Source organism: Ovis canadensis, chromosome 15, assembly GCF_042477335.2.
Source record: "Ovis canadensis isolate MfBH-ARS-UI-01 breed Bighorn chromosome 15, ARS-UI_OviCan_v2, whole genome shotgun sequence".
NCBI lineage: Eukaryota > Metazoa > Chordata > Mammalia > Artiodactyla > Bovidae > Ovis > Ovis canadensis.
In genome coordinates, this window is record NC_091259.1 from 89,247,161 (window position 1) to 89,319,249 (window position 72,089).

Here is a 72,089-nt window from a genome sequence, read left to right on the forward strand (position 1 = left end):
TTAACAGACCCATCACAAGCACAAAAATTGAAACTGTAATCAGAAATCTTCCAGTAAACAAAAGCCCAGGTCCAGACAGCTTCACAGCTGAATTCTACCAAAAATTTAGAGAAGAGCTAACACCTATCCTACTCAAACTCTTCCAGAAAATTGCAGAGGAAGGTAAACTTCCAAACTCATTCTATGAGGCCACCATCACCCTAATACCAAACTGACAAAGATGCCCGAAAAAAAAGAAAACTACAGGCCAATATCACTGATGAACACAGATGCAAAAATCCTTAAAAAATTCTAGCAATTAGAATCCAACAACACATTGAAAAGCTCATACACCATGACCAAGTGTGCTTTATCCCAGGGATGCAAGGATTTTTCAATATCCACAAATCAATCAATGTAATTCACCACATTTAGTTCAGTTAGGTTCAGTCACTCAGTCGTGTCCGACTCCTTGCGACCCCATGAATCACAGCACGCCAGGCCTCCCTGTCCATCACCATCTCCTGGGGTTCACTCAGACTCATGTCCATAGAGTCCGTGATGCCATCCAGCCATCTCATCCTCTGTTGTCCCCTTCTCCTCCTGCCCCCATTCCCTCCCAGGATCGGAGTCTTTTCCAATGAGTCAACTCTTCGCATGAGGCGGCCAAAGTACTGGAGCTTCAGCTTTAGCATCATTCCTTCCACAGAAATCCCAGAGTAGATCTCCTTCAGAACGGACTGGTTGGATCTCCTTGCAGTCCAAGGGACTCTCGAGAGTCTTCTCCAACACCACAGTTCAAAAGCATCAATTCTTCGGCGCTCAGCCTTCTTCACAGTCCAACTCTCACATCTATACATGACCACAGGAAAAACCATAGCCTTGACTAGACGGACCTTAGTCGACAAAGTAATGTCTCTGCTTTTGAATATGCTATCTAGGTTGGTCATAACAACTTTTCTTCCAAGGAGTAAGTGTCTTTTAATTTCATGGCTGCAGTCACCATCTGCAGTGATTTTGGAGCCCCCAAAAATAAAGTCTGACACTGTTTCCACTGTTTCCCCATCTATTTCCCATGAAGTGATGGGACCAGATGCCATGATCTTCATTTTCTGAATGTTGAGCTTTAAGCCAACTTTTTCACTCTCCTCTTTCACTTTCATCAAGAGGCTTTTTAGCTCCTCTACACTTTCTGCCATAAGGGTGGTGTCATCTGCATATCTGAGGTTATTGATATTTCTCCCGGCAATCTTGATTCCAGCTTGTGTTTCTTCCACTCCAACGTTTCTCATGATATACTCTGCATAGAAGTTAAATAAGCAGGGTGACAATATACAGCCTTGATATACTCCTTTTCCTATTTGGAATCAGTCTGTTGTTCCATGTCCAATTCTAACTGTTGCTTCCTGACCTGCATACAGATTTCTCAAGAGGTGAGAAGAGGTTAGGTGGTCTGGTATTCTCATCTCTTTCAGAATTTTCCACAATTGGAATACAAAGGTAGGAAGTCAAGAAACACCTGGAGTAACCGGCAAACTTGGCCTTGGAGTGTGGAATGAAGCAGGGCAAAGACTAATTGAGTTTTGCCAAGAAAATGCACTGGTCATAGCAAACACCCTCTTCCAACAACACAAGAGAAGACTCTACACATGGACATCACCAGATGGTCAACACCAAAATCAGATTGATTATATTCTTTGCAGCCAAAGATGGAGAAGCTCTATACAGTCAACAAAAACAAGACCAGAGCTGACTGTGGCTCAGATCATGAACTCCTTATTACCAAATTCAGACTCAAATTGAAGAAAGTAGGGAAAACCGCTAGACCATTCAGGTATGACCTAAATCAAATCCCTTATGATTATACAGTGGAAGTGAGAAATAGATTTAAGGGCCTAGATCTGAAAAATAGAGTGCCTGATGAACTATGGAATGAGGTTTGTGACATTGTACAGGAGAGAGGGATCAAGACCATCCCCATGGAAAAGAAATGCAAAAAAGCAAAATGGCTGTCTGGGAAAGCCTTACAAATAGCTGTGAAAAGAAGAGAAGTGAAAAGCAAAGGAGAAAAGGAAAGATATAAGCATCTGAATGCAGAGTTCCAGAGAATAGCAAGAAGAGATAAGAAAGCCTTCTTCAGCAATCAATGCAAAGAAATCGAGGAAAAGAACAGAATGGGAAAGACTAGAGATCTCTTCAAGAAAATTAGAGATACCAAGGGAACATTTCATGCAAAGATGGGCTCGATAAAGGACAGAAATGGTCTGGACCTAACAGAAGCAGAAGATATTAAGAAGAGGTGGCAAGAATACATGGAAGAACTGTACCAAAAAGATCTTCACGACCCAGATAATTCACCACATTAACAAATTGAAAAATAAAAGCCATATGATTATCTCAATAGACACAGAGAAAGCCTTTGACAAAATTCAACATCCATTTATGATAAAAACTCTCCAGAAAGCAGGAATAGAAGGAAGATACCTCAAAATAATAAAAGCTATCTAGACAAACCCACAGGAAACATTATCCTCAATGGTGAAAATTTGAATGCATTTCCCCTAAAGTCAGGAACAAGACAAGGGTGCCCATTTTCACCACTACCATTCAAATAGTTTTGGAAGTTTTGGCCACAACAATCAGAGCAGAAAAAGAAATAAAAGGAATCTGAATTGAAAAAGAAGATGTAAAACTCTCACTGTTTGCAGATGACCTGATCCTCTACATAGAAAACCCTAAGACTTCACCAGAAAATTATTAGAGCTAATCAATGCACATAATAAAGTTGCAGGATATAAAATCAACACACAGAAATCCCTTGCATTCCTATATACTAATAATGAGCAAATAGAAAGAGAAATTAAGGAAACAATTCCATTCACCATTGCAACAAAAAGAATAAAATACTTCAGAATATATCTACTTAAATTAAAAGATGCTTACTCCTTGTAAGAAAGGTTATACCAACCTATATAGCATATTCAAAAGCAGAGACATTACTTTGCCAACAAAGGTCCGTCTAGTCAAGGCTATGGTTTTTTCAGTGGTCATGTATAGATGTGAGAGTTGGACTGTGAAGAAGGCTGAGCACCAAAGAATTGATGCTTTTGAACTGTGGTGTTGGAGAAGACTCTTGAGAGTCCCTTGGACTGCAAGGAGATTCAAACAGTCCACCCTAAAGGAGATCAACCCTGGATTTCTTTGGAAGGTATGATGCTAAAGCTGAAACTCCAGTACTTTGGCCACCTCATGCGAAGAATTAACTCACTGGAAAAGACTCCGATCCTGGGAGGGATTGGAGGCAGGAGGAGAAGGGGACGACAGAGGATGAGATGGCTAGATGGCATCACTGACTCAATGGACATGGATCTGAGTGAATTCCGGGGACCGGTGATGGACAGGGAGGCCTGGTGTGCTGCGATTCATGGGGTCGCAAAGAGTTGGACACGACTGAGAGACTGAACTGAACTGAACTGAAAGAAACTAAAGACCTATATATAGAAAACTATAAAACAATGGTGAAAGAAACGAGAGGACACTAATGGATGGAGAAATATACCATGTTCATGGATCGGAAGAATCAATATAGTGAAAATGAGTATACTACCCAAAGCAATTTATAGGTTCAATGTAATCCCTATCAAGCTACCAACGGTATTTTTCACTGAGCTAGAACAAATAATTTCACAATTTGTATGGAAATACAAAAAACCTCAGATAGCCAAAGCAATCTTGAGAAAGAAGAATGGCACTCAAGGAATCAACCTGCCTGACTTCAGGCTCTACTACAATGCCACAGTCATCAAGACACTATGGTACTGGCACAAAGACAGAAATATAGATCAATGGAACAAATAGAAAGCCCAGAGATAAATCCATGCACCTATGGGCACCTTATTTTTGACAAAGGAGGCAAGAATATACAATGGATTAAAGACAATCTCTTTAACAAGTGGTGCTGGGAAAACTGGTCAACCACTTGTAAAAGAATGAAACTAGAACACTTTTTAACACCATACACAAAAATAAACCCAGATTGGATTAAAGATCTAAACGTAAGACCAGAAACTATAAAACTCCTAGAGGAGAACATAGGCAAAACACTCTCCAACGTACATCACAGCAGGATCCTCTATGACCCACCTCCCAGAATATTGGAAATAAAAGCAAAAATAAACAAATGGGACCTAATTAAACTTAAAAGCTTCTGCACAAGAAAGGAAACTATAAGCAAGGTGAAAAGACAGCCTTCAGAATGGGAGAAAATAATAGCAAATGAAGCAACCGACAAACAACTAATCTCAAAAATATACAAGCAACTCCTGCAGCTCGATTCCAGAAAAATAAACGACCCCAATCAAAAAATGGGCCAAAGAACTAAATAGACATTTCTCCAAAGAAGACATACAGATGGCTAACAAGCACATGAAAAGATGCTCAACATCACTCATTATAAGAGAAATGCAAATCAAAACCACAATGAGGTACCATTTCATGCTAGTCAGAATGGCTGTGATCCAAAACTCTACAAGCAATAAATGCTGGAGAGGGTGTGGAGAAAAGGGAACCCTCTTACACTGTTGGTGGGAATTCAAACTAGTACACCCACTATGGAGAACAGTGTGATTTCTTAAAAAACTGGAAAGAGGACTGCCTTATGACCCAGCAATCCCACTGCTGGGCATACACACCAAGGAAATAATAATTGAAAGAGACACGTGTACCCCAGAGTTCATTGCAGCACTGTTTATAATAGTCAGGACACAGAAGCAACCTAGATGTCCATCAGCAGATGAATGGATAAGAAAGCCGTGGTACATATACACAATGGAGTATTACTCAGCCATTAAAAAGAATACATTTGAATCAGTTCTAATGAGATGGATGAAACTGGAGCCTATTATACAGAGTGAAGTAAGCCAGAAAGAAAAACACCAATACAGTATACTAATGCATATATATGGAATTTAGAAAATGGTAGTGATAACCCTGTATGCCAGACAGCAAAAGAGACACAGATGTATAGAACAGTCTTTTGGACTCTGTGGGAGAGGGCAAGGGTGGGATGATTTAAGAGAATGGCATTGAAACATGTATAATATCATATATGAAATGAATAGCCAGTCCAGGTTCGATGCATGATACTGAATGCTTGGGGCTGGTGCATTGAGACAACCCAGAGGGATGGTATGGGGAGGGAGGAGGGAGGGGGGGGTTCAGGATGGGGAACATGTGTACACCCATGGCAGATTCATGTTGATGTGTGGCAAAACCAATACAATATTAGAAAGTAATTAACCTCCAATTAAAATAAATAAATTTATTTTAAAAAATAAAATAAAATAAAATGACATGGAAAATGACTATTTCTATTTAAAAGTATATATGTTTATATTTAAGAATGTGGTATCAGACACCAAAATCATGGCTTCAAATTATAATATTAAAAAAAGGTGAATCCCATTTGTCTCTTGAATTCATTTTTCTGTCCACACATAGGTGTGTGAGTTACATGTGATTTGTATAAATAAGGTACATGTGAGCATGTACTTAAATATGCGGGTGAGCATAAATGTGCTTATGAAAGTGTGGATGACCATGGAAACAAATATACAATAAAAGTAATTAAAAGGGAAATTTAAAAATATGAATTATAGGTTCATGATTGATTCTCCCAATGTTATTATTCCTGAGATCTCATTTTGTCAACACATTTGCTTCCTAGACTTAAAAAGAACTTGAGAAAGGATGTAAAAACATTTTTATAATTGTTGACATAACAAGTCAATATTTTCCCTAGCTTGATATGACCTGTATGAAACCATACTGTTGTACATATATAATTAAAATATATGTCTTATTGAAGATTTTGCTTTCCCCAAAGCCATTTTTAGGTCCTATTTTATTTTATTTTTTACCTTTTTATTTTGTATTGGGATAGCTGATTAACAATGTTGTGATAGTTTCAGATAAACAGTGAAGGGACTCAGCCATACATACACATATATCCACTCTCCCTCAAGCTCCCCTTCCATCCAGACTGCTGCATAACATTGATCAGAGTTCCATGTGCCCTACAGTAGGCCCTTTATCCATTTTAAATACAGCAGTGTGCGTGCGTCTTCATCCCAAACTCCTTAATTATCTCTTTCCCCTCATTCCCCTCACCCCAGCAACCATAAGCTCATTCTCAAGGTCCCCACAGCCTTTTTTAAGGCTCTCTTGACCTCTTTGTTCCTCAGGCTATAGATCAGCGGATTCACCATGGGAATGACTATGGCGTAGAACACAGACGCTATTTTGTCTGTGCTCATGGAATGGCGGGAGCCGGGCTGTAGGTACATGAAGGCGCCTGCCCCATAGAAGATGGAGATGGAAGTGAGGTGGGAAGCACAGGTGGAATAGGCCTTCCGATGTCCTTCAGATGAGCGCACCCTCAGAATGGTGACAAAGATAAACAGGTAGGAGACCAGGATGACCATAACGGTAAAGATGATATTGAATCCTGCCAGAATAAAAAACACCATCTCGCTTCTGCTGCTGTCTGAGCATGAGAGAGCCAGGACGGGAGTAACATCACAGAAAAAGTGATCAATCACATTGGATCTGCAGAAAGGGAGACTGAATGTGTTCCAAGTGTGCATGGAGGCCTCAAGAAAGCCAAAGGCATAGCACCCCACGACCATCCAGGCACACACCCTTGCTGTCATGATGTTGCTGTAATGGAGTGGCTTGCACACTGCTGTGTGACGGTCATAGGCCATTGAGGCCAAGAGAAAAGTTTCCACAACAAGAAAGCCAACAAAACAGAAAAGCTGAATGGCACAAGCATTGTAGGAAATGGCCTTGTCTCTCATGAGGAAGCCAGCCATCACTTTGGGAGTGACGGCTGTGGAGTAACCAAAGTCCATCAGGGAGAGGTGGCTGAGGAAGACGTACATGGGAGTGTGGAGACGAGAGTCCAGCAGGATCAGCGTGATCACCCCCAGGTTCCCAACCAGAGTGAGGAGGTGGATGAGCGTGAACACCAGAAAGAGCGGGATTTGCAGCTGTGGGTCATCAGTTATCCCGGCAAGAATGAACTCAGTCACGACTGTGCTGTTCTCCATGGGGGTTATTTATAGTATGAAAATGCACTATATCAATGAGAAAAGAGGCTTCAGGTAGCAACTGAGCTCAGAACCATAATTGCATTCAAGTTATGCTTTATATCCAAATTTTCTGAATTTAACATGGGCATAAGAACAGAGAGACTTATGCAAAATCACTGCAGAGATCTGTTAAAAATGAAATTTGTTAGGGGAGTTCCCTGGTGGTTCAGTGGTTAAGACTCCATGCTTCCAGTGAGATGGTGTGGGTTTGATCCCTGGTTGGGAATGAAGAGCTCATATTCCACATGGCATGGCCAAAAAAGAAAAGTAAATAAATTAATTAAAATTAGATTTGCTATCCTTCCATTCAGATTTTCAAACAGAATATTCATGCAATAAAATAGATCACTGTAATTAATTCAGTTCATTTCATTGCAGTTACCACTGGTGTATCAAGAGCAGTATTTTATTCTAGTAATACAAATTCTAATATATCATGTTCAAGACTTCAATAGTCTCACAGGTAATAGGGTACATAGAATGAGTAATTCCCACAGAGTGGGACACAGTAGAAACTCCTCTATAAAGAATAAAGACATCAGAGAGCAAAAGTTTAAAGTGTAAGTCCAGACTAAGAATATCTGAGTGCAACTTCTATCTTCACCTTGCATGAGATGACCGGGTATTGCTTAATATCACTTGGCCATCATTTTCCCCTTGAACTCATCAACAGACAAGTGATCATGCAAACTGGCGTTGTAAGCTTTTACATGTTATGACTGTGCTTAGTCACGCAGTCAAGTCTGACGTTTTGCAACCCCATGGACTGTAGCCCACCAGGCTCCTCTATCCATGGGGATTCTCCAGGCAAAAATACTGGAGGGGGCTGCCATACACGTGATGACTAGGACAGAGTTATTGGTCTATGCATTGATTACAGGAGTGAATGTGGTAATCAAGAAATTCCAGATAACTCTGAAATCAAACATCCCATATGCTCACTCACTCATTTGTCTTCTTCTCCAAATCCTGTCCCTTTCATATTCTGTCCACACTTTCCTCCACTCTTTCAAATAATAACCCTCTTTCACTCAAGTCGTGACCAGTGCAGCTATGCCAAGTAAGAATCGATTGATTTTCTGAGTCATCTTCTGTGTTAACTGGGGTGTCTGAGCCTAGGTTTCTCCTGTAAAATGGAATAAAGAATACCATCTGGCACTTAACCAGATTCAATCAATATAGATATTCTTACTGTTAGAAGATAGTGACAGAATCTGTCTAGGGACCCAAAATGTCAGTGAGGTTAAGGAAAACTTCCATCCAAGCATGAAGTGTGGGGTACTATGTTTTCTCCCATTTCATTTTTCTGTGCATTAATCTCATTAATCTATGCAGAAGTTAATGACAGCTTGGAGCAAGGTGATAGTGACTGAAGTAGTGAAAATAATCTAGTTATCAGTGTGATTTCAAAAATAGAGCTTGCTGGATTTCCTGATATATTTAGCAGAGGACATTAGAGGGAACAGTGTTGATTCCTGTTTTTTGTACAGTCCTAGAGGGAATGGTGTAGAAGAAGCAGATGTTTGAGAAAGAACAAGAAAGATGATTTCAGATTAGTCATGGTGAGTTTGAGATTTTTTAGGCCATCTAACTTAGAAGGGTTGCATAAACAATTGGACTTGTTGCATCAGATTTTATTAATTCAAAGTATATTGGCAAATGCTATGATTTAACCTCCTCATATTACATGAAATCCACAAAACTAAATGACATCACTTAAGGAAAGAGATTGAAGAACAAAAAAATCAGGCTATGCTAATGTTACAAAGTTAAGATCATGGAGCAATACAGCTCTCAGAAGAAGAAGGAAAGAAAATTGTCACCACTGAGATGAGTGCTAGGGAAGTCCTGTCCCTGGACACAGTTTTCAGTTGGGCAAGCAGGTTGAGGGAACTTCCAGGGGAGAAGTTAAGTGTATACTGGTTATGCTGATAACTATAAATTCCAGAAGGAACAGTAGAATGATTTCAGGAGTTGGGCAAGAATGGCTGTTGGGCTAGTTTCTTGGTGAGTGACACACTGATAAAGGGAATCTTCTCAAAGTAGGCGATGATGACCAGCCTATGAGCCTGTGGGGTGAAAAGGGAGGGTGAAGGTCTTGACGGAAGCCTCCTGACCCTGCTGTGGGTGTTAGGGAGGTCACGGGAAGGCACTATTATCTAGAGAAGATACCCTCTTGTTTATTGTTTACCTAAGTCAATACTCATAAGTTAAGTAATTAAGTAATGTTAGTCACTCAGTCATGCCCAACTCTTTTCGACCCCATGGACTGCAGCCCACCAGGCTCCTCTGTCCATGGGATTTTCCAGGTAAGAATACTGGAGTGGGTTGCCATTTCCTTCTCCAAGGGATCTTTCCAACCCAGGGATTGAACCCAGGTCCCCTGTACTGCAGGCAGATTCTTTACCAACTGAGCTGCAAAGGAAGCCCATATGTTAGATGTCCATAAATCGGAGGAGGAAGAATATACTGGAAACATTTCATTTTATTTTTTTACCATTTCTCTTCTCAATAATGTGAAGGAGTGTGTCTTAATTGGGTATTTTCCTACAAGGGAGACAAAATAGTTTCAGGCACATTCTTGTAATAACATTAAGATAAGAATTATAAAAATCTTTGACTCATGTATTGACCTTTTAGCAGTCTTTCTTTAAGGATTTTTATGGATTGGATCAGCATATATTGGGTATTCAGGACGTAATTAAAAAGTGCACAAGAAGCTATGTGCCCTCAATTACAATTCAAATTTATTCTTCAAAGAATATCAGGGGTTTCAAAACTCCCATGAAGTCTTCAGCAACTCCTCCTCTCTAGACAGTGCCTTTCCGTTATAACCTATGGAGCGCCATTGATCACTTTGTTACTCATATTTGTTTTATCCTAATTTAAGTTGCATCCACCATACAGATCATCTATACTGTATAAGTAAAGAAACTTAGTGAATTAAACTATGAGAATTAAAACTACTGAGTGCTTTCTATTTTCTGGACACCATATTACATTGTGCATATCTACATTGAATCATCTCCCAATCTTGGGAGATATTATTCCCATTTCACATATGGGGAAACTGAAGCTTGCTGACAAGGAATTACACACTGAAGTCCATAAAACTAGCAAGTAGCAGAGCTGGTATTTGAAGTCATGTCAAAGCCTGAGTTCTTGATCACTAAAACATATTCTCCTAGTATTTTATATGTAATCTAAACTCTCTATCCCAGCAGTTGGCACAAAAAATTGCTTATTATATTGGCTTATTCATGAGTGAGATGATTTATTGAGTTCATCATTCACAGGCAATGCAGGAGGTAAAAAGCTTAGCTTTAGGAATCAAACATACAATTAGCTAGTGGCAATTTGCTTAATACACTATCTTTCAGAATCCCAGCCAAGTGATATGGACTATAACCGCACAAGTATACAATCTAATTCCTCTCCCCTCTCTCCAGAAAGAAAGAGTAAAAAAATAAATACTTCTACACCTAAAAGTTACATAAGTTTTGAGTAACCTCAATTAATAAGCCGCACAGAGTGCTGAAGTTTGTTCAGTTATTCAGCCAACATTTATTCTCTCTCCAAGTACTAAGTAAGTGCTTACAGTATATCCAGTTGTGTCCTAATTCCAAGGTTTACAATGACATAAATATATCAGAAAGTGTATAAGATGAAGACAGTTATATACAATGATCATTATTATGATATATTCTTATTCTTCATTCCCAAGGAGAGAGCATCATTTCTGTCCCTCAGGTCAGTGGGATGGTACCATGATCTAATTTACAGTCTAGTTCACCAGGCAATATATCCAATAGTTAATAAGTCTGGGTGCCTAATGCCAGCAAAGCTTCAGAACGATAACTGGGGGACTTCCCTAGTGATCCACTGGCTAAGATTCTGCACTTTCAATGCAGGGGGCCCAGGTTTGATTCCTGGTTGGGGAATTAGATCCCACATGCTGCAAACAAAAGTTCACATGCAGCAAGGAAGGTTAAAGATCCTTGTGCTACAACTAAGACCTGGTGCTGTGAAATAAACAGACAAACATTTTTTTAAAAAACAATGAAACTGCAATCCAGGTTTCCTCATTCCTGTACATTCTTCTTTCTGATGTGATTTTTACACCTTTTCTTTCAGTGCATTTTATTTGTCACTCTCTATTCCTACTCTTTTCATAAATACTGTCACGTGCTCTCCAGATTTTAATCAATTTTCCAGTTGAGATGCAAAGGCATTGGAATTAGCCAATGGAGCTAAAATTACCAATTACCATACCCCAAAAGAGGACATTTTAAAAATGAGAAAGGTTTAACAACTTGTTTAAATTCTACAAAGTCAAGCATGGGGAGGCAGAGACTCAGGACCCTCTTGTTTCTTTTGTTTGTTTTAACAAGATAAATGCATATCCTCCTTAAGAATTTCTATGGTGTTGGTGACACAGTCTCCTATTTAAAAATTACAGACACATAGTAACATTCCATTCAAAATGTTCAGTATTCAGTTATGAATACATAGAGATGGAAACAGGTGCCTTGATGTATTTTCCTGGTTCCCTCTGCCCTGAAAAATTTATACAGGTTGCAGATTTAATTGGATGCTTACCTGGCTCCCTGGACAATGAACAGGCAAATTCAACACTTTCACATATGAGTCTCAAATCAGAAATTCAGTCCATAAAAGAAAAGAAACATTCTACTGAAATGTTCTGAGTCTTTGACCAAAGGAAAAAGTCCTTCACAGTAAACAGATTTTGAAAAAAAAAAAACAAAAAACTACTGAATGGCAGAAAAGTAGTTAACATGACTTGCACAGTAAGAGCTGCTGATCTTTCTTCTTCTTCTTAATAAATAAATCACTTAATTTCTTTAAGCCACTATGTATTCACCTAGAAAATGGAGATATTAGAAAGGCAGCCCCAAAAAACACCCTCCCTGAACGACTACTGCTTTATGAGAAAAGAGAATCCTTGTAGTGTCCTGAAAATGGGGATCATCACAAAGTCAGGATCATTTGCCCTGGTCATTATTGCAGGCTCCCAGTACACCTCAGTTTGGGTAAGGCCATCATGTCTGTTAGACAAGTATTGACAATCATTTAAATGAATGGATGGTCAAGGGACTCTAGCACTTGGTCTGTTACCTATAATATAAGGCCAAATGGAGTTATTGGAAACTGGAAGAGAGAGAGAAAGTTATAAATTCATGGACTTCTCAGGGGACAAAGTCCCCATGAGGACAACAACAGGCCCTAATCTCACTACTGGAGAACAGGTAATGAATGTGTCTATAGGAATCCAGCTCTGCTTATTGAGGGAGGTCATAAGTGTATTAACATAATGTGTATTAATTCTCTATGACCATGCTAACATCAAGTTACATCTTTATTTCTAGGGCCCAGTATTGACATGAACATGGGAGGCTAGGGAGAGAGGTTGCCATTAAGCCAAATGAATCCCAGAAAGAATTTCATGCCTTATTTCATCTGAAACATTTGAACTATTGGTTAGAATTATCATTCATTCAACTGTGTATTGGTCCCAAATGAGTTTAACCATAGTCCTAGCCTTGGGTGTTCATATCCAAGCAAAGGAAACATGTGCTTAGTCCCATATGGTTTACTGGAGAAGACGAACATGAAACGAACTCACAAAGAAGGATATAAAATTATAAATAGATAAAAATTTACCTTAAATTGACAGGCCAGAATGTTCTCTCAGGAGAATCAACACCTCAGCTAATACATAAAGGATGAATAAAGGTACATGGGAAAAACTACACCAAGTGAAAAGCTACGGTAAAGATTCAAGTCGTCAAAGAAGTTGTCAGAATCTAAATAAGCCAGAGGGATTGCCCATAGTTAGCAAGACATGTTCCTTGGAAGTCTGTTTTCAGTGTCTGTCACAGAATAAAATTCATAAACAAATGCAAACAAACAAAAATGCTCATCTCAAATGTCAAAATTATCAGGAGGGCAACTAAAATAAATTAATGAATGTGAAAACAAAACAAAACGATCAGGTGGAATGACTGGTATGGGTTGTAGGAAAACCATGGACAACTGGTAAGAATGATTCAACCCTTGTCCTACGTAAAGGAAAAGCCATTGGGATTCGCAATTAGTTTCAGATTGGAGTACATTTTATTCTCACTAATTAGGAATCTGTATCATTGTATGCCAAGTCATATCCTATTTCTCAAGGAGAACCCATCATATTTAAAGTTACTCCCAACAGCCTGTGAGTTTTAAAAGCCCCAGTAGAGTAATTCCTAGGATTTACCTTGTGATTTTGGGGTATTTAATATCTCCTCTATTGAGAAACGACCAAATAGAACTCTCATACACCAAAGTATTCAGGCTGCACATATCTTTCAATAAATATTAGACTAACAATGTTTGGTGTTTATTGTTTTTGTCATGGTAGAAACAGTTCTACTCTTATTACCAGAGACGCATTAGAATCTTTCTTCTAAGTTCACGGTGCAGACTATCCATATAGCATCAGACATATGAGCATATAAAGTGCAAAGAGACATAACTAAATTCAAACACCAGATTCTACGCTTTGTACTATGAAACCGTTAACATTTTCATAAGGTTAACGTGATGCTACCATACACATCATTGTATCATAATATGCTTGGAAGGTAATTTTTATGTGTTATATCATTGCAGTGCCTAAGTGAAAATCACTCAAAAATGTTATTATGGTTATTGTTATTCTTTTATTAACTTACAAAGATTCCTTAAGAACACACAACATATTAAAACCTTTTTTCCCAGAAATGCAGAAGCTTACATTTCAAACTGGAATATTAAAAATGCATACAAATTATTATGCTGCAAATGAAATGTGATGATTGTGCTCAGAGAAGCACAAATGAGGTGCTATTAGCATTTGGAACGACTGTAGTGTTGCCTTCATTAGCAGTATAACGCAGATATATGTGGCGGGGGGGGGGGGGGGGGGGGGGGGGTGCGGGAGGAGGAGGGGAGGGGACGACCGAGGATGAGACGGCTGGATGGCATCACGGACTCGACGGACGTGAGTCTGAGTGAACTCCGGGAGTTGGTGATGGACACGGAGGCCTGGCGTGCTGCGATTCGTGGGGTCGCAAAGAGTCAGACACGACTGAGCGACTGAACTGCACTGAACTGATTATGCTATGGGCTTCCCTTGTTGCTTAGCTGGTAAAGAATCCGTCTGCAATGTGGGAGACGTGGGTTTGATTCCTGGGTTGGGAAGATCCCCCAGAGAAGGGAAAGGCTACCCACTCCAGTGTTCTGGGCTGGAGAAAAAGGGTCGCAAAAAGTCGGACACGACTGAGCGACTTTCACTTTCACTTTTTCATGTATGTTATGCCAATAACATACGTAATATAATATATGGTTGCTGAACATATACGCCAAGCCTTACCTAATACTGCTGCTGCTGCTAAGTCGCTTCAGTCGTGTCCGATTCTGTGCGACCCCATAGACGGCAGCCCAGCAGGCTCCCCGGTCCCCGGGATTCTCCAGGCAAGAGCACTGGAGTGGGCTGCCATTTCCTTCTCCAAGGCAGGAAAGTGACAACACAAAAGTTGGATTAAAAAAACAAGAGCTTTACAGAACTGCTTTAAAGAACACACTATGAAATTTAAAATTGAAAAATGTGAAAGCACTTTTACAGACAAATCCTATAAAAATCCATAAGGGACCCTTCAGGAACCTGCGTGCATACCCAAGTAGTGCCCATGGCATCATAGCCCAGTGCCCATGGGCAAGCTAATAGGTGATACAGCACTCGTAAGAACTCCCGTGCAGACATTGTCATGATTGCCTTCTAAAAAGGAGAGAGAAAAAAATAAACACGTTTGAGAAGTTAGGTAACTTGGGAAAAACACAGAGCAGAGGTATATGTGAGAATTCAGGCCATAGAAATACTAAGTATTAATACATTTAAGCTGTATGCTTTTCTGCTAAGAAGGGTGTTCATACACAGTACAGAACAGCTGATACATGGTTGAAAGCGGATCACAATAAGGCTACTTGTCTCAAAATGTGCTTCACAGAAATCCCTTTCTTCAAGATGGTAATATTTTTTCAGCTGTTCACATCTTTAGCAGCATTTGGTGTTGTCAGTGTTCTGGACTTTGGCCATTCTGAAAAATGTGCAGTGTTCTTTCATTGTTATTTTGATTTGCATTTTCATGATGACCTAAAAAGTAGAGACTAACTTAATTTTAAATATTAATGGTTGTAATTTTTAAGAGATTATATCTAAGAGGAGAGGACGCTTCAGGGAGGGCTTCATGAGCATGAAAGCAGTGCCATCACTCAGACCTTGTGCTTGGAAGGTTCTGCTCTGGGTTTAACACTCTGCCCTTGCCAACTTAAAATTAGTATACATTTTGATCAAGGGACTCAACATCTTTGCTTTTCCACCGGGATCTGCAAATTGCATAGCCAAAAATGATTCTTCACCCTTAAATCTCCAGGGAGGTTTTCCCATTTTATAAGGATAACTTACAGAAAATGAAGAACCCAATTCTTTTTCTTCTAAAAGGTGATATTCCCTCCCTACTAGGAGAGATAATCTATTCCTATGATCTTTCACTTGGTTCTGAGGGATACATACTTAATATCGCTGTCACTCCATAATGGGACGCGCTGGCCCTTCAAGTCAAACCACAGGAGCCCTCAATGCTAGATTTCAGACATCACATGAAAAAAAGATGTACTACACACTTCCCACTTATGAGTCCATGTCTTTGAAATACATATACATTTTCATATATCTTATGTTATATATGTGTTCTAATTCATTTAGCCTAGAAAAAAATATTCACAGGAAAACCCACTACATAAGGAAATGATAATTCAAAGAAATTCACTTTAGACTCAATTAATTTGATACTGTTCTTTTTGTAAAAGATATCTTTATAACTATTATCATATCTCTGAATTAGTCTTAGTGTTCTAATATGTCCAAATTTAAAAACTATGGTAGGGGAGACAGAAAAAGATGGCGGAGGAATAGGACGGGAAGATCACGTTCTCCCTCACAAATTCCTCAAAAGAACATTTCAACGCCGAGCAAACTCCACAAAACAACTTCTGTAGGCTGGCAGAGGACATCAGGCAACCAGAAAAGCAGACCATTGTCTTCAAAAACAGGTAGGAAAAAATATAAAAGACGAAAAAGGAGACAAAGGAGGTGGGGAGGGAGCTCCGTCCCGGGAAGGGAAGCCCGTCCCGGGAAGGGAATTTTAAGAAGAGAGGTTTCCAAACACCAGGAAACACTCTCCCTGCCGAGTCTGTGGCGAGCCTTGGAAACACAGAGGGCAACATAACAGGAAGGAAAAATAGATAAATAATTAAAACCAAGAGATTACAAGCCCACCAGTAACTCCCCCAGCGGAAAAGCAGCACAGACGCCTGCATCCGCCATTGGGAAGTGGGGGCAGGGCAGGGACGCGCGGGAGGCGCGGGCTGCAGAGCTTTGCAAGAATCGGGCAGGAACGCCCCATGCGCAACCAGAGCGATCTAACTTGGGCTAGCAAACCAGACTGTGGGATAGCTACCACGCGAAAAGCTCGAACATAAGACACCGCCAGGACTGAGCACAGAACAAAGGACGGAGCGGAAAAAGCCGGCTGCAGACCATTCCCCGCCGGGGACAGGCAGCCAGAGCCGTAAGGTCTGGAAAGGGGCAATTGCAGACCCAGAGAGACTTTACGTACCTAACTGCAAGCAGGCTCCTTTGCTAAGACTTCTGGGGGTGCTGGACAGTCACAGTCTGCCTCACGGGGTGCGCCAGCGGTCCACCCAGAGAGCTGAGCGGCAGCGGCGGAAAAGGTGACAAGCCCCGGCGATCGCGCTCGCCAAACTCCTGAGCTACTCGGACCTGGGAAGGGCACAAAGCGCAGTCCCAGCCGAATCTGTGCCTCTGAGGGCTGCCTGAGGGCCGAACCTGAGCGGCTTGGACCGGGGAAGTGCACGCAGCCTAGGGCCGGCCCCAGACGGTTCCCGGCTGAGCATCGTAGAGCCGGAGCGGTTTGTACGCCGCGAGAAAGGACAGGTCAAGCGGGGCAGAGATACTGTGTACACACGACAGTGCTATTTGTTTGCAGCATCCCCCCTCCCCACAGCGCGACTGAACTAGTGAGCCTAAAAACCAGCAAACAGAAGAAGTTAAACAGAGGGAACCACCTTGGAAGTGAGCCCACACGGCCCATAACATCAGAGAAGAGCCAGATATATTTTTAATTTTTTAATATTTTTAAAATCATTCTTTTTTTTTTTGCCTTTTGCTTTTTTTTTTCTTTTTTTTCCGAGCTTTTTTTTAATTGTTAAGTCTTCTATTTCTCCTCTAATTTTTATTTCTATAACCTAGTATTACTATTTTTTTAAAAAAAAGACTTTTTTTTTTTTTTTTTAAGGCAAACACCATATATACTCTTTGGATGGTTGTTGGTGTTTTGTTTTTTTTGTTTGTTTGTTTGTTTGTTTTTTAATAATTCTTTTTTTTCTTTCTTCCTTTTTCCTTCTGCTTTTCTTTAATATTGTATCTTTGAAAATCCAACCTCTACTCCAGATTTTTAATCTTTGTTGTCAATTTTGTACATTTAAAAACCCAAACTTCACTACCCAAGTTTACCTGAGAGCGAGATTACTGACTTGTCCACTCTCTCCTCCTCTGGCCTCTCCTCTTTCTCCACCAGGTGGCCTCTGTCTCTTTTCTCCCCCATCTCTTCTCTATCCAACTCTGTGAATCTCTGTGTGTTCCAGACGGTAGAGAACACCTAAGGAACTGGTTACTGGCAGGATTTGTCTCTCTCCTACTCATTCCTCTCTCTTATCCTCCTGGTCACCTCTGTCTACTTCCTCCCTCTCCTCTTCCCCGTATAACTCTGTAAATACCTCTGAGCGGTCCAGACTATAGAGCGCACATAAGGAAGTGACTACTGGCTAGCTTGCTCTCTCCTCTCTTGATCTCACCGCATCTCATTCCAGTTACCTCTAACTACCCCCTCCATCTTCTCTTCTCCTTGTAACTCAGTGAACCTCTCTGAGTGTCCCTCAAGGTGGAGAAACTTTTCATCTTTAACCTAGATGTTTTATCATCGGTGCTGTATAGATGGAGAAGTCTAGAGGCTACTGTGAAAATAAAACTGAAAACCAGAAGCAGGAAGCTTAAACCCAAAGCCTGAAAACATTAGAGAACTCTTGAATTCAGGGAACATTAAGCAATAGGAGCTCATCAAATGCCTTCATACCTACACCGAAACCAAGCTCCACCCAAGGGCCAACAAGTTCCAAAACAAGACATACCACGCAAATTCTCCAGCAACACAGGAACACTCCCCTGAGCCTCAATATACAGGCAGCTCAAAATTATCCCAAAACCTTTGATGTCTCATAACCCATTACGGGTCACTCCATTGCACTCCAGAGAGAAGAAACCCAGCTCCACCCACCAAAACTCCAACACAAGCCTCCCTAACCAGGAAACCTTGACAAGCCACTGATAGAACCCCACCCAAAGTGAGGAAGCTCCATAATAAAGAGAACTCCACAAATTATCAGAATATAAAAAGGCCACCCCAAACGCAGCAATATAACCAAGATGAAGAGACAGAGGAATACTCAGCAGGTAAAGGAACAGGAGAGTTGCCCACCAAACCAAACAAAAGACGAAGAAGTAGGGAATCTACCGGAGAAGGAATTCCGAATATTGATAGTGAAAATGATCCAAAATCTTGAAATCAAAATGGAAACACAGATAAATAGCCTAGAGACAAGGATTGAGAAGATGCAAGAAAGGTTTAACAAGGACCTAGAAGAAATAAAAAAGAGTCAAAATATAATGAATAACACAATAAATGAGATCAGAAACACTCTGGAGGCAACAAATAGTAGAATAACGGAGGCAGAAGATAGGATTAGTGAAATAGAAGATAGAATGGTAGAAATAAATGAATCAGAGAGGAAACAAGAAAAACGAATTAAAAGAAACGAGGACAATCTCAGAGACCTCCAGGACAATATGAAACGCTCCAACATTCGAATTATAGGAGTCCCAGAAGAAGAAGACAGAAAGAAAGATCATGAGAAAATCCTTGAGGAGATAATAGTTGAAAACTTCCCTAAAATGGGGAAGGAAATAATCACCCAAGTCCAAGAAACACAGAGAGTCCCAAATAGGATAAACCCAAGGCGAAACACCCCAAGACACATATTAATCAAATTAACAAAGATCAAACACAAAGAACAAATATTAAAAGCAGCAAGGGAAAAACAACAAATAACACACAAGGGGATTCCCATAAGGATAACAGCTGATCTGTCAATAGAAACTCTTCAGGCCAGGAGGGAATGGCAAGACATACTTAAAGTGATGAAAGACAATAACCTACAGCCCAGATTACTGTACCCAGCAAGGATCTCATTCAAATACGAAGGAGAAATCAAAAGCTTTACAGACAAGCAAAAGCTGAGAGAATTCAGCACCACCAAACCAGCTCTCCAACAAATTCTAAAGGATATCCTCTAGACAGGAAACACGAAAAGGGTGTATAAACCCGAACCCAAAACAATAAAGTAAATGGCAACGGGATCATACTTATCAATAATTACCTTAAACGTAAATGGGTTGAACGCCCCAACCAAAAGACAAAGACTGGCCGAATGGATACAAAAACAAGACCCCTCTATATGCTGCTTACAAGAGACCCACCTCAAAACAAGGGACACATACAGACTGAAAGTGAAGGGCTGGAAAAAGATATACCACGCGAATAGAGACCAAAAGAAAGCAGGAGTGGCAATACTCATATCCGATAAAATAGACTTTAAAACAAAGGCTGTGAAAAGAGACAAAGAAGGCCACTACATAATGATCAAAGGAACAATCCAAGAAGAAGAGATAACAATTATAAATATATATGCACCCAATATAGGAGCACCGCAATATGTAAGACAAATGCTAACAAGTATGAAAGGGGAAATCAACAATAACACAATAATAGTGGGAGACTTTAATACCCCACTCACACCTATGGACAGATCAACTAAACAGAAAATTAACAAAGAAACGCAAACTTTAAATGATACATTAGATCAGTTAGACCTAATTGATATCTATAGGACATTTCACCCCAAAACAACGAATTTCACCTTTTTTTCAAGTGCTCATGGAACCTTCTCCAGGATAGATCACATCCTGGGCCATAAATCTAAACTTGATAAATTCAAAAAAATCGAAATCATTCCAAGCATCTTTTCTGACCATAATGCATTAAGATTAGATCTCAATTACAGGAGAAAAACTATTAAAAATTCTAACATATGGAGGTTGAACAACACACTTCTGAATAACCAACAAATCACAGAAGAAATCAAAAAAGAAATCAAAATATGCATAGAAACTAATGAAAATGAAAACACAACAACCCAAAACCTGTGGGACACTATAAAAGCAGTGCTAAGAGGAAAGTTCATAGCAATACAGGCACACCTCAAGAAACAAGAAAAAAGTCAAATAAATAACCTAACTCTACAACTAAAGCAACTAGAAAAGGAAGAGTTGGAGAACCCCAGAGTTAGTAGAAGGAAAGAAATCTTAAAAATTAGGGCAGAAATAAATGCAAAAGAAACAAAAGAGACCATAGCAAAAATCAACAAAGCCAAAAGCTGGTTCTTTGAAAGGATAAATAAAATTGACAAACCATTAGCCAGACTCATCAAGAAGCAAAGAGAGAAAAATCAAATCAATAAAATTAGAAATGAAAATGGAGAGATCACAACAGACAACACAGAAATACAAAGGATCATAAGAGACTACTATCAGCAGTTGTATGCCAATAAAATGGACAACGTGGAAGAAATGGACAAATTCTTAGAAAAGTACAATTTTCCAAAACTGAACCAGGAAGAAATAGAAAATCTTAACAGACCTATCACAAGCACGGAAATTGATACTGTAATCAGAAATCTTCCAGCAAACAAAAGCCCAGGTCCAGATGGCTTCACAGCTGAATTCTACCAAAAATTTCGAGAAGAGCTAACACCTATCCTACTCAAACTCTTCCAGAAAATTGCAGAGGAAGGTAAACTTCCAAACTCATTCTATGAGGCCACCATCACCCTAATACCAAAACCTGACAAAGATGTCACAAAAAAAGAAAACTACAGGCCAATATCTCTGATGAACATAGATGCAAAAATCCTCAACAAAATTCTAGCAATCAGAATCCAACAACACATTAAAAAGATCATACATCATGACCAAGTGGGCTTTATCCCAGGGATGCAAGGATTCTTCAATATCCGCAAATCAATCAATGTAATTCACCACATTAACAAATTGAAAAATAAAAACCATATGATTATCTCAATAGATGCAGAGAAGGCCTTTGACAAAATTCAACATCCATTTATGATAAAAACTCTCCAGAAAGCAGGAATAGAAGGAACATATCTCAACATAATAAAAGCTATCTATGACAAACCCACAGCAAACATTATCCTCAATGGTGAAAAATTGAAAGCATTTCCCCTAAAGTCAGGAACAAGACAAGGGTGTCCACTTTCACCGATACTATTCAACATAGTTCTGGAAGTTTTGGCCACAGCAATCAGAGCAGAAAAAGAAATAAAAGGAATCCAAATTGGAAAAGAAGAAGTAAAACTCTCACTGTTTGCAGATGACATGATCCTCTACATGGAAAACCCTAAAGACTCCACCAGAAAATTACTAGAGCTCATCAATGAATATAGTAAAGTTGCAGGATATAAAATCAACACACAGAAATCCCTTGCATTCCTATACACTAATAATGAGAAAGTAGAAAAAGAAATTAAGGAAACAATTCCATTCACCATTGCAACGAAAAGAATAAAATACTTAGGAATATATCTACCTAAAGAAACTAAAGACCTATATATAGAAAACTATAAAACACTGATGAAAGAAATCAAAGAGGACACTAATAGATGGAGAAATATACCATGTTCATGGATTGGAAGAATCAATATAGTGAAAATGAGTATACTACCCAAAGCAATTTACAAATTCAATGCAATCCCTATCAAGCTACCAGCCACATTTTTCACAGAACTAGAACAAATAATTTCAAGCTTTGTATGGAAATACAAAAAACCTCGAATAGCCAAAGCAATCTTGAGAAAGAAGGATGGAACTGGAGGAATCAACTTGCCTGACTTCAGGCTCTACTACAAAGCCACAGTCATTAAGACAGTATGGTACTGGCACAAAGACAGACATATAGATCAATGGAACAAAATAGAAAGCCCAGAGATAAATCCACACACATATGGACACCTTATCTTTGACAAAGGAGGCAAGAATATACAATGGAGTAAAGACAATCTCTTTAACAAGTGGTGCTGGGAAAACTGGTCAACCACTTGTAAAAGAATGAAACTAGATCACTTTCTAACACCGCACACAAAAATAAACTCAAAATGGATTAAAGATCTAAATGTAAGATCAGAAACTATAAAACTCCTAGAGGAGAACATAGGCAAAACACTCTCAGACATAAATCACAGCAGGATCCTCTATGATCCACCTCCCAGAATGCTGGAAATAAAAGCAAAAATAAACAAATGGGATCTAATTAAAATTAAAAGCTTCTGCACAACAAAGGAAAATATAAGCAAGGTGAAAAGACAGCCATCTGAATGGGAGAAAATAATAGCAAATGAAGCAACTGACAAACAACTAATCTCAAAAATATACAAGAAACTTATGCAGCTCAACTCCAGAAAAATAAACGATCCAATCAAAAAATGGGCCAAAGAACTAAATAGACATTTCTCCAAAGAAGACATACGGATGGCTAACAAACACATGAAAAGATGCTCAACATCACTCATTATTAGAGAAATGCAAATCAAAACCACAATGAGGTACCACTTCACACCAGTCAGAATGGCTGCGATCCAAAAATCTGCAAGCAATAAATGCTGGAGAGGGTGTGGAGAAAAGGGAACCCTCCTACACTGTTGGTGGGAATGCAAACTAGTACAGCCACTATGGAGAACAGTGTGGAGATTCCTTAAAAAATTGCAAATAGAACTACCTTATGATCCAGCAATCCCACTTCTGGGCATACACACCGAGGAAACCAGAATTGAAAGAGACACATGTACCCCAATGTTCATCGCAGCACTGTTTATAATAGCCAGGACATGGAAACAACCTAGATGTCCATCAGCAGATGAATGGATAAGAAAGCTGTGGTACATATACACAATGGAGTATTACTCAGCCGTTAAAAAGAATTCATTTGAATCAGTTCTGATGAGATGGATGAAACTGGAGCCGATTATACAGAGTGAAGTAAGCCAGAAAGAAAAACACCAATACAGTATACTAACACATATATATGGAATTTAGGAAGATGGCAATGACGACCCTGTATGCAAGACAGGGAAAGAGACACAGATGTGTATAACGGACTTTTGGACTCAGAGGGAGAGGGAGAGGGTGGGATGATTTGGGAGAATGACATTCTAACACGTATACTATCATGTGAATTGAATCGCCAGTCTATGTCTGACGCAGGATGCAGCATGCTTGGGGCTGGTGCATGGGGATGACCCAGAAAGATGTTCTGGGGAGGGAGGTGGGAGGGGGGTTCATGTTTGGGAATGCATGTAAGAATTAAAGATTTTAAAATTTAAAAAATAAAAAACTAAAAATTAAAAAAAAATATAAAAAAAAATAAATAAAAACTATGGTAGGTTATTCTTAGAGTGTGGTAAGTACTCTGTAGTAAACCTAGAGCAAAGGCTATTTGGGACAAATATTAAGTATTAAAATGAAATAGCTTCAAATAAAGAGTTGTGTGTGTGTGTTTTAATTCACATACCAAATGTTTATTTCTATTTAAAAACATACAGATTAATACTTAAGAATGTGTTATCAGACACCAAAACCATTGCTTCAGGCTATACTATAAAACTAGACAAGTCCCATTTGTCTCTTGAACTCATTTTTCTGTTCATTCATGAGTATGTGAGTTGCATGTGGTTTACATTGATAAGATGCATGTAGGCATGTACTTAAATATGCATATAAGCATAAATATACATATGAATGTGGGTGATTATAGAAACAAATATGCAGTAAAAATTAATTAAAAAGAAATTTTGAAATATAAATTATAGGTTCACGGTTGATTCTCCTAAAGTTATTATTCATGAGAACTCATTTTGTCCACATGCTTGCTTCCTAGACTCAAAAAGATCTTGAGAAAGGATGTACAAAATTTAGATGATTATTGACCTAGCAAGTCAGTATTTTCCCTAGCAAGTATATGAAACCACACTACTGTTGTTTCTATATAATTAAGACATGAATCTTAGAGAAGATGTTGCTTTCCCCACAGCCTTTTTTAAGGCTCTCTTGACCTCTTTGTTCCTCAGGCTATAGATCAGCGGATTCACCATGGCGTAGAACACAGATGCTATTTTGTCTGTGCTCCTGGAATGGCGGGAGCCGGGCTATAGGTACATGAAGGCGCCTGCCCCATAGAAGATGGAGATGGAAGTGAGGTGGGAAGCACAGGTGGAATAGGCCTTCCGATGTCCTTCAGATGAGTGCATCCTCAGAATGGTGACAAAGATAAACAGGTAGGAGATCAAGATGATCAGGAGAGTAAAGGCGATATTGAAGCTCACCAAAACAAAAACCACCATCTCGCTTCTGCTGCTGTCTGAGCATGAGAGAGCCAGGACAGGAGTGGCATCACAGGAAAAGTGACCAATCACATTGGATCTGCAGAAAGAGAGACTGAACGCATTCCAAGTGTGCACAGAGGCCACTAGAAAACCAAGGCCGTAGGACGCCACGACCATCCAGGCACACACCCTTGCTGTCATGATGTTGCTGTAATGGAGTGGCTTGCACACTGCTGTGTGACGGTCATAGGCCATTGAGGCCAAGAGAAAAGTTTCCACAGCAAGAAAGACTGCAAAGAAGAAAAGCTGAGTGGCGCAAGCATTGTAGGAAATGGCCTTGTCTCCCACGAGGAAGCCAGCCATCACTTTGGGAGTGACGGCTGTGGAGTAACCAAAGTCCATCAGGGAGAGGTGGCTGAGGAAGACGTACATGGGAGTGTGGAGACGAGAGTCCAGCAGGATCAGCGTGATCACCCCCAGGTTCCCAACCAGAGTGAGAAGGTGGATGAGCGCAAACACCAGAAAGAGCGGGATCTGCAGCTGTGGGTCACCAGTTATCCCGGCAAGAGCGAACTCAGTCACGACTGTGCTGTTCTCTGTGGGGGTTATTTATGCAGTATGAAAATGCACTATATCAGTGAGAAAAGAAGATCTGGGTTGTAACTGTGCTTAGAAACATAATTACGTCCAAAGTATATCTTATATCAGAATTTGCTCAATTTAACATGGACATAACAACAAAAGCTAATTTTTAAATAATGGTAGAAACACAGAATCTTCTAGCTTAAAGAATTTTGAACATTATATAACCCAATCATCTATCTTCATGAATGATTGAATCTTAAGTTCAGAATTGTAAACAGGCATCTACAAGATGATTGCAGAGATCTCTTAGAATGAGATTTGTTGGCGGACTTAACTGGAGATGCAGTGGTTAAGACTCCATGCTCCCAAAGCAAGGGCACAGGTTTGATCCCTGGTCGGAGAACTAAGATACAACATGCCGTTCAGTGTGGCCAAAAAATAAAAATAAATGTTAAAATGAGATTTTTTTTAGCCTCCTAATTCATATTTTCAAAAACAAAGAAATACATGCAATAAAATAGGTTACTATAATTTAATTCATTTCATTGCAATCAGCACTATTGTATCAAGGTTAGTGTTCGTTGCTCAGTCATGTTCGACTCTTTCCTATCCCGTGGACTGTAGCCTGCCAAGCTCCTCTGTCCACAGGATTCTTCAGGCAAGAATGCTGGAGTGAATCGCCATTCCCTTCTCCAGAGGATCTTCCTAACCCAGGGGTCGAATCCAGGTCTCCTGTGTAGCAGGCAGATTCTTTACCCTTTCAGCTACAGGGAAGACCATTCTATCAAGAACAACATTATATTCTAGCAACACAAATTTAAATATATCATTTTCTAGGTTTCAGTACTCTCAGAGGATAATAGGATACATAGAATGTGTAATTCCCAGACAGTGGGATACTATAGAAATTCAGACATCAGAGAGTAATTGTTTAAAGTGTGACTCCAGGTTAGGGATACTTGGATGCAAATTCTAGCTCCACCTTGTACTAGATAACTGACTTTGGGTGTTACTCAATATCAGTTGATAATGCAAACTGGCATTGTAGGCTTTCACACATTATGACTAACACAGAGTTAATGGTCTATGTATTGATTGCAACGCTGAGCATATGTTGCAATTGAAGAATTCCAGATAACTGTGAAATTGAGCATTCTGTATGCCCACACATTCATTTGCTTCTTTCCCCCAATCCTTTCAGTCTCACATTCTGTCCATACTTTCCATCAATTTTTCAAACAATAGTCCTCTTTTATTCAAGTTGTGCACAGTCCAGCTATGCCAAGTAAGATTTGATTATTTTCTGAGTCATCTTGGGTATTAACTAGAGTGTATGAGCCTCAATTTCTTGAAGTGTCAAGTGGATATTACAATATCACCTGGCACTTTTCAGGATTCAATCAATGTAAATATTCTTACTGTTCAAAGATAGTGACAAAATGTATCTAGGGACACAAAATGTAGGTGCCACAAGGAAAGATTCCATGTGAGAATGAAATCTGGGTTACTATGCTTTCACCCATTTCATTATTCTTTGTATTCATCTTATTAATCTACACAACAGTTAATGATGGCTTGGAGCAGGCTCTCAGTGAGAAATTATCCAATTCTGAGTGCATTTCAAAAGTAGAGCTTGCTGGATTTCCTGATACATTGAACATAGGTATCAGAGAAAGAACAATAATGATTCCATTTTTTGGTATAGTCCTATAGGGAATGGTGTAGAAGAAGCAGATGTTTGAGAAAGAACATGAAAGATGATTGCAGGTTAGGCGTTGTGAATTTCAGATTCCTTCTGGCCATCTAACTTAGAAGGGCTGCATAAATAATTGAGCTAGTGGCATCAGATTTTAATTCCAGCTATGTTGTCAATTTGGTATTGATTTAACCCTCTCATATCATATTGAATCCACAAAACTGAGTAAGATCACTTAAGGAAAGAGCTTGGAGGAAAAAAATCAAAGTATGAAAATATTACAAAGTCAAAATCATGGAACAATACAGCATTAAGAGGAAAGTGGGTAAGAAAATTTTCACCACTGAGATTACTGCCAGGGAAGCCTTGTCTCAGAACACAGATTTCTGCTGGACAAGTAGTTAATGCAAAGTTAAGGTTATATTAGGAGAAGGAGGCAAAGTTACTATATATTAGGTTATGCTGATGACTGACTGTAGATTCCAGAAGGAACAGTAGAATGATTTAAGAAGTTGGGCAGGAGGGGCTGCTGGGCTTAAGAAGAGAGATATGAAGAGTTGTGGACAGTATTTAACAGGGGTTGAGGGCTTTCCTGAGATTCCTCAGCTTTGTGGTGAGTGACACAGCCATAAACAGAATCATGAGATTAGTCCTGAAGTCTCAGTGTAGAGGCAAAAACCAGGCTATGAGGTTGTGGGGTGGGAAGGGAGGGTGGAGGTCTTGACAGAAGCCTGCCGCTCCCCACCCACCCCCGCACTCCTGTTACTGGTGGTGAGAGGGTAACAGGCGGGAAGGCCAGGGGTCTCCAAACGGAGGAAATAGGCTGCAAGCGTCAGACATTTTTTTATCTCTCCCTTAAGTGGCAGGAGGAAACAAACTATGTGTCAGGTTTTTTTTTCCTCTTAAAATTGTGTTGCCATGACGACACCTGTTTCCTCCTTAACTTAGTTTTTCTCAAACCTTGGGCTAACCAATGCTCATTTTTTTATGGAAATTTGTTTTCTTAAGCTATGTTAATGAAACTCTGTATTTGCTTTGGAATCTGCCTTTCTTCAAAATGGTTCCACCTAAAACTACCTTTTTTTCTTTTCTCAAACCTTGGGCTGATAATAGCTCAACAAGCCAGTCTTCGTATTTTATGGTGGGGGATGACCTCATGCCAGCCTATCTCAAAGATGCATATTGTGGGAGAGGAGCCTGGGGCATCTCTGTCAGCCTTGAGGTGTCTGTCTTATCTGGTGAATAGCTTTCTAACAGACGTAAAACATCTGACTAGAGACTAGCGGGGGCACTCTTTCTGCCCCCTTCTGATGTCTATGTCAGAAACTTTCTCGATCCCTTTTATACTTTAATAAAACGTTATTACACGAAAGCTCTGAGTGATCAAACCTCGTCACTGGGCCTAGATTGCATTTGTCTCCTCCTGCTGCTGCTGAGTCATTCAGTCGTGTCCAACTCTGTGCGACCCCATAGACGGAAGCCCACCAAGCTCCCCCGTCCCCGGGATTCTCCAGGCAAGAACACTGAAATGGGTTGCCATTTCCTTCTCCAGTGCAGGAAAGTGAAAAGTGAAAGGGAAGTCGCTCAGTCGTGTCCGACCCTTAGGAGCCTACCAGGCTCCTCCGTCCATGGGATTTTCCAGCCAAGAGTACAGGAGTGGGGTGCCATTGTCTCCTCCAGAGGCCAAGAATTCCGGCATCTTTCACATCTCAACAACAACCTTTCAGTGTAGGGAGACTGGGAGGACTTATTATCCAGAGAAGACATCTGCTTGGTTGTTACTTACCTTAATCAATACTCTTATTGCTGCTAAGTCACTTCAGTCCTGTCCAACTCTCTGTGACCCCATAGATGTCAGCCCACCAGGCTCCCTCGCCCCTGGGATTCTCCAGGCAAGAACACTGGAGTGGGTTGCCAAGTGAAAAGTGAAAGTGAAGTCGCTCAGTCGTGTCCGACTCTTAGTGACCCCGTGGACCGAAGCCTACCAGGCTCCTCCGTCCATGGGATTTTCCAGGCAAGAGTACTGGAGTGGGGTGTCATTGCCTTCTCCAATCAATGCTCTTATTAGATGTCCCTAAATCTGGGGAGGAGATATACTGAAACTCATTTTATTTTATTTTGTAACCCACTTTCTTCTCAACAAAGTGGAGAAGTGATTCTTAATCCAGCATTTTCCTACAAGGGGGAAAAAAAGCTAGTTTCAGGTACATTGTTGCAAAAAAATTAATCTAATGGTGAGAATAAGATTTATAAAAAGTCTTCAAATTATTGATGGACTTTTTTACCTTATTTCTTTGAAGTTTTTCATAGATTGTGCCACTTAAAATAACTGGTACCCAGGAGATACTTATAAAGTGCAGTCTTCCTAACAAGATGCTCTATGTCCTTGATAAAATTCAAATTTATTCTTCAAAGAATAACACGAGTTTTAAAACTTACACAAAGTCTTAAGCAACTTCTCCTCTCTAGATGCCGCCTTCCTGTTATAACCTATGGAGCACCATTAATGACTCATAACTCAGTTGTTACTCATAATAATTTGTTTTATCTTAATTTAAGCTTCCTGTGAGCTTCTAAGAGTAGGAAATTTGATCTCAATTTGAAAATCCATTATAATCTGGAGAAAACATGACAACATTAAAAAAGAGAAGGAATAGAGAGAGGGGAATGAGGAGGATTCGTGCTTATAAAGCAATTATAAAAGTACACTGAAAGAAGAGGCATAAATATCACACTAGAAAGAACAGTTTATGGGAACAAAGAAACCTGGACTCCAGCTATCGCTCTGAAACTTTACTGGCCTTAGGCACCCAGAGTAGTGATTAATTATCAGGGACAAATGTACGACTTAATGACTGAACAGCAAACAAAATTAGGGACAAAAGTAATGCTCTCTGCATGGGAATAAAGAATAACTATATCCCACATTGTTGTGGTTTAGTCACTCGGTCGTGTCTGACTCTTTGAGACCCAATGGACTGTAGCCTGCGAGGCTCCTCTGTCCATGGATTTTCCAGGCTAGAATACTGGGTGGGTTGCCGTTCCCTTCTCCAGGGGATCTTCCTGAGCCAGGGATCAAGCCCATCTCTCCTGCACTGCAGGTGTTTTGTTTTGTGGTTTGTTTGTTTGTAACCACTGAGCCACCTGGAATACCTTGGGATTAGATGAAATAGTAATATTTCTACATTCTAAAAGGGAAAACTGAAATTGAGAGAGTCTGACAACTTGTCCCAGTGATACAAAGTCCTACATGGCAGAGCAGGAACCCAGGACCCTCTTGCTTTCACTGTTTTATTAGATAAATACTCTCCTAAATAAATACCTAATATTTATTAGATAAATGTTCTCCTTAAAAAGTCCATGATGCATGTACCATGTTATCTTGTTAAAAGTGACAGGCACATAATAACATTTTCAAAAAGTTCAATATTGACTTAAGCGTAAATCAAAGGGAGACAGGTGCATTGATGTATCTTCCTAGAAAACTCTGACCCTGCAAATTTATACAGACTGCACACTAAGCAGAGGCTTACCTGCTCCCTGAAAAATGCGACAGGCAAGTGCAGGACATTCACATGTGAGTCTCAAATCATAAATTCAGTCCACAGAAGAAAGGAGACCTTCTACTGACATGTTCTTCTTAATCTTTGATCAAAAGGGGAAAAGTCCTCTGGGTCAAGGTGATATTGAGAAAAAATATGTGATTCCATAAGAAACAGGTAATATGAATTATGTGGTAACACCTGCTGATCTCTCTTCTCAGATAAGTCACTTAATTGCTTTGAGATTCTATACAATCATAAAATGGAGATACTAGAAATGTAGCCCCCCACAGCAGCATCCATGAGAGACTACAGCTGTCCTGAGAAAGTAGAATTCCCGGAGTGTCCTGAAAGGGGGCCAGCACTATAATCGTAATCAAAGCCATTATTTGCAGGTATTTGCCCGGGTCATTACTGCAGGCTCTCAGCATATCTCAGTTTGGAGAAAGGCCGTTACAGGTATTAGACAGCTGTAGACAGTCCCAGTGAGTCGGATGCACAAGGGACTCCGGCACTTGGTCTGTTACCTATAATATAAGGTCTAATGGAGTTGAATGAGAACTTGAAGAGAGAGAGAGAGAGTTATGCACCCATGGAACTCTCAGGGGGAAAGCCCCCGTGAGAGCAACGACAAGCCCTCACCTCACTATTGGAGAATAAGTACTCAATGTCTATAGGGATCCAGCTGCGCTTATTGACAGAGACCATTGATAGGGGGTATATCAATATAACTTCATTATCTCTTTGATCATGCTAAAATTGAGTTACATCTTTACCTCCAGAAACCCATGAGACCATGAGTATGTTAATAAAATTTGTCCTAATTCGCTTTGATAATGCTAAAATCAAGTTACATCATTACCTCTAGGAACCCATATTGACTTAAACATGGGTAACAGGGATAGAAATATATCATTAAGCCAAATAGATCATAAAAATTATTGCATCCCTTAAGTCGCTCGAATATTTGTATCACTGATAAGGATTATTTATTCATTCAACTGTTTATTGGTCCCAAATGAGTTTAGTCAGTCTTGGTCCTGGCTGTTCATACTCAACACAAAACAAACACGGTTCTTAATCTCATGTGCTTAAGTTTACTGGAGAAGACAAACGTGAAACAGACACACAAATAAGGACACAATTACGAACAGAACAAAATGTCCATATGAGAGTGAATAGTAAAACTGTACTTCGAATTGATTGGTCAGAATGCTTTTCTCAGGAGAATTAATACTTCCGTCAATACAGAAGGGATGAATAGATGTAACATGAGAAAGACTACTTTAAAAAAAGTGAAGAGCTATGGTAAGGCTTCAAGTTGTCAAAGAAGTTGGCAGAATCTAAAGAAGCCAAGTAACTATAGGATAGGAAGCAAGATTTCTTTGGCAATTTAGCATTCTTTCCAGAAAAAAAAAAAATCTTTAAACAAATCCACGCAAACAAAAATGCTCATCCCCAACACTGAGATTATCAGGAAGAAAGACGGGTATAGACCATGGAATCAGTAAGGACAACTAGAAAAGACAGCTCACATCTTGTCCTGCATAAAGCAATAACCACCGGGACTGACGACTTTTTGTTGTTCAGACGCTCAGTCATGTCCAACTCTTTGTGACCCCATGAACTGCCCAGCATGCCAGGCTTCCCAGGGCTTCACCATCTCCCTGAATTTGCTAAAGCTCATATCCAGTGAGTCAGTGATGCCATCCAACCGTCTCATCCTCTGTCATCCCCTTCTCATCCCGCCTTCAATCTTTTCCAGCATCAGGGTCTTTTCTAATGAGTCAGTTCTTCACATCAGGTGGCCAAATATTGGAGTTTCAGGTTCAGCATCAGTCCTTCCAAAGAATATTCAGGACTGATTTCCATTAGGGTTGACTGATTGGATCTTCTTGCAGTTCAAGGGACTCTCAAGAGTCTTCTCCAACACCACAGTTCAAAAGCATCAGTTCTCCTGCACTCAATTTCTTTATAGTCCAACTCTCACATCCATACATGACTGCTGGAAAAACCATAGCTTTGACTAGATAATGATATTATCCATCACTATTATATTATACTGAATAATCTTACTGCACTAAAATCCTTTGTATTTCATCTACTTATCCTTTCCAAACCCTAACTCCTAAGAAGCACTTATCTGTTTTACCATCTCCAATGCTTTACTTTTTCCAGGATGTCATATAACAAAATCACATAGTTGATAGTCTTTTCAGACTGGTATCATTCATTTAGAAATATGAATTTGTCTCCTTCATGTCTTTTCATGACTTGATAGGTCATTTCTTTCTAACATTGAATAGCATTCTATCGTTTGGATTACACAGCTTATTAGTCCACTCATTTATTGAAGGATATATTATATGCATCCAAATTTTGGCAGTAATGAATGAAGATGCTATAAATATCCTTGAACTAGCTTTTGCCTGGGTGTAAGTTTTCAGTTTCTCTGGGTAAATACCAAGTAGAACATGTGCTAGATGATATAGTAAGAGTGTGTTTCTTTCTGTAAGAAACTGACAAACTGTCTACCAAAGAGGCTGCACTAGTCTGCTTTGCTACTGGCAATGAATGAGAGTTCTGTTGCTCCGCAACCTTAGTAGCACTTGCTGCTTCTGTGTTCTGGACATTGGCCATTCTAAAAGATGTGCAGTATTCTTCCATTGTTGCTTTACTTTGCAATTTCATGATGACTTAAAACGTGGAGAATAACTTAATTTTAAACATTAACGGTTTGGGAATTTTTAAAAGATTTTATCTAAGATGAGGAGGACTCTCCAGGGCTGGCTTCACGAGCGTAAATCCTGTGTGTCACTCAGACCTTGTGCATAGACGTTCTGCTGTGGGTTTAACACTCTGCTTTTGCCAACTTAAAATTATCACACATCTTTAACACAGGGCTCGACGCTTTGGTTTTCCCACTGGGAACTGCAAATTATGTAGCAAAAGTGATTCTTCACACTTAATATCTCCAAGGAGGTTTTTGCATTTTACAAAGAAATCTAATAGAAAATGAAGTCAGTTCCTTTTCTCAAAAAAAGAAATATCCCCTCCCTATCAGGAGAGATAATCTGTTGCTACATTTTTCACTTGGTTCTGAGGGATACGTACTTAATTATCTATGTCACTCCATAACAGGACGTGCTGGCCTTTCAAGTCAAACCACAGGAGCCCTCGATGCTAGATTTCAGACATCACATGAAAAAACGATGTACTACACGCTTCTCGTATAGAAGTCCATGGTTTGAAATAAACATACATTTTCATACGTTTTCTATTATACATGTGTTCTAAATCATTTGACCTGGAAATAAATATTCACATAAACCAGTTTATAGTGAATTGATAATTCAAAAAAATCTGTTTTAGACTCAATTAATTTGATACTGTTTTCTTTGAAAAAGGTATCTTTATAGTTATCAGATCTCTGAATTAGTCTTAGTGTTCTAATATACCCAGATTTAAAAGTCATGCTACTTTATTCTTAGAGTGTGCTAAGTGTCAGTCAGTTTAACCTCTAATTTGAGCCTGAACCGAGATCTATCAGTTGAAGACCTGACTCTATATAGGAAGGAAGGAGCATAAAATCATCCTGGGCTGAGCATCTGAAGACAGAGTCAAGGCTCACTGTAAAACTAAATGCTGGTGTTTGTTTTTTTTTTAATTTCAGTGAATTAAAATATGTTTTCTTTAGTTTCCCTTGTCTTATATGCTGCTATTCTTTTTTCATTAAAGTCATCACATGAAGACGTTACTCTGGGTAATGAGCCAATAGAGATGAACACGGAGCTAAGTAGAGATGCCCATATTGTGGCCTCCCTGGCAGTCCAGTGGTTAATGTCCACCTGCCAGTGTGGGGGACACAGGTTCCATCCTTGGTCTGGGAAGACCTCACATGCCCGGGAGCAAATAAGCCCATGAGTCACAGCTACTGAGCCTGTATCCTGGAGTCCTACAGCTGCAGCTGCTGAAGCGCATTCCTAGAGTCTGCTTCAAAACAAGAGAAGCCACCACAATGGGAAGCCTGCCCGGGCTCGGAGAGTAGCCCCACTCACCACAACTGCAGGGAGCCAGCACAAGGCAGTGAAGACCCAACGGCCACGAAGAAATAAGATTGTTTTAAAAAGATGCCCATGCAATGATGCTTATTATCATTGAAAGAAGAATAAAACAAAAGCACTCAGGAATAAACCTAGAATGAGGATGTTTGGTACAAATATTAAAATGAAATGAGTTTATTTTCAAGTAAAAAGTATTTAAAAATAAAATTAATATCACATAGCAAACGATAACTTCTATTTAAAAATATATAGGTTTACATTTAAGAATGTGTTAATGCATCAGACACCAAAAGCATTTTTCAAATTATGCTATGAAACTAGGCAAGTCTGGTTTGTCTCTTGAACTCATTTTTCTGTCCACCCATGAGTGGTATGATTGCATGTGATTTGCATGAAGAAGGCATGGGGGCATGTGCTTAAACAGGCCTGTGAGCATAAATGTGCATACGAATGTGGATGATCCTGGGAACAAATATACAATAAAATGCAATTCAAGATAAATCTTAAAAACACAAATCATAGGTTCATAGTTGACTCTTCCAAAGTTATTTTTCATGAGATCTCACTTTGTCCACACATTTATTTCACAGATTTAAAAATAACTTTGAGAAGGTATGTAAAAATTTTACATAATAGTTGGCCTAGCAAGTCAATACTTTCCTTAGCTTGATTGAACTATATCAAACCATCTATTTGTTTCTATATAATTAAAATATGTATCTTAGAGAAGACTTTGCTTTCCCCACAGCCTTTTTTAAGGCTCTCTTGACCTCTTTGTTCCTCAGGCTATAGATCAGCGGATTCACCATGGGAATGACTATGGCGTAGAACACAGATGCCATTTTGTCTGTGCTCCTGGAATGGTGGGAGCCGGGCTGTAGGTACATGAAGGCGCCTGCCCCATAGAAGATGGAGATGGAAGTGAGGTGGGAAGCACAGGTGGAAAAGGCCTTTTGATGTCCTTCAGATGAGCGCATCCTCAGAATGGTGACAAAGATAAACAGGTAGGAGACCAGGATGACCATAATAGTAAAGATGATATTGAAGCCTGCCAGAATAAAAAACACCATCTCACTTCTGTTGCTGTCTGAGCATGAGAGAGCCAGGACAGGAGTGGCATCACAGGAAAAGTGATCAACCACATTGGATCTGCAGAAAGGGAGACTGAATGCTTCCAAGTGTGAACAGAGGCCTCCAGAAAACCAAAGACATAGCATCCTACGACCATCCAGGCACACATCCTTGGTGTCATGATGTTGCTGTAATGGAGTGGCTTACACACTGCGGCATGACGGTCATAGGCCATTGAGGCCAAGAGAAAAGTTTCTACAATCAGAAAGACAGCAAAAAAATATAACTGAGCAACACAAGCATTGTAGGAAATGACCTTGTCTCCCATGAGGAAGCCAGCCATCACTTTGGGAGTGACAGCTGTGGAGTAACCAAAGTCCATCAGGGAGAGGTGGCTGAGGAAGACGTACATGGGAGTGTGGAGACGAGAGTCCAGCAGGATCAGCATGATCACACCCAGGTTCCCAACCAGAGTGAGGAGGTAGATGAGCGCGAACACCAGAAAGAGCGGGATCTGCAGCTGTGGGTCATCAGTTATCCCGACAAGAGCGAACTCAGTCACGCCTGTGCTGTTCTCCGTGGGGATCATTTGTGCAGTATGTGAATGGCCTATAGCAATGAAAAAAGAAAGGCTGGTTAGTACCTGAACTTAGAACTATCATGATGCCCAAGATGGCCTTATATCAGAATTTTCTCTATTAACTTACACATAACAACACAAGGTAATTTTAAAATATTCATAGAAATATGGAATGCTCTACTTTTAAGAATTTTGAAGATACTATATAACCCAATCTTCTATCCTCATAAATGATTGAAACTGAAGTTCAGAGATGGAAAGAGACATGCAAAATCATCAGAAAAATCTGTCAAACGCAAGATTTGTCATAGGACTTCCCTGGCAGGTCAGTGGTTAAGACTCCATGCTTTCAATGCTGGTGAAGACAAGTTCAATCCTTAGTCAGGGAACTAATATTTCACATTCAGTGCAGCGTGGCTGAAAAAGAAAAGGAAATGGCAACCCACTCCAGTGATTTTGCCTGGAGAATCCCAGGGATGGGGGAGCCTGGTGGGCTGCCATCTATGGGGTCGCACAGAGTCGGACACGACTGAAGTGACTTAGCAGCAGCAGCGTGGCTGAAAAAGAGAAAGGGAAAAAAAAGAGCCAATTCATTGGAAAAGACCCTGATGCTGGGAAAGATTGAGGGCAGGAGAAGGGGAAATGGAGGATGAGATGATTGGATGGTATCATCATCTCAACAGACATGAGTTCGAGCAGACTCCAGGAGACAGTGAAGGACAGAGAGGCTTAACGTGCTGCAGTCCATGGGCTTGCAAGGAGCTGGACATGACTGAGCAACGGAGCACTCGTGCACCCTCGATAGACAGTGCTTTCCGGTTATAGCCTGTGAAGTGCCGTTGATCGTTTTGTTACTCATAATAATTTATTTACCTTAATTTAAGCTTCCTATCCCTTATATGCAGAGTACATCATGAGAAACGCTGGGCTGGAAGAAGCACAAGCTGGAATCAAGATTGCCAGGAGAAATATCAATAACCTCAGATAAGCCGATGACACCACCCTTATGGCAGAAAGTGAATAGGAACTAAAAAGACTCTTGATGAAAGTGAAAGAGGAGAGTGAAAAAGTTGGCTTAAAGCTCAACATTCAGAAAACGAAGATCGTGGCATCTGGTCCCATCACTTCATGGGAAATAGATGGGGAAACAGTGGAAACAGTGTCAGACTATTTTTTGGGGCTCCAAAATCACTGCAGATGGTGACTGCAGCCATGAAATTAAAAGACGCTTACTCCTTGGGAGAAAAGTTATGGCCAACCTAGATAGCATATTAAAAAGCAGAGATATTACTTTGCCAACAAAGGTCCCTCTAGTCAAAGCTATGGTTTTTCCAGTAGTCATGTGAGGATGTGAGAGTTGGACTGTGAAGAAAGCTGAGCGCCAAAGTATTGATGCTTTTGAACTGTGGTGTTGGAGAAGACTCTTGAGAGTCCCTTGGACTGCAAGGAGATCCAACCAGTCCATTCTAGAGGAGATCAGTCCTGGGTGTTTTTTGGAAAGAATGAAGCTGAAGCTGAAACTCCAGTACTTTGGCCACCTCGTGAGAAGAGTTGACTCATTGGAAAAGACTGATGCTGGGAGGGATTGGGGTCAGGAGGAGAAGGGGACGACAGAGGAAGAGATGGCTGGATGGCATCACCGACTCAATGGATGTGAGTTTGAGTGAACTCCAGGAGTCGGTGATGGCCAGGGAGGCCTGGCATGCTGCACTTCATGGGGTCACAAAGTCGGACACGACTGAGCGACTGAACTGAACTGAACTGAACTGATCCTATATAGATCAATACTGCATAAGTAGACCTAAGTAATGAATTAAACTACAATAGTTAGAAACTACTGAACACTCTATTTTCAGGGCACCACATGCGTGCTGTATCCCCACTGATTTATCACGTCACTATGTGAGATATTATCTCCATTTAATATACGGGAATCTGAAGCTTACTCACAAGGAGTTACACACTGAAGTCCTTAAAACTAGTAAATTGCAGAGCTGGTATTTGAACACACATCATTTTGAACCAAAGCATATCCCCCTAATATTGTACATATAATCCAAATTCTCTATGACAGCCCCAGGCACAAAAAAGTTACTCATTATATCAATGTACTCATGAATGACTGATTTATTGAGTCCATACTTCATAAGCAATGTGGGGAATAAAAAGCATGGTCTTTGGAATCAATACAACTTGCTAGTGGGAACTTGGCTAATACACTATATTTCTAAATCCTAACTGAGTGACAAGAACTATATCCATACAGGTTTACAGTTGAATTCCTCTCCCTTCTCTCCAAAAGAAAAAAATGAAAAAAATACTTCTACATTTAAAAGTAACATAAATTTGCATAACATCAATTAGTGGCTCCATAAAGGGCTGGAATTTGTTCAGTAATCCTTCCAACATTCATTTCTCTTCCAGTGCTAAGTAATTGCTTATAGTCTATCAGGTTGTATGCTAACTGTAAGGTCTACAGTGAAATAAGAAACCTATTCCCTAATCAGGAAGTATAGAAGACCAAGAAAGATAGACAAAATGACCACCACTGTGGGATAACTTATTCTTTATTCCCAAGCAGAGAGCTTTACTTTTGTCCTTCAGGCCACTGGGATCATACGATGGTCTCATTTACACTCTGGTTAACCCAGCCCAGTATTCACGCTTGGAGAATCCCATGGACAGGGGAGCCTGGTGGGCTACAGTCCATTGGGTCTCAAAGAGTTGGACATGACTCAGCAACTAACACTTTCACCAGCCAATACATCCACTAGTTGATCATTCCAGATGCCCAATGCCAGCAAAGTTTCAGGATGATAACTGCGCTAACTGAGGGACTTCCTTGGTAGGCCAACAGCTAAGACTCCATACTCCCAAGGCAGGGGACCCGGGTTCGAACCGTGACCAGGAAGCTAGATCCCGCATGCTGCAACTAACAGTTCGCATACTGTGAGGAAGATCCTACGTGCCGCCACCGAGACCTGGCGCAGCCAAGTAGATAAAAATAAACAGGCATTTAAAAAATGATAACCGGAGTCCAGGTCCTCTCTCTCCTGTAAATTGTTCCTCCCGGTGTGATGCTTACACCTTTCCTTTCCTTTTATAATCGTCCTCTTAATCCGGGTCCCCCTTATTTATTTCCCTCTGTTCTTATTCTTTTTAATGAATGATGTTATGTGCTCTCCAGATGATAACAAATTTTCAATTGAGACACAATCTGATACTCTCAAAGACTGTAGAACTAGCCAGTGTAGCTGGTATTCTGATACTCCAAAAGAGGAAACAGAAAGCGATTCAGCTTTAACAACTTGCTCAAATTCTAGAAGCTCATGTATAGCAAAGCAAGGACTACTCAAGACCCTCTTGTTCATTTTATCTTTTTTACAAAAGTAAACGAATATCCTCCTCAAGAATTTCTTTGATGTGTGTGACACAGTCTCCTTTGAAAAATCACAGACACAGAATGACATTCTAAACATTCAGTATTCAGTTGTGAATAAATCGAGAGGGAAACAGGTGTCTTGATGTATTTTCCTGGTCACTGCTGCCCTTGAAAATTCATACAGATCCTAGATTTGGCCCGAGGCTTACCTGGCTCCCTGAACAATGAACAGGCAAACGCAGCACTTTCACATGTGAGTTTCAAATCAGAAATTCAACCCATAAAAGATAAAAAGCATTTTACTGCGATGTTCTTTAGTGTTTAACCAAAAGGGAAAAGTTCTCCAGAACAGAGAGATATTGAGAAAAAAAATTAATGCCAGGGAAGCAGCTAAAACGAATTGTACGGTAAGAGCTGCTGATCAGTCATCTCAGATAAGTCACGTACTTGCTTGAAGTCACTATATATTCATCTATATAATTGAGATATTAGAAAGGCAGCCCTCAGACAACATCCTTCCAGAAAGACCGAGAGGCTCCCGTACTGTCCTGAAAAGGGGCACTCATCATAATCGTAACAAAAGTCCTCGTTATTTGCAGCTATCTGCCCTACTCATTACTGCAGGCTCCCAGGAAATCTCATTTTGAGAGAGGACCATGGAAGGCAGCAGATGCCGACAGCTGTCAAGGACACTGGCAATCAGGAGAATGAATGGAGGCTCAGGGGCGCCGCCCTTGGCCTGTCACCTGCAATATAAGGGGCCAGCTATAAAACAAGGCCTGTTACCTATTCCGTAAGGCCCAGTGGAGTCCTGAGAGAACCTGGAGAGTGAAAGAGTCTCACAGCCGTGGAGCTCCCAGGGGACCAAGCCCCCACGAGACCAAGAACAGGGCCCTTTCTCACGGTACTGGGCAACAAGTGACGAATGTGTCTATAGGAACCCAGTTCTGCTTGTTTCCGGGAGACCATGAGTGCGTTACCGCAACTTGCATTAATCCCCTTAGATAATGCTAGCATTAAGTTACATAAGCGTGAGGGGATGGGAGCAGAGGGTTGCCTCTAACCCAAATGGATTATAGAAACGATTGCATTCCTTAGTTCACCTGAAATATTTGTACCATTGATAAACATTATTCGTTTATTCAACTACTTATTTTTCTCAGAGGAGTTTAGCCATACTCCTGGCTCTGGATGTACATCTCCATGTAAAGCAAACTTGTTCTTAGGCTCATGTGCTTAAGTTTATTGGAGAAGACAAAAATTAAACAAACTCACTAATAAGGGTATAAAATTATAAAAGAACAGGGTGCTCATATGAGAGTGAGCAATAAAAACAATCTACTTTTAATTGACTGGTCATAATCAATTTTGGGGGGAATATTTTTTCTCAGGAGAATTTTTCTCAGGACAATTAATGAATTTCTCACCTCACTCAATACTGAAAGGATGAATATAGCAATGTGGGTAGACCTAGGTATTATCAGAATAAGTGAAGTAAGTTTGATAAAGACAAATATCCTATGACATCACTTATATGTGGATATAAAAGAAATTATACAAATGGACTTACTTACAAAGCAGAGACAGACTCACAGAAATAGAAAACAAACTCATGGTTACCAAAGGAGAAAGACGAGGGGTAGGGATAAACTCGAGTTTAACTATAATAATTTATGGTCCAACTCTCATATCCATACATGGGTATGGATATATACATGACCACTGGAAACACCAGAGCCTTGACAAGATGGACCTCTGTTGGCAAAGTAATGTCTCTGCTTTTTAATATGCTGTCTAGGTTGGTCATAACTTTCCTTCCAAGGAGTAAGCATCTTAAATTTCATGGCTGCAATCACTATCTGCAGTGATTTTGGAGCCCAAGAAAATGAAGTCTGTCACTGTTTCCATTGTTTCCCCATCTATTTGCCATGAAGTAATGGAACCAGATGCCATGATCTTAGTTTTCTGAATGTTGAGTTTTAAGCCAACTTTTTCACTCTCCTCTTTCACTTTCATCAGGAGACTCTTTACTTTTTCTTCACTTTCTTCTATAATGGTGGTATCATCTGCATATCTGAGGTTATTGATATTTCTTCTGGCAATCTTGATTCCAGCTTGTGTTTTATCCAGTCTGGCATTTCTCATGATGTACTCTGCATAGAAGTTAAATAAGCAGGGTGACAATATGCAGCCTTGACGTACTCCTTCCCCAATTTGGAACCAGTCCGTTGTTCCATGTCCAGTTCTAACTGTTGCTTCTTGACCTGCATAGAGATATCTCAGGAGACAGGTCAGGTGGTCTGGTATTCCCATCTTTTAAGAATTTTCCACAGTCTGTTTTGATCCACACAGTCAAAGGCTTTGGAATAGTCAATAAAGCAGAGGCAGATGTTTTTCTGGAACTCTCTTGCTTTTTCAATAATCTGATGGATGTTGGCAATTTAATCTCTGGTTCCTCTGTCTTTTCTAAATCCAGTTTGAACATCTGGAAGTTCATAGTTCATGTACTCTTGAATCCTGGCTTGGAGAATGTTGAGCATTACTTTGCTAGAATGTGAGATAAGTTCAATTGTGCGGTAGTTTGAGCATTCTTGAGGCTTCCTTGGTGACTCAGATGGTAAAGCGCCTGTCTGCAATGCAGGAGACCTGGGTTCAATCCCTGGGTTGGGAAGATCCCCTGGAGAAGGAAATGACAGCCCACTCCAGTAGTCTTGCCAGCAAAATCGCATGGATGGAAGAGACTGGTAGGTGACAGTCCATGGGGTCACAAAGAGTCGGACATGAGTGAGCGACTTCACTTTGAGCATTGTTTGGCATTGCCTTTCTTTGGGATTAAAACTGACCTTTTCCAGTCCTGTGGCCACTGCTGAGTTTTCCAGATTTGCTGGCATATTGAGTGCAGCATTTTCGCAGCATCATCTTTCAGGATTTGAAACAGCTCAACTAGAATTTCATCACCTCCACTAGCTTTGTTCATAGTGATGCTTCCTAAGGCCCATTTGACTTCGCATTCCACGATGTCTGGCTCTAGGTGATGGACCATACCATCATGATTATCTTGATCATGAAGATCCTTTTTGTACAGTTCTTTTGTGTATTCTTGCCACCTCTTCTTAGTATCTTCTGCTTCTGTTAGGTCCACACCATTTCTGTACTTGATTGAGCCCATCTTTGCATGAAATGTTCCCTTGGTATCTCTTAATTTTCTTGAAGAGATCACTACTATTTTGCATTCTATTATTTTCCTCTATTTCTTTGCATTGATTACTGAGGAAGGTTTTCTTATCTCTCTTTGCTATTCTTTGGAACTCTGCATTCGGATGAATATATCTTCCCTTTTCTCCTTTGCCTATAGCTTCTCCTCTTTTCTCAGCTTTTTGTAATGCCTCCTCAGATGACCATTTTGCCTTATTGCATTTTTTTTCTTGGGGATGATCTTGATCACTGCCCCCTGTACAATGTCATGAATCTCCATCCATAGTTCTTCAGGCACTTTGTGTATCAAATCTAATCCCTTGAATATTTGTCGCTTCCACTGTATAATCATAAGGGATTTGATTTAGGTCACACCTGAGTGGTCTAGTGGTTTTCCCTACTTTCTTCAATTTAAGTCTGAATTTGGCAATAAGGAGTTCATGATCTGAGCCACAGTCAGCTCCCGGTCTTGCTTTTGCTGACTGTAAAGAGCTTCTCCATCTTTGGCTGCAAAGAATATAATCAATCTGATTTTGGTGTTGACCAGCTGGTGATGGCCATGTTTAGAATTGTCTCTTGTGTTGTTGGAAAAGGGTGTTTTCTATGATCAGTGTGTTCTCTTGACAAAACTCTGTTAGCCTTTGCCCTGCTTCATTCATTCTGTACTCCAAGGCCAAACTTGCCTGTTACTCCAGGTCTTACTTGACTTCCTGGTAAAGTCCAATGCTGTAAAAAACAATATTACGTAGGAACCTGGAATGTTAGGTCTATAAATCAAGGTAAATTGGAAGTGGTCCAACAAGAGATGGCAAGAGTGAATATTAACATTTTAGGAATCAGTGAACTTAAATGGACTGGAATGGGTGAATTTAACTCAGATGACCATTCTATCTACTACTGTGAAGAAGAATCCCTTAGAAGAAATGGAGTAGCCATCATAGTCAACAAAAGAATCTGAAATGCAGTACTTGGGTGCAATCTCAAAAACGACAGAATCATCTTTGTTCATTTCCAAGGCAAACCATTCAATATCACAGTAATCCAAGTCTATGCCCTGACCAGGAATGCTGAAGAAGCTGAAGCTGAATGGTTCTATGATGACCTACAAGACCTTCTAGAGCTAACACCAAAAAAAAAGATGCCGTTTTCATCATAGGGGACTGGAATGCACCACCTAGGAAGCCCATAAAATCAACTATCCTTCAATAGAATTAAAAAAAAAAAATGAATGGTTTCCCTGGTGGCCCAGATGATAAAGAATCTGCCTGCAATGCAAGAGACACGGGTTCAATTCCTGGGTCAGGAAGATCCCCTGAAGAAGGAAATGGCAACCCACTCCAGTATTCTTCCCTGGAGAATCCGATGGAGAGGAGCCTGGCAAGCCCCAGTCCATGGGGTTGCAAACAGTCAGACATGACTAAGCGACTCACTTTCACTTTTCAATAAAATATTTTTTAAAAAAGGATGAATAGAGGTGGTAACAATTATTGGTTCAAACAACATGAAAAATTATGGTGAGGCCTCAAATTTTCCAAGTTGGCAGAATCTAAGTAACCAAGGAAGTAACCAAGCAAGCAAGACCTCGTCCTTGGCACTTTGTATTGTGTTCTTTCTAGAACAAAATCCTGAATGAACCCAAACAAACACCTCCTCCCAAACACATATCCAGAGGAATGACTGGATCATAGGGCCAGCATGGACCAACCGGTAGCACGAATAACTCAAATCCTGTCCAGCATAAAGCAAAGCACTGGGATTCGTTATTAGTGTCAGACTGGAGTACCTGTTATTCCAATCAGTTTGAGCACCTGCGTTATTATAAGTCAAGTAATAACCTCTTTCTTAAGAAGCATCCATCATATCTAAAAATTATTCCTTACAGCCTATAAGTTTAAGACCCACAGAGGAGTAATTCCTAGGATGTATACATACTTTGTTATTTTTTTTAGCAGTTAAAATCTACTGTAAATTCCCAGGTGGCTCTAGTGCTAAAGAACGGCCTGCCAGTGCAGGAGGTGTAAGAGATGCAGGTTCAACCCCTGGGTCAGGCAGATCCCCTGGAGCAGGAAATGGCGACCCATTCCAGTATTTCTGCCTGGAGATTCCTGTGGACAGAGGAGTCTGGTGGACTACAGTGCAAAGGATCACAAAGAGTCAGACACGACTGGACTGACTTAGCACAGCACACATCTACTGTACTGAAGCATGACTGGATGGAATTCTCATACACCATGGCTGCAGATTTTGCAAATATCATTCACCATCATCCTACACTATTAACATTTCTATTCTTTCTACTCCTGAGAGAAACAGCGGCTGCTCTAATCACTGGAAATGCTTTGAAATCTTCCATTCCTCCAAGTTCATGTTTTTACCAGTGTCTACATAGTGTGGGAGATATGAACATATAATATGCAGACAGATGTATCTGGATTTAAATACCATTTTGTACTTAGGAAACCTTTAGCAAGTCCTTGAAATAAGATTGGCATGATGGTACTATCAGTTCAGTTCAGTTTGGTCGCTCAGTCATGTCCGACTCTTTGCGACCCCATGAATCGCAGCACACCAGGCCTCCCTGTCCATCACCAACTCCCGGAGTTCACTCAAACTCACATCCATTGAGTCGGTGATGCCATCCAGCCATCTCATCTTCTGTCGCCCCCTTCTCCTCCTGCCCCCAATCTCTCCCAGCATCAGAGTCTTTTCCAATGAGTCAACTCTTCACATGAGGTGGCCAAAGTACTGGAGCTTCAGCTTTAGCATCATTTCTTCCAAAGAAATCCCAGGGTTGATCTCCTTCAGAATGGACTAGTTGGATCTCCTTGCAGTCCAAGGGACTCTCAAGAGTCTTCTCCAGCACCACAGTTCAAAAGCATCAATTCTTCGGTGCTCAGCTTTCTTCGCAGTCCAACTCTCACATCCATACATGACTACTGGAGAAACCATAGTCTTGACTAGATGGACCTTTGTTGGCAAAGTAATATCTCTACTTTTCAATATGCTATCTAGGTTGGTCATAACTTTTCTTCCAAGGAGTAAGCGTCTTTTAATTTCATGGCTGCAGTCACCATCTGCAGTGATTTTGGAGCCCCCCCAAAATAAAGTCTGACACTGTTTCCACTGTTTCCCCATCTATTTCCCATGAAGTGATGGAACCAGATGCCATGATGTTAGTTTTCTGAATGTTGAGCTTTAAGCCAACTTTTCACTCTCCTCTTTCACTTTCATCAAGAGGCTGTTTAGTTTCTCTTCACTTTCTGCCATAAAGGTGGTGTCATCTGCATATCTGAGGTTATTGATATTTCTCCTGGCAATCTTGATTCCAGCTTGTGCTTCTTCCAGCCCAGCGTTTCTTATGATGTACTCTGCATAGAAGTTAAATAAGCAGGGTGACAATAGACAGCCTTGACATACTCCTTTTCCTATTTGGAACTAGTCTGTTGTTCCATGTCCAGTTCTAACTGTTGCTTCATGACCTGCATATAGGTTATCACCATATCATAATATAGTTCATAAACTCACAAATATCCCTTGAGAACATGTGTATTAGACTCTTTTTTCCCAAGAAATACAGAAGCTTACAGTTAAAATTGGAATATAAAACACACAGGGAATTATTATGCTACAAATGATGATCATGGTCAGTGAAGTATAAGTAGTTACTATTAAAATCTACAAAGATTGTGATGTTAATTTCACTAATAGTATACTGTGTGTGTGTGCATGCGTGTGTGTGTGTATAGTAAAGGGGCTTCCTAGGTGGCTCAAGTGGTAACCCACCAGACATCGCAGGAGACTCAAGAGATGTGAGTTAGATCCCTGGGTTGGGAAGATCCCCTGGAGCAGGGAAGGGCAACCTACTCCAGTATTACTGCCTAGAAAATTTCATGAACAGAGGAGCCTGTCAGGCTACAGGCCGTGAGGTTGCAAGTTGGACACAACTGAGCTACTGAGCAAAGCACACACTCTAGTATGATCTCTGGTGAGCCTGACAGCTAATCTATCAAGGTAAACAGTAAGTTCAGAATTGAGTGGAGTGACGTTTAGACGAGATTAAGATGGTGGAGTAGAGGGAGGTGCACTCATCTCCTGCCAGAGCACCGAGCTGCAACGAGCCGCTGGACACCTACCGACAGTGAGATACGGGGACCGACCAAGAGAAGATACCCCTCGTCCGAGGACAAACGGGAGCCACAGTGAAACGGTGTGAGGGGAACAATTACGGTAAAACCAAGTCCTGTACCCGCCGGGCAGGCAAGTCACAAGCTGGAGAACAATGATACCAAAGAAGCTCTCACACTGCTGCGAAGTTTCTAGGCCCCACGTCAGGCTCCCTAGCCTGGGAATCCAGCCAAGGGACTGGGAGTCCCCAGGGAACCTGACTTTGAAGGTCAGCGGGCTTTGATTACAGTTTCCATAGAACTGGGGGACACAGAGACTCTTGGAGGGTAGAACTGAGTGGAGTGATGTCTTTATTTTTTATTTATTTTATTGAAGTATAATTGGCTTACAAAATTGTGTTAATTTCTACTGCACATCAAAGTGACTCAGCTATACATGGAGTGATGCCTTTAAAAGTAAAAAGGATAAGTCACAATCTAGAATTTTGTAATCAAATATCATATCTTTCAAAAATGAAACAAAATCAAAACCTTTCAGACAACAGATTAAGAGGTTCGGTTGCTGGCAGATCTGTACTGTAAGATACACTAAAGGAAGTTCTTCCAAGCCAAAAAAAAAAGCTCCAAAATGAAAATACAGGGATTAGAATAGGCTCTGGAATTAGTCCTCTGGGGGGACTAATGTGTGAATAATAAAAATAAATATATTGACTTTTAAAATAATGTTGAAAAAATATTCTAAAGTTTTAATTATATTTAAAGTTAAAATATATGACCATTAGGCATAAAGGGATGGGAAGCAATCAGAATCAAAATGTTACACTGTCCTTTCTTGGTGAAGAAAAATAAAAATATTGATGCACAATTTAATAAGTGAAGGATGAAAGTTGCAATAATAGGGGACAAAAAAGCAAAATTAGTCAATTCCTTGCTGTGAGAAAGCCTTATTCCAAAAGGAAGGAAACAGTGACGCAAAGACCAGGCGAGGTGAATAGAAGACAAGCGCCAGACTGAAGCCCAGCTGAATCAGCGACTAACTTGCGTGTCAAAGTTCAACAATTTCAGGCAAAGATAAAAGGTTTTGAGCTGAAATATATTGAACTGAATACATAGATTCGGGTTTCAAAAGGTGATAATATAAAACACGTGTTTTCTAATTGTTAAAAAGAAAAAAGAAACTAGATGGCTTCTGCTGCCGCTTTAGGTACGCTGTGCTCTGCTCAGTCACTCAGTCGTGTCTGACTCTGCGACCCGTGGACTGCAGCCCTCCAGGCTCCTCTGTCCATGGGGATTCTCCAGGCAAGAATACTGGAGTGGGGTGCCATGCCCTCCTCCAAGGGATATTCCCAGTCCAGGGGTCCAACTCAGGTCTCACACATTGCAGGCAGATTCTTTACCATCTGAGCCCACAGGGAAGCCCTGAGTTACACTAAGTAACATCAGCATTACCTAAAGCTCCCTGGAGATGTAACCCGAATGCCTTTTCTATTCTTAATAGTTTTTCCTTCTCTGGTCAGAACACATAACCACCAACATCCTTACAAGGTGAAGTCAGATGATAATAGGAGAAGCAGGTTATGGCTTCCTCTTTGTGCTGAGGTCTGAATTCTCTTCTTTGAAGTATAATTGGCACATGACACTATGTTAGTCTCAGTGACTGGATGTTTGTATGTACTGCAAAATGATCACCACAATGAGTCTAGTGAACATCCACTCCCACGCACAGTTACAATCTTTCTCTTGTGGTGAGGACTTTTAAGATCTACTCTCTTAGCAGCTTTCAAATCTGCCATACAAGATCATTGGCTATAGTCACTATGCTGTGGATTTCACCTCCATCGTAAATTTGCACCTTCTGAATTATTTCATCCCCTTGACTACACCTTTTGGGACCATAACTGGATTCCTTGGCACTGCATGTCAAACCTCAAAAGTCTTCAGTTCTAGATTTCTTGCTTCAGATGGGAACAGAATAAACTCCTTAACATCACTTAGCCTCACTTCCTAAAACTTTTTAATGGAATTACTAATAACCACTCTTGATGTTTTTACAGAGTGCTTTGAGGATGAAATAAAACAAAAGATGTGGATTGCTTAGTAAATCACTCAGTCTCTCTAAAAGATTCCTCTAGTTGTCAGACAGTGCTGCCCAAGGTCATCCTGTGAAGGTAAGGGAACATTCCTGTGACGGTAAAGGCCTCCAGCTCTGAGACCCTGAAGACCACCTTGCGATAAAATAAAATCCAGTGAACAAGGTTGCCCTGGGCACCAGGGTTTCTCACTCTAGTGAGTTTGAACGAAGCCAGCCTGGGATTTAAGGGTCTGGTGACTGATGTCTTGAAGGGGATTATTTGGACATGAAACTCAGCAACCAGTTCTCCTGGGATCCATCCACAGCTCCATGCCTCATGTACTGAATATTTTAATTAAAGCCTTGCCTGTGGGGACCAAGTCCTTAGGGAACTTACTAAGGAAATTCATGGCCGTATGAGTTGTTGTTTCTTCTCCAATATACCCATCTGTTCTCAAAAATAAAGAAAAAGAGGCTGTTAACATTCTTGCAAGCAGCTGACGCGGACATCAGAGAGCAGGAGAAGGAACGTGGCGTGGGGCGTAGAATCACAAAGGCCTCAGACAACATTATCTCCATCAGCCCTGTGGGGTGTTTTCATGTCTTTTTTTCTCTTTGGCCATATCAATAAATATCCTTTTTTAAAAAAATTAGGGTATAGTTGCTTTATCATGTTATGTTAGTTTCTGCTGTGCAACAGCGTGAATCAGTCATATGTACACACATATCCCCTTGGACCTCCCTCCCAATCCGCCACCCCAGCCCTGTAGGTCCACAGAGCGCCAAGCTGAGCTCCCCGCACTATACAGCAGGTCCCACTAGTGATCTACTTAACACATGGTAGTGTATACATCGGAGAAGGCGAAGGCACCCACTCCAGTGCTCTTGCCTGGAAAATCCCATGGACGGAGGAGCCTGGTAGGCTGCAGTCCATGGGGTCGCGAAGAGTCAGACACGACTGAGCAACTTCACTTTCACTTTTCACTTTCATGCATTGGAGAAGGAAATGGCACCCCACTCCAGTGTTCTTGCCTGGAGAATCCCAGGGACGGGGGAGCCTGGTGGGCTGCCATCTATGGGGTCGCACAGAGTCAGACACAACTGAAGTGACGCAGCAGCAGCAGCAGCAGCAGCAGCAGCAGCAGCAGCAGCAGTGTGTCTATGTAAATCCTAATCTCCCAATCCACCCGTATTTACAGGAGCCAGGACATGGAAACCATCTAACTGTCCACCAACAGATGAAGGGATAAAGGCGTGGCACGTATATCAGGGAACGCTGCTCAGCCGGGGAGAAGCAACGAAGAGGGCCACTGGCAGAGACACGGAAGAGCCTAGGATGAAGTCAGTCAGAATGAGAAAAAGAAGCATCACAAACATGCTTCTGCGTCTACTGAGCCCCGTGGATTCTGAAGTCATGCCTGACTATGAGTAAAGTCTAGCAAATGACAGCTGCTCCAACTTACTCTCATCCAACACTAATCTTGGTTTCATTTTATGCACCTTCAGATGAAACTTTATTTCTTGGCTTTCTTACAATTAGATATGAGTTGAGTGGTTTCAGAAGGGATTTATTTCTAAGTGGTAAAGACCAAGACTTCTTACATTAATAACATTGATGTTACAAGTGACTCCAAAGGTTTCTGTGGGTTGGAGGAAAGAATGGAAATAAAAAGCATGTGGAGTGCCTACATAACATAGAGGGCAATATACGGTATCTTATCAGCTATGACCAACCCAGACAGCATGTTCAAAAGCAGAGACATTACTCTGCCGACTAAGGTCCTCTAGTCAAGGCTATGGTTTTTCCTGTGGTCATGTATGGATGTGAGAGTTGGACTGTGAAGAAGGCTGAGCGCCGAAGAATTAACGCTTTTGAACTGTGGTATTGGAGAAGACTCTCGAGAGTCCCTTGGACTGCAAGGAGATCCAACCAGTCCATTCTGAAGGAGATCAGCCCTGGGATTTCTTTGGAAGGAATGATGCTAAAGCTGAAACTCCAGTACTTTGGCCACCTCATGTGAAGAGTTGACTCATTGGAAAAGACTCTGATGCTGGGAGGGATTGGGGGCAGGAGGAGAAGGGGACGACTGAGGATGAGACGGCTGGATGGCATCACTGACTCGATGGACGTGAGTCTGAGTGAACTCTGGGAGATGGTGATGGACAGGGAGGAGTGGTGTGCTGCGATTCATGGGGTCGCAAAGAGTCGGACATGACTGAGCGACTGAACTGAACTGAACTGATATTTAATTTTAGAAGCCACAATCTAAACTATCATGATAAGCTACCTCTTGATTAAATAAGATAATGCATGTCATAGAAAGCATTATATATATATATATGTATATATAATTACTTGTCTAAGTACCGCTTTTGAGCATTGCATACTCTATGCCATGCTTACCTACACCAATATTTCTGTCTTGGGTCAGAATTTATTTCAGCCTTTGCAGAGTTTTTCCATCTCTGTGGATATGAAGGCCCAAAATTCTCTTAGAGAATAAGATTTTTTAATTCCTCTGGAGACATAGCATCTCTCCAGTATGCCCTGCAAAGTTCAAGGTGCTAATTTGAGTCCTTTATCCTCTGTGCATTCAAGTATTCATCAAATTCTGGAAGGAAGTTCATGAAACAAAAAAGGCTAAGGACCACAGATAGAACTGTTATGACTGAAGCATAGCTGCTCTGTTGATGAGGAGCTGGGATTTGGCAGTTTTCTCCCCAGTCTGGGTTCTGTATGTTCACTGCCAGATAATACCTAGATGGGCTTTTTGTCAGAGCCCTGTGGAATGCTGGTATCATTCCATAAATCCTAAAAATAATCCGGTGTTGTCAAATTTTTTAAAGTTTGGAAATAATATTTCAAACATCTCCATTCTAGAGTTCAAATGCTCATCAGACTAATAAAGATGCTGAGAAGTACTGCAGTCAAAGCTGTTTAACTCATCTCCTCATGGAAAAGCTTTTTCCTGTGTAAACCTATTAACTCCCACATAGCATTAGTGTTTGGAGGGGAAAATCTCTATTAGACAGAAGTGTGTGGTCCATGAAATTCGTACAAAGTATCCCCCGGGAGCAATTTATTTCAGAGTTGTATTCTTTGAACATTCCATGCCAACTTTCAGAAGAACCGTATATAATCTGCCATATATAATGCATGGTCCGCTCTCATTGTGCTGAACGTTTTGTGAGGACTCATTTTTTGTCATGTTTACCTTTCAAATGCCATCAAAATGTCTGAATGTTTTAGTTATCAATAAAGGCTTCATGCATAAATGAATAACTCAGAACCTTTTGTTTGTTTTCTTGATGGGGAAGCAAGTAGCCAACCAACTGTTCCAGTTTTCCCAGGACAGAGGTTTCCCAGGACTGGAGTCTTTCTACTAAATCTAGAAAATTCCAGGCAAATTGAGACAAGTCGAACCCAGGTCTCCTGTATTGCAGGTGGACTCTTCATCATCTGAGCCACCAGGGAAGCCCAGTAGGTCATGCTCAGTGGTGGTAACTTTTTGTTTTGCTATTTTTTGTTTTCAGTAGCTCTATTTGTTCAGTCTTGTGTGTGTGTGTGTGTGTATGTGTGTTGGGAATTGAGCTAAACATCAGCCATGAATTTTTTTGTTGTTGTTTAATCCTCACAATAATCCCAGGAAATAGGAGGTATTCTTTTGTCTCTATTTCAGTGACAAGGAAATTAAGACAACGGTTTCATACCTGGCTCAAGAATGTACAGCCTTTCTCCAAAGAAAACCATATTTGAAAAGATATACGCACCCCAGTGTTCACTGCAGTTCTGCTTACATTAGACAAGACATGGAAGCAAACAATGTCTTTCGACAGATAAATGGATTAAAAGTTATGTGGTACCTAACACACAATGGAATATAACTCGGTCATTAAAAAGAACGCATAATGCTATTCACCGCAGCATGGAGGGACCTAGAGATTATCATACTATGTAAAGTAAGAGAAAGACAAATAGCATATGATATGTAAAATATTAAAACGATATGTAAACTCTTAAAAAATGATACTAATGAAATTATTTAGAAAACAGAAACATACTCCCAGACTTTGAAAATAAACTCGTGGTTACCAAAGGGGAAATGTCAGGGGGAAGGATAAATTAAGAGGTGGGTTAGGATTAGCAGGCACACACCACTATATATTAATATAAAATATATAATCAACAAGGACCTAATATAGCTCAGGGAACTATACTCAATATTCGGTGATAACCAATATGGGAGAAGAATCTGAAAACGAACGGACATATGTATGTGCACAACTGGATCAGTTAGCTGTGCATCTGAAACTAACACAAAAATTGTAAATCAATTATGCATGCAAAGTCGCTTCAGTCGTGTCCTGCTCTCGGCATCCCTATGGACTAGCATGGCTTACCCTATGGAACCTGGTAACCCACTGGACTCTCTTTGTCCATGGGATTCTCCAGGCAAGAATACTGGAGTGAGTGGCCATGCCCTCCTCCAGGGGGTCTTCCCTGGAGGGCATAGAACCAGGAGTTCACCGTTACCAGAGGCAAACGATCACATGCAGAGTGAACAGACGATAAGGTCCTACTGTGCAGCATGGGCGCCATAGTCAGTATCCTATGAAGAACCATAATGAGAAAGAATATGAAAAAGAATCAACTATGCTTCAGTATAAAATAAAAATTAAATTTAAAAAAATTTAAAAAAAAAGTACCTCTGGCCCTGGAGCCACTTCTGTCCTGACTTCCAAACTGGATTCTGCAGGTACAGCAAAGAGATAATAAGGTCATGAAACTCATCTCTGAAAATAAGCACTCAGTAATTCATGTGGGAAATAATGTGGACAAGGCTAATCCACTTCCTGCTGGGGGAGATAGAGAGGGAGAAAGAAAGAAACCTGGAAAGCCATCATCTTGACATTAATCCAAGAGGCGAGTACATTTGAATATGAGTTTTTAATATGTTATCAACAGGCCAAGTGGGCCGAGAGATATTTTTAGCTCTGAGTTATGAAATGCAATCACATGAGGAAGTGGCCCACATTTTCGGTTTTATATCTGGAGAGGAGTTCTGCCACCTAAGTGAAAGGGACATTTTGCCCACCTGTTTGGCAAAGGCAGCTGGAGTCCTGCGAATTATGGGTGTGCTGGGCAGGAGCCTGCTTGATGCTGAGGGTCAGGAGATGGGAAATCCGGGCCCACTCTCAGGCAGCATGTCTCGCGTGGAGCCACTTAAAGCTTCGGTACCTCAGTTTCCTCATCTGATAAACAGGAGACGGCGGGAAGGTCAAGATACAGCAAGAGGCATGGGGAGCCAACAGTGTGGGCTAGAATCCTGCTTCTACCCTTCAATTCCTGTGCGTCTGAACTTCAGTTTCACCATCTGTAAAACAAACAAACAAAAAAATTAATTCACCTCTCACAGATTTAGTGTGCATTTTGAAGAGATAATGTACATTAAAATATGGAAAACAACTGGTATGGTAAAAGTGCCCGATAAAATCATAAATCCCTCACCTTGAATGCTCAACCATCCATCCATTCAGGAAGACGTGCTGAACACCTGCTCCATGCCAGGCGCTAAGTTAGGTGCCAGGGACTCGCGGGTAGAGATGACCGAGCGGTTGTTCTCAACCCACTCCTCGCTTCGTAGAACGTGGCGACTCGCCTCCAGCTTCTCATCCCTCAGGAAGTCACTCCACATCTCTAATCCTTGGCTTTTATCAAGCATGAAGTCAGAGATGGAGCGGGAATTTGGAGTTATCAGGTGCAAACTATCACAGGTAGAATGCACTAACAACAGGCTCCTCCCGTAGGACGCAGGGAGCTACATCCAACATCCTAAGACAAACCATAACGGAAAAGAGTGCACGAATATGGGTAACTGAACCACTTTGCTGTACAGCAGAAACCAACACAACGCTGTAAGTCAACTACACTCCAGTCAAAAATAAATAAATAAAAAGTAAAACTAGGATACTAAAGCGAACGCTGATAGAGTAACTGGGAGAAACGAGCATGCTCAGCAGCTTCTAGAACACAGAAAACCCTCCGGAAACATGTAAGGAAGGGCGGGGGTGGTCTCGAGGCTCTTTACCTCTGCAGGGAATATGAAGGCTGTGGGCAACACCCTCGGGGCTCGTCTTGCCTGCTTGCTTCAGAAAACCCGTCTGGAGGTTTCAGATTCTAGCTCTGATAGTTAGCAATAAGAAATCATGATCCTGAGGGAGGCAAAACAATATCTTTGGACCATCAAAAACTGTCATAGAATTAAGAGTGAGCGAGGAGACTTCTTTTATCGTATTCACTGAGAAATGGGCTCTGAGGCTGAGATTCATGTGTGTGGGGCTCAGTGGGGGTGCGTTAGGGTGTGTGTTAGTGTGTTAGGGTGCGTTAGGGTCAGCGCCTACGAGGGAGACGTGGCAGCCGGACCAGGGCTGCGATGCGTTTGCAACAACAACAGCAACAGTGAAAGCGTCAGTCAGCCAGTTGTGTCCGACTCTGTATGACCCCAAGGACGGCAGCTCACCAGGCTGCTCTGTCCAAGGGCCTCAGCCAGTCCCTGCACGAGCTCTGCAGCAGAGACGGCCCTGGGGAACTGTCAGCTGTCACAAGGAGACGAGGGGCCAAGCCTCTGTGTCCCTCTCCGACCAGTCTTGGATGTGAGTTACCTTAAGGGAGGTGGCTGTCTTCAGCCAGACATAATTCCTGAAGGGAGTTCGAATATGGGGTTGAATCAGAGAAATGCAAATCAAAATCACAGAGGGGTACCATCCCACACTGGCCAGAATGGGCAGGTTTTAAAAATGTGCAAGTAACAGACGCTGCAGAGGGTGTGGAGAAAAGGGAGCCCTCCTGCAGCATCGGTGGGAATTCGAGCTGGTGCAGCCACTGTGGAGACCTGTGTAGAAGCTCCTCAGGAAACTGAAAATAGGGCTACCAGATGATCCATCTTCCCTTGTAGCTCAGTCGGTAAAGAGTCTGCCTGCAATGCAGGAGACCCTGCCTGCAATGCAGGAGACCCGGCTTCAATCCCTGGGTCAGGAAGATCCCCTGGAGAAGAAATGGCAACCCACTCCAGTATCCTTGCCTGGAGAATCCCCTGGGCAGAGGAGCCTGGTGAGCTACAGTCGCTAGCATCGCAAGAGCTGGGCATAACTTAGCAACTAAGCCACCACCACCACCATATGATCCAGCAATCCCACTCCTGGGCACAGATCCAGACAAAACTGAAATTCAAAAAGATGCACCACCCCTACATTCACAGTGGCCCTATTGACAATGGCCAAGCCATGGAAATAACCTAAATGTCCATCACCATGTGAACAGTCGAAGAAGACACGGTTCATACATTCAAAGGAATACTACTCAGCCACAGCAATGGATGAAATAATGCCATCTGCAGCAACATGGATGAGACTCTCATACCAAATGAAGCAAGTCAGAAAAGGAAAGACGAGCACCATGGGAGAGCACTTATATGTGGGATCTGAGGTATGGCACAAGCGAACGTATCTGTGAAACAGAGAGATTCACAAACTTAGAGATCACACTTGCGGTTCCCAGAGGGGACTGGGGGCAGGGCTGCAGGGAGAGAGGTAGACTGCGAGTTTGGGGTCAGTAGCTGCAAACTATTACATCTAGAATGGGGGGACAACAAGGTCCTACTGCATAGTGCAGGGAACTATACCCAGTCTTCTGGAGTAAACCATAATGGGAAGTAATATAGGAAAGAATGTATACATATATATATACATTGTTGTGTCTGTCGCTCAGTTGTGTCCAACTCTGTGACTTCATGGACTATAGCCTGCCAGGCTCCTCTGTCCATGGAATTTTCCAGGCAAGGCGACTGGAATGGGTTGCCATTTCCTTCTCCAGGGGATCTTCCCAACCCAGGGATCAAACCCAGGTCTCCTGCATTGCAGGCAGATGCTTTATCATCTGAGCCCCCTGGGAAGCCCCATATATTTATATGGGGTCCAAGCAGCTCACCATGGCGTCTGCTCTGGGAGACGCTATCATTGACATAGAAGATGTTTGGAACTGAAGAGAGGAAACGTTAAGAGTAGCCAACTAGGGAACCAAACAGAAGAAGATGCTGCAATTAACTTGAAAGGCAGCAAGTTGGCTCTTGGATATGACTTTCTCCAGCTCTCGCCAGGCCCATGTGTCACGCAGGTATGAAGTGACGTTTTCTGAGAAGGCAGCGAGGAGCATGTTTATAAGACAAAGGATGATGCTGAAACACCCAAGGAGAAACACCCAAGGAGAAGCAAAAGTGGGTGTTCTCGAGCACAGCGTGGATGGAGGCCCCCAGCCAGGAGCACTGCAGCGGCGGTGGGGTATGTCCCAAGGTCTGCCTCGGCCACTTTCTGGACGGGAGACCACTTCCCCTTCCTGGGCCTCCACTTCCTCATCTTAAACACGCCACCGTGGATGGCATTAGCCCTCAGGTCTCTTTTATTCCTGTACGAATAACTCCGGATCTGAATCGACATTGTCAGCAAGAAAATGTGGTTAAAAAAATGGATGACTTGGCGATTGCTCAGCTTTCTGAAGGAAGTTTAATTTTGTAGCAAGGCTACAAAATGTATCATTCATTTTCCTTCTGACATGCCCATTAAAATGCTTATGGACTTTTGCATTACTGAGTACTTTCTTCCTATTCTTTTGCCATTTTACATTTCTACTCTATTTTTCAATTTCTTGTCTCCTGTTCACTGTACAGTCCCTGGATAATTTTCACTCACGCAATAGATCTATGTTATGTTTGTTACAGAGGTCTGCTCAGGCGAACACAAAGAGGGAAGATGGAGGTAATTGAAAGGACATCGAGAGGGTCAAAGAATCGAAGGGAAACTGGACCAAAGGCAGCTGGTTATTACTGTTGTTCTGTCGCTAAGTCCTGTCTGACTCAGTGCGACCCCACGGACTGCAGCACACCAGGCTTCCCTGTCCTTCACTATCTCCCAGAGTTTGCTCAGACTCATGTCCATTGAGTCAGTGATGACATCCAGCCCATCTCATCCTCTGTCATCCCCATCTCCTCCCGCCTTCAATCTTTTCCAGCATCAGGGTCTTTTCTAATGAGTCACCTCTTCGCATCAGGTGGCCAAAGTGTTGGAGCTTCAGCTTCAGCATCAGAGGAACTAAAGTCATTTTGGAGGCTAAGGAACAGACGTCAGCAGCACAGAAACCATGGCGTGACTGCAATGGCCCGACCTGAATCCCACCGACAGGGCAAGCGACTCCGAGCCCACACGCTTCTTCCCTGGCTTCATTTGCTTCAGATTTAAGTTGGGGGCAATGAGAACTTTTTATTGGCTGAACTGAGGAGTCCTGTGAGGCCCCTCTGCCCCCGACACATCACAGCTCGTGGATCTCTCTGAAGAAGGTGGGGAGGAAAGATGCTTGTTGCCTCGGTGTCCATGGACTTGGGTGGGCATGGGGATCCTCTCATCCACCCAGTAACTGAGACCACTCTCCAAGGAAGTCAGAACCCTTTCAAGAAGGAATATGGATTCTGGACACATCAAGAAATGGTGACTTGGTATGACAGACAGTAGGCTCTGTTGTACTGAGTGAGGGAAGTCAGAAAGAGAAAAAGCAGCATTGTTTATTAACGTATACAAATGGAATCTAGAGAAATGGTATGGATGAATCCATCAGCAGGGCGGGAACAGAGAGTCAGACGCAGAGAACAGACACACGGGGTGAACTGAGAGCTGCAGTGACCTATATACACGGCCATGTGCAGAGCAGACAGCTGATGGGCGCTGCTGCAGGGCATAGGGAGCTCCGCCTGTGCGCTGCGATCACCGAGGGCTGGGGTCAGGGTGGGAAGGAGGTCGAGAGGGAGGGGACATGTGCACGCTTGCAGCTGGTTCACATTGCTGTACAGCAGACACGACATTGTAAAGCGATTCTACTCCAATTAAAAATAAATTTTAAAAGAAAGTATATTAAAAAATGAATCAGTATGTCGATCAACATTTAAAAAAAAGAAAGATCAATGGCTGCTCCAACAGGTGCTGAAACAACTTTTTATGTGGCTATGTGCTCACACATAAAATGCTGGACAATTTGCTGAAAGCGAACAAATGCTTTGTTTTAACAGACATGCAGAAGCGAAGCCTCTTTAAATGTTCTCCTGCAGTGGCTGGGATTCTGCCTTGAGCTCTGGCAGCTGCACAATGCCTAAGCTTTCTTTAGTGGTGCTGGAATCTATAGTGTGGACTTGAAAGTCTTAATCGGAAAGAGAATGGTCTCCACAGTCGGGCACCAACTCATAGCCTTCCAAATCTATTTTCGATTATTTTTCTTCGAGAGTACCACATTTCAGACAAACAAGACTGTTTGCTGAATACATCTGCAGACTCTCCTTGTCATGTCCCTGTATGTCTCTTTCTTGTCCAGAACAAATGTGTTCTTCAAGTCTCCACCGTGGGATCGAGCCTTCCTCTCTTGAACCGCAGCAGTTCACGTGCCTCTCTTGTAGCCGTTTATAATTTTCCACATAGAACTAAAGCTGCTTATACCTAGATATTGTCCTCAGTTTACTTTATACCATAAACTTCTTTAATACAGGAGTTGGTTGGTATACTTTTTTTAAAAAACATTTCTCTTGTGAAGTACACCCTATACGGAAAGCATAACCAAAATTTACACAAACTCCTTTAATATAGGAGCTGTATTTGATTTACCTTGTTAACATTTTTACTGCGAGACATATATATATATTAAGTGCATAAAACATGTAGGGTTAGTTTAACAATGGAAAACCCCACTATATCTACCATCCAAGTTGAAAATAGAACAGCAGCCTCTGCATCCACCGCCATGCATCCGTTTGTGTCCATTTGTGGTCTGCTGTCTTTTTATACAATAAGAGAAAAGCAGCTGAAAGATCGGGGGGGGGGGGAAAGTACATGTGTGTTTAATTTCACCAGTAATCAAATAAATGCAAATTAGGACAATAAGAAAAACACTGACCTCTCTCCAAATTGGCATAATTGAAAAACCCAGTTATACCAAGCATTGGCAGTGGAAATGCACACACTGTTGATGGGAAGATAAATTGGCGAAACCACTTTGGAAAATAACATATTATTTAGTGAAGTTGAAACTGAATATAGCCTATGAGTCAGCAATTACACTTTAAAATAGATACACCCTAGAGAACTGACTGCATGGCACCCACTCCAGTGCTCTTGCCTGGAAAATCCCACGGACGGAGGAGCCTGGTGGGCTGCAGTCCATGGGGTCGCTAAGAGTCGGACACAACTGAGTGACTTCACTTTCACTTTTCACTTTTATGCATTGGAGAAGGAAATGGCACCCCACTCCAGCGTTCTTGCCTGGAGAATCCCAGGGACCGAGGAGCCTGGTGGGCTGCCATCTATGGGGTTGCACAGAGTCGGATGCGACTGAAGAAACTTAGCAGCAGCAGCAGAGAACTGACTGCATATGTGCACTGAAATACTCGACAAAAATGGTCGCATCAGCACAGCCCATCTTTACCCTAGAGATAAACCAAATTAACACGAACAATAGATTGAGCAATTAAATTTTGTATTTTTCTATTGGGTTGTCTGGCTTTTTCTCACTGATCTGTAAGAAGTTTAAAACAAACATTTTATACAAACACAAATACAAGTGCAGACACACAATAACTTTTAGTTGGTTAAGTACACTACAAAAATATTATCCAATCCCCACACACACACCTGGCTTGTGAACCAATCGCAGACCAGCGACTGAGGAATCCCATGTTACGAACGGGCAATAGGACTCCTGGGCTTGGATCTGGACAGGCGAGTGGTGAGATCCTACAGAAGTTTCCCCATAAAGCGTAACTTCTCTGTGGAGAAACAGTTGTTCTTGAAAGTCCAGGTTCCTCACACAGTTTGATAGGAGCAAGTCTCGACTGTCTTTACTGCAGAATCAACAGATGAAGGGACAAAGACGATGCGGTGTATGTGTGTATACATATATTACTCAGCCATAAAGAGGAATGAAACGGGGTCATTTGTAGTGATATGGATGGACCTCGAGTCTGTCATACAGAGTGAAGTAAGTCAGAAAGAGAAAAACAAATATCATATAGTAACACACATGTATGGAATCTAGGGAGGCGGTACCACCAGTAAGTGGCAGAGTTTTGACTAGAGGCTGATTCTTCTGTCTTGGAATTCTGGAGGTTCTCATCATCCCTTCAGAGCCTGGCTCAAGTTCTAACCTCTTCCAAGGAGCTTTCCCCACCTTCAGGATTCTTTGTCACCTCTGAAGTGTTCTAAATATTATTCTCTTTTTTTTAATAGATAATTTATCAGATGCTCTCAAACTCAGTGAAACAAGCTGAGGCCATAGAGTTTGGGAAGATCGATACGCTACTGACACCACGCGTAAAGCAGATTGCTGCTGCCGCTGCTGAGTCGCTCAGTCGTGCCCCACACTGTGCGACCCCACAGACAGCAGCCCACCAGGCTCCCCCGCCCCTGGGATTCTCCAGGCAAGAACACTGGAGTGGGTTGCCATTTCCTTCTCCAATGCATGAACGTGAAAAGTGAAAGTGAAGTCGCTCAGTTGTGCCTGACTCTAGCGACCCCATGGACTGCAGCCCACCAGGCTCCTCCGTCCATGGGATTTTCCAGGCAAGAACACTGGAGGGGGCGGCCATCGCCTTCTCCGAAAGTAGATAACTAGTGAGGATCTTCTGCAGACACAGGAGATCTACTCAGTGCTCTGTGGTGACCTGAATGGGAGGGAAATCCAAAAAGAGAGGAGATGTAACGTGTGAGCTCTGTATCAGCTGTACATATCGCTGTTCACTTTGCTGTACAGCAGAAAGTAAGACAACACTGCAAAGCAACTACACTCCAGTAAAAGTGCATTTTTTAAAAAAGACGAGAAATGAATTCCCGGGTCTTTCCCTTCCAACTGTTTCACTGCCAGGGTCTTTCGGTTTGTTTCCTTTCAAGCCTTGGTTAAAATGTCATCGCTTTAGAGAGGCCCTCCTCCATCCATCATAGCTTCCTAAACGTTTTTTTTTTTTTCTATACTACTCCCTTAACAATGATCGCAGGACTTCCCTGTTGGCACAGTGGATAAGAATTCACCTGTCAATGCAGGGGACACAGGTTCGATCCCTGGTCTGGGAAGATCCCACATGCACGGAGCAACTAAGCCCGTGCGCCACGACTCCTGAGCCCGGCTGCCTAGAGGCTGTGCTCCACAGCGAGAGAAGCCACCGCAATGAGAAGCCAGGCCACGGCAGTCAAGAGCAGCGCTGCTCCCCGCAAGCAGAGAAAGTCCAAGCACAGCCACAGAGACCCAGCACAGCAGAAGTAAATAAACATCTTTAAAAAAAAAATAACCACAAAAGCCTTCAGGGGTCATCCATCTCAAAGCATGTGTCTTGTTCCGCCGCACTATTTGCAAGCCCATTCAGAAGCAGGAACAATGCAGTCTATTCCTGGTTCCTTCACGGACCTCACACCATGCCTTTCCTGCTGCTTGTACCCAGTAAATCCTGGCCAGGGTTTGGCTGTCTCCACGGATGCAACATTCAAAGAGCCCAGAATGACAAGAGTGACATGCCCTGGTCCATGCAGCTTCCGTAGAGGAACACTTCCTGCCAGCCAAGCCGTTGAACGCTGAGTCGTGAATCCCAAAGTGCATCACATCGGTCATCATGTGTGCAGGAGGATTTGCTTTGTGGAAGTAGGAATTATATCTGATATCCTTAAATCTGTTTGTATTCTCCAGACTGCCTTGCCACACAGCAGGAACTTATCATGAAAGGCTGTCTTTAAATGATTTATACATCAAATAAGTCATCTATTGAAATTTACTACAATATAAGGCTACTTTTATTTTCTCAGAAGATTGAGCAGGCACATCAAGACTTATGTTCAAATCTGGGCTCCTTTTGTTACCACTCAGCAAGTAAGTCAACTTCTCAAAGAGCTGATTTCCTCAGCTGCCAAACGGAAGCACAAAAATCCATCTCCAAGTGAACCAATGAAAGTAAAACTTTCTTTTGATACATCAAGAGTTTTACAGAAGGTAGAGAATGGATAGGAGTCAAGTAAGATTTGGTTCTTGTGAGGTGAAGCAAGTTAAACTGCAGGGATCAGAGTTTTCAGCTGTAAAATGAGAGAATTGGTGTAGGTTATTTTTAAAGTCTATCTTGCCTAAAGAGTCTTTGAGTCTGTAATGTTCACTTCAACTGTCCAGGACTCTACATATTTTAATTTTTCTTCCCATATACATAAAAGCTAAACACATTATCTCATGCACAAAGGGAGATTTTTATTTAAAATAATTCAATCATGAATCTTTATTCAAAAGGATAATCTACCTGATGTAAATAATTGTCCCAATTTACGTGTGTTTTGCATCCTGCTTTTGGACATTTCAGGCAGGAATTCCTCCTGGGCCTTTATTGTGCTAACTTGAGTTGCAGGCCTTACCCACAGTGTCTGTCCTGCCTCTGACCACTCCTGCAGGGAGAAGGTGGGGGTTGCTAATAACCAGATGATCATATAGTCTCTGTTTGACAGGTTTCCCATGTGGACATGAAAAACTCCCCACAGTAATCTGTATTCTGTAACTGAAGTCTTACTGGAAACAAGACGTCTCTTTCTGAGCTTGTGTAAATGAATGCTCACGTAGTACCAGCTTGAAATGGGTCCGCTGCAGAACTGGGGGCGTAGGGGACAGGGAGGTAAGTAATGAACGGGCATAAAGGCTTGGACCCAAACAGACGAGAGTGGGGCAGCTCAGGAGCCCAAAGCGGAACATACGAGAATGGCTAAGTGAGAGCTATTACAGGAATCTCAACTGTATCAAACATGCACTCATTATGATGGGCTTGTTGACACACTTCATTTTATGTCATCTTCACCGTTCAGGGCTTCCCCGTGGCTTGGTGGTAAAGAATCCACCTGCCAGTACAGAAGATGCAGGAGACATGGGTTCAGTCCCTGCGTCAGGATGATCCTCTGAAGGAGGAAACGGCAACCCACTTCAGTATGCTAGCCTGGAGAATCCCATGGGCAGAGGAGCCTAGCGGGCTGCAGTCCACGGGGTTGCAAAGAGCTGGACACGGCTAAGTGACCATGCACACACGCATCTTTACAGTTTATCCCAAATGCTGGGTTCAAAGCAATCAAATGACTTTCTAGAAGTCATACCACCGAGACTAGTAAGAATTTTCATCCAGCCCTTGATAGCAGAACTAGGACCTTTATACTGATTTGCCATCAACTGTAGTGCTAGTTTGAGGTGACTTCAATTAAAAGAGATGCAACGTGTAGGCATTAGGCTTTCGATTCTTAGGAGAGCCACATACTTTTTGGCCTAAACTGGGAGACAGAGGCAGAAACAAACATGCCCAGAAGCACGCATTACTGGGCACTGTCATAGTTTCAATACAAAAAGACTTTAATTTTTCACAGGACCTAATTGCTTAGTGGTGAGAGAAGCTCTTGCCCAGGCTGAGGATGAAAAGAGGTTGAAAGAAAAAGGGAAACGAAACAGGAAGAGGAGAAGGGAAAAGAGGAAGTAGGAAAAGAGGAGCGGGAAGAAGAGGAGAGGGGCTTCCCTTGTGGTCCAGGGGGTAAGACTCTGCCCCCAGCGCAGGGGGCCCAGGTCTGACCCGCGGCTGGGGAACTAGGGCCCGCATGCCTGCTCCAACCATGAGTCCACGGGCTGCAACTAAGACCCAGCACAGCCAAAATAAGTAAATATTTTTTTTAAGGGGAAGAAGAGGAAAAATGTAATGATATCTGTCAAGGTAGGAAAAGAAACTGAGCTATGAGAGGAATACACTCAGTGCTCACATAGCTGCTTCCAACACTCTCCCCCAAATCAGGCACCGTGAGCCCTGTAACTCCTATGAGATGCTGAGAAGGACCCCTCGGTGAAGTGGCTCCTAGCCATTAAAGACTGTTCTCCGGTGTGTGTGGCTGAAAAGTCCTCACTGCTCAGGCAGGCGGGCGGGAGGGTGGTGAGGCAGGTCCCAGCTGTCAAGGCTTTGCATCCACAAGAAGCTCCAGGGCATTCAGGTGATGGTGACCAGGTGCTAGAGAAGGTCTCTCCTCCAGGTTGGACTCGTGTCCGTTTCTGCTTCTCTCTCCACAAGACCCATGCTCAACCCTCCTCAGACCAAGGCTGCCCTGTGCATGGTAGAGTTTGATCATCTCAAAATCAACTTGACCTTCTAAGCTCCCTGATTTAGCCCACCGAGATTTCTGGCTTTGGACTTCCCTGGTGGTCCAGGGGCTAAGAACTCCCCTGCCGATGCAGAGGACACGGGTTTGATCCCTGGCCCGGGAAGATTCCACATTTGGTGGTGCAACGAAGCCCACGCATCGCAGTTCCTGAGCCCCTGTGCCGAAGCTATTGAAGCTTGTGGGCCCTAGAGAGTGTGCTCCCAAACGAGAGGGCCACTGCAAGGAGAAGCCTGCAGACGACAGCTAGAGAGGAAACCCCGCTCAGCGCAGCTGGTGAAAAGCCTGGGCATGCCCACAAAGGGCCACCAGAGCCAAGAGTAAACAAATTAATACAACCTTTTTTTAAAAAGATCTCTGGTTTTCACATTTAAGGTAAAAAAAAATTTTTTTGAGCTCTTGAAAACATGAAGTATGTGACAACTTAGACTCCTCGTAACTATAAACATCAAACAGTTGATGAGAAGTAAGACTGATCGCCACTCCCCTCCCACCCACTCACACCCGTTCACACCGCCTAGCCCACGAAAGCAGAAGAGAAGCTGGACTTTGGCTGCGAGCCATGTCATTCCAGTCTTAAGAAGTACATTTCCGCAGGCTTTTTAACTTTTGCTCATCTAATTACAGAGCATCTGAAGGGAACAGGATTTTCGGAGGTGAACTGAATTATTGAAAAAGCAGAAGCATTGAGGGCACCAAAAACTATCGTGTGTATTCATGAGATTCGCCAAACTTGAGGGTGAGAGACACAAGTACTTCATTCAGACAAACGTCCGTTCTCATGACCCTGGGGCAAACTTTTTTTTCTTTAAACCTTCTGCAACCTTTGGCAGTTATGTTAGATTGGGGCCAAAAGCATAGAACAGAGTGCAGGCACTCGAAAAAGAGATATAGTTATGCAAGTTAAATTTTAAACAAGTTATCAACTGAAGCAAGGTGGCTCATTGTTTCCTGCCAAGGTTGTGCTAACACTTTAGCGGGAAGGACTTCCCCGGTCACCCAGTAGTTATGACTCTGAGTTTCCAGTGCAGAGTGTCAGTCCTTGTGTGGACCTAAGATCCCACAGGCTGCATGCTGCAGTCAATAAATAAATAAAATGTGGGGGACATGTTAGCTGAAGGAGATGGAGAATGCAAAGGTGGACAACCTGTGAGTGAGGTTGGGAATGCGAGCAGGCAAGAAGGGTGGTGGGGGGAAGGACTTAATACTTGGACCAGCGCCCTATCCTTTCAACTACAACCTTCTCTGAGACGCTGTTAAACATACTGAAACCTCCTTTGTCAGCGTTAGAAACTTTTGACTTTCAAATCCATGGATCAAAGAAATGAAAAGCATAATTCCATGATAAATATTATTCAACGAAGATGTAGTCTTTCCACCCAATTTTAGTAACAAATGGAAATTTCCTCCAATTAACATAAGGAGATGGAAACTCAGTGCATTCGGTCTATGCTTTGATCTTCTGCTTTAAAGCATGTCAGGAAATGAATGCAAGAAAGATTTTAACATCCCAAGGTGTTGTTCACTAAACATGAGGCTATTTCTTCTGAGTGAGACATTTAAAAGCGTTGCTTTTTACCACTTCACCTAAGCACAGAAGTAAGCACTGCTCTTGGAGAAGAAAGAACTGAAATCTGCCAAACCTCAAAAGATGAGACGGCGTCTAAATCTGAGGGAAATTTTCTCCGTTATTACCTGCCTACTTCCTTGTTGTTGCTGTTTTCCGCTCGCTCAGTCGTGTCCGACTCTTTGCGACCCCATGAATCTCAGCACGCCAGGCCTCCCTGTCCCTCACCAACGCCCAGAGTTTGCTCAAACTCATGTCCTTTGAGTCAGTGATGCCATCCAGCCATCTCACCCTCTGTCGTCCCCTTCTCCTCCTGCCTTCAATCTTTTCCAGCGTCAGGGTCTTTTCTGATGAGTCAGCTCTTCGCATCAGGGGGCCCATGTATTGGCCTACCTCCTACCACTGAAAGACTGGGGATTAGGTTTGTTGAGTATTTTCCAGAGAGCACTTTTCACTTCTTTGTTCCTGAACCTGTAGATCAAGGGGTTCAGCATGGGAATCACCCACCCAGTAAAACACAGATGCTGCCTTGTCCGTGTCCGCCAACGGGTGGAGCTGGGCTGTAAGTACATGACGATGACTGTCCCGGAGAAGATGGACACTGCTGGGAGGTGGAACGCGCAGGAGGAGATGGCCTTCTTCCTTCCTTCTGCAGAACGTGTCCGTGCCACGGCAGCACGTGTGAAGAGGGAGGAGATGAGGACGACTGGGAGGGTGAAAGGCCACTGACGCTCACGAGGAAAAAGACCAGCTGGCTGACGGCGTGCGGCGGAGCACCAGAGAGCCAGGGGTGGAGGTGTGTCGCAGAAAAAGCGACTGATCTCATTTGAACCACAAGGAGAGTCTGAAGATGTCTGCGTAACAGCCCACTGTCAGGAGGGCACGCGCGCCTGCAGTCACGGTGTTGGTGTAGTGAAGGGGCCTGCACGTGGTGGCCATAGGCCATGGAGGCCAGGAGGAAGCACTCAACGGCGGCAAAGCCCCCGAAGAAGGAGGCCTGAGCAGCACACCCTTTAAGAGATGACTTTGTTCCCTGAGGGCAGTGCCGCCACCATCTTAGGAGCTGATCAGTAGCCCAGATCTGCAAAGGAGAGGCTGCTAAGGAAGAAATGCATGGAGTGTAGAGGTGGGGGTCGGAGTAGACTACCACCATAAGCCCCCCAGCCCCACCCAAAGCGATGAGGTACATGGACAGAAATGCCAGAAAGAGGGGAACCTGGGGGTTGGGGGTCCTCTTTAATCCCGAGAGGATGGACTCTGTTGCTTCTGTGCTATTCTCCATTGAGGTTTACTTCAACTCAGCCTAAGAAAGGAGCCGTAAACTCAGATGAAAGTTTAGAGAAATGATATAAAAATAGGAAACGAACATCTGTCTAGAAAGGTCTATGTGTGAGGCACACGCTAGACACTTCTGTTACATTACAACAGTTAATCCTGTAAGGCAGGTGCTACAGAGCATGAGATGGCTGGATAGCATCACCGACTCAATGGACACGACTTTGAGTAAACTCTGGGAGTTGGCGATAGACAGGGAGGCTTGGCGTGCTGCAGGCCATAGTGTCACAGTGAGTCGGACACAACTGAGACACTGAATTGAACTTAACTGAACTGATTATGCCCACTTTACAGATGAGGAAGTTAAGGCCTGGGCACTTAAGAGTGACCAGAACAACCTAATTAGTAGAGGTCAGAACTAAATTCCCATCTTTATACTTCTGAACCCAAAGTCTGTACACTCAAAATTTGAATTATTACCTGTTTACATCCTTGGGAAAACCACGATATGTCTGGTAGACTAGTTTTTGAGATTTTATTTATTCAGTTTTAAGACGTGGAAGAAGGAGAGAAAGGGAGAAAGAAGGAATTCAAGGGAGAAGACGCTGCAGCTCTTTGTGACTTTGGTTTATCTGAAACTGCAGCAATCAGACTGATAAGGAGCCTTTCTTATTCCATGAAAGGAGACAGTCCAGCCTCTTGAGTTCAGATGATAATTGCACAGACGAGTGTGGCAGCTAGCATCAGAAGATGGGCTCAGCTGGCCTGAGAAACGCTGTCACTCAGGGACCATGGTAATACTCCAGTCCTAGCCTCCACTTTTCACCATCGTAAACAGTGCTCCAAGGAATACCCTCGTAGATGTTTCTCACACCTCTTTCTTTCCCCTAAGATAAATTCCTAGAATTTTCTATTTTTATCTTTCCCTTGCTTATTGACAGATTTCCATTCAGTAATGTACCAATTAACTTCCCAACCTGCACCACTTTCTATCACGTTTCAGTTCAGTTCAGTTCAGTCAGTCAGTCGTGTCAGACTCTTTGCGACCCTGTGAATCGCAGCACACCAGGCCTCCCTGTCCATCACCAACTCTCAGAGTTTACCCAAACTTATGTCCATTGAGTCGGTGATGCCATCCAACCATCTCATCCTCTGTCATCCCCTTCTCCTCCCACCCTCAATCTTTCCCAGCATCAGGGTCTTTTCCAATGAGTCAGGTCTTCGCATCAGGTGGCCAAAGGATTGGAGTTTCAGCTTTAGCATCAGTCCTTCCAATGAATATTCAGGACTGATTTCCTTTAGGGTGGACTGGTTGGATCTCCTTGCAGTCCAAGGGACTCTCAAGAGTCTTCTCCAACACCACAGTTCAACAGCATCAATTCTTCAGCACTCATCTTTCTTCACAGTCCAACTCTCACATCCATATGTGACCACTGGAAAAACCATAGCCTTGACTAGACGGACCTTTGTTGGCAAAGTAATGTCTCTGCTTTTGAATATGCTGTCTAGGTTGGTCATAACTTTCCTTCCAAGGAGTGAGCGTCTTTTAATCTCATGGCTACAGTCACTGGCCACAGGACCGTTACGTTTAGCCAGTCCTTTTTATTTTCTTTTTTCCCTTTTGATACTTGGCGTGTGTGTGCTCTCTAAGGGAGCAGACACAACACCCTACCATCTACAGGAGGCAGCCCCTGACAGCTCACAGGAGGACACCGGGGCCTCTTAATCGCAGTATCTATACAAAGGCCCAGAGTGGAATTCATCAACCACAGTGCCGTAAAGGCCCAGAGCAGGATTCATCAGCCATGACGCTGTGAACATTGTGAGCTGAACAGCCATTTGGTTGTAGGTGGCAGTGGCGGGGGAAAGGCTGTCCTGTGCTTTGCAGGGGGTTTTCAGTTTCCCTGGCTTCTGCTCACTAGGCGCCAGGAGCACACCCCCTTCCTTAGTTGCGACAACCAGCTCTGTCTCCCGACCCTGTGAGAAGTCCCAAAGGTCCATGGCGTCATCCCCGGTCGAGAACCGCTGTTCAAGAGATTATAAAACGCTACTTGTGTTCACAGTTCATATAACCATGATGTCATGAGTTATGTGTGTTATATATTTCACAGCACACATATACATTATAGGCCATAGTCCGGTGTATGTGGTGTGTGTGCTCAGTCACCAAGTCGCGTCCGACTCTTTGCAACCCCATGGACTGTGGCTCGCCAGGCTCCTCTGTCCATGGGGTTCTCCATGTTCACGTATAGAGGTATCTGTATGCAGAAACTGAGACTCGGTGAGATCAGCGGACTAGTGCAAGATCTAGAGCTCCAGCCAGATACCGCTGCTCGTTGGTGAGGCAGTCCCAGAAGGGAAAACTGCATGCCGAGCACCTTGGCCCCACAACTAAAGAGATATCCGCCCTCCTATTTCATAAACCCAACATCTTCCTCAACAAGAGGTATGACAAACAAGACGGAAAAGCCCCAAGAATGAAAGGCAGCTGACTTAGCGTGGTCTCTGAATTCTATTCCAAAACATCTTCTCAAATGCTTAGTCAATTTTCTTGGTTAATGCTGACCACCCAATTATTTGTACCTAACCTGTAGGTCAGGAGAAGGCAATGGCACCCCACTCCAGTACTCTTGCCTGGAATATCCCATGGATGGAGGAGCCTGATAGGCTGCAGTCCATGGGGTCGCTAAGAGTCGGATACAACTGAACGACTTCAGTTTCACTTTTCACTTTCATGCATTGGAGAAGGAAATGGCAACCCACTCCAGTGTTCTTGCCTGGAGAATCCCAGGGACGGGGGAGCCTGGTGGGCTGCCATCTATGGGGTCGCACAGAGTCGGACACGACTGAAGTGACAGCAACTTAGCAGCAACCTGTAGGTCTGATCTCTAACCTTTATTACCCACTCCCCATATTGAATTGCTCCAGAATGGCATCTTGGTACATTATTAGCCCTCAAAGTGTTTCTGTTCTCCTGATGGACAATCCTTTCCATTATGCACTGCCATCACTGTTCATAAATGTGTCCGGACCCAGAGCAGCAGAGAAAATCCAGATTCAGGGTGGAGACAGGAAGGGCCTACTTGTCCCCAGCACCCTCTCTCACAGCCTGAATCCACACCCCATTGCTGAGTGCTGTGCCCTTCCCACCAAAGCCCTCCAGAGGACAAGCTTTTCTGCATAGCCCTGAAATAAATACCAGAAGGAGCCTTGAAAAAGCAAAGACATTTTAACAAATAGTAAAGATATTGTTTTATTTAATAAGTAACAAATAAGAGGGAATTCTCTGGTGGTCCAATGGTTAAGAGGCTGCACTTTCACTGCCAAGGGCCCAGGTTCAATCACCGGTCAGGGAACTAAGATCCTACAAGCAGTGTGGTGTGGCCAAATAAAAAAAAAAAAAAAACAAATAAGAAAGTGTGTTGAAAAATGAAAAACATTAAAACTTTAAGGATGAAGGGATTATAAAGTCAAAATCAGCAAGACAGATAATCTTCAAATAAAAGTGTTATCAAAATTGCTTCTTAAGGGGTTTAAAGAATCGCCCTCAGCCATCACATTCCATGGGGGAATCTTCCAAAGAAGACTCTCAGTGGAAAACTGTTAGGCTAAAGTCCATGAAAAAGAGATAAAGCGTGTACCCGTTCTGTGCCTCAATCTCCACTGCCTGGGCCAGTGCCAGGAGCAGAGCAGATTCTTAAATATTTGTTAAATGAACGGATGGACTAGAAACTCAACAGCTGAGTGAGAATCATAGCTTTAATGCTTACGAGTGTGGGACTGTAGGCAAGCCAATTTCCTCTGCTGCTGCTGCTGCTGCTGCGTCGCTTCAGTCGTGTCCGACTCTGTGAGACCCCATAGACGACAGCCCACCAGGCTCCCCTGTCCCTGG

At 42.2% G+C, this 72,089-nt stretch overlaps 1 protein-coding gene and 2 pseudogenes across 1 annotated transcript; all 3 read right to left on the minus strand.

Annotated features, from left to right (window-relative positions):
• Positions 1 to 5,822: 5,822 nt before the first annotated feature.
• On the minus strand, positions 5,823 to 7,088 carry LOC138420505 (olfactory receptor 5B12-like). The gene is made up of 2 exons (XM_069553743.1): positions 6,198 to 7,088; positions 5,823 to 5,876 (listed from the first exon to the last, which is right to left on the minus strand). Exons 1-2 carry the CDS (start codon positions 7,086 to 7,088, stop codon positions 5,823 to 5,825), a joined length of 945 nt encoding a protein of 314 aa, XP_069409844.1.
• Positions 7,089 to 24,482: 17,394 nt separating this feature from the next.
• LOC138420262 (olfactory receptor 5B12-like) lies at positions 24,483 to 25,424 on the minus strand (annotated as a pseudogene).
• Positions 25,425 to 35,409: 9,985 nt separating this feature from the next.
• LOC138420471 (olfactory receptor 5B12-like) lies at positions 35,410 to 36,362 on the minus strand (annotated as a pseudogene).
• Positions 36,363 to 72,089: the final 35,727 nt, after the last annotated feature.

Excerpts from the sequence above, each read along its gene's own strand:
- LOC138420505 (XM_069553743.1), bottom strand. The coding sequence starts at position 7,088 with ATGGAGAACAGCACAGTCGTGACTGAGTTCATTCTTGCCGGGATAACT. Across the intron at positions 5,877-6,197 it reads GGAACAAAGAGGTCAAGAGA|GACCTAAAAATGGCTTTGGG; the intron begins GCCTTAAAAAAG and ends AAAATAAAATAG.